The sequence below is a fragment of the Drosophila mojavensis genome, unplaced genomic scaffold, assembly GCF_018153725.1.
Source record: "Drosophila mojavensis isolate 15081-1352.22 unplaced genomic scaffold, ASM1815372v1 contig_299, whole genome shotgun sequence".
Lineage (NCBI taxonomy): Eukaryota > Metazoa > Arthropoda > Insecta > Diptera > Drosophilidae > Drosophila > Drosophila mojavensis.
The window spans coordinates 1-72,089 of NW_025318846.1; the positions used below are offsets into that span (position 1 = coordinate 1).

The following is a 72,089-nucleotide window of genomic DNA, read 5'->3' on the forward strand; positions in this document are numbered from 1 at the left end:
AGTACCACTAGATTCACCTAATTTACCCTAATTTACCACCTAATTTTAAAGTAAATCAACAAACGCCACAGCCACAAATCCAGCCGCTGCAACAATATACCATCAACAAAACAACTAAACCACAGTATACAGCACAACACAACATCCACCCAACACAACTAAATATCAACTTAGCTGACACTGCCAAGGTTAAACCCACAATGCTTCGCAATCCTGCTGAAAGGCATCTAAACAACTTTAAAAACAAATTATTGGCCGAGCAGCACCAAAAACAACAAAACGAGGAACTTCAACGCCACCAAAATCAGCAGCAACAGCACATGGGAGACCAGCCTCTCATACGAGCACTGGAGAGCAACGTACGGACTGCAAACGAAATGAGCAGCAAGATTGACAATCTACTAAATGCACTGTACTCCCTTTGTATCCCAACTCCCAAACCAAACTAATTAAAAAAAAAAAAAAAAAAAAAAAAAAAAAAATAATAATAATAATAATAAAAAAAAAATAAAAAATAATAATAATAATATATAAATATATTTATATAATATAAATATAAAAAAAAAAAAAAAAAAAAAAAAAAAAAAAAAAAAAAAAAAACATAAATAAAATTATTTAAAATAATATATATATACAAAAAAAAAAAAAAAAAAAAAAAAAAAAAAGAATTAAAAATATTATATACACAAATATCTGAAAAGACAACTTTATATTAATCTATGACACTATTCAAACGTTCTGTTAATTCCATTATTACAACACATTTTGTATCGAAATGTATGCCATAACGATCTTTAACGAATATTCTATTTTAATTTCTTTTAAACTGTAATACTCAAAACAGTGTTTACCTGAAATTTATCAAATTAACTTCACTCGAATATGAAAAACGAACTATTTCGTAATCATTAACGTGAATCATACTTTTGAACTTAAATATCTCATTTTAATTTTGTCAACAAATCACACTTTGTACTCAAATGAAAGTTACGCGACCTGCTAGTTATACTTACATATATATGTATAAAAAAAAATACATACAAAATAATATCTTAAAAGACAACTTTACATTGACTCATAACGCTATTCAACAACTCACATCGAACATTCTGTTACTTCAATTATTACAATACATATTGTATCGAAACGAATGACATAACGATCTTTAATGAATATCTTATTTTAATTTCTTCTAAATGTAATACTTAAAACAGTGATTAACTTGAAATTATAAAATAATTTCACTCGAATATAGAAAAAAAAAAAAAAAAACATCTTGTTACCTTGAATACACTAACTTGATTCACATCTTGAATAGAAATACCTCATTTTAATTTTGCTCAACAATTTACATTTTGTATTCAAATAAAAGCCATACGATTTGTTATTAATATTTTATTTTGAACTACCAAACAAATGATTTATCTCGAATACACTAACTTTAATCATAAGCTACATCATTAAAATAATAACAACAGACATCATATTATATCTTTATTACTCCAGTTTATTTTAAACAATTTCTTTAAAAGTACTATGATAACTTAATTTAAATAAACTCGCCACCTATGTATTATCCATTACACAAATCCAACTCTAAACAATAATTATGCCCCACGCACCCGCATAATACACACTCACTTCATAAGGCGATTACATGGGCACCGATTCTTGTCTTAGCATATCAGTTCCACACCCAACACAATTCATGCTACACGTCACAGCCACCGCTCTAAGCATTAAATGGCCAGCTGCAGTAATCCTGGCCTAGTAACCACGGATCAGCAACCTTTTCTTGCATACAATATCCAGTACAATGAAACTGCAAACAGCGGTAAGAATCTACGCCCGCAAACAAATTATTAATTGCTCTATATTACAGGAACCAACACACCTGTAATATGCAAATCTTGCTGGCTCAAAACAGCAATCAAACAAGTACACTGTGCTGACTAAAGAGGATTAACATCAATATACAACTTCATTCATGGCCAATTCTCACATCACACTCAACTGAAATACGCGTCCATTACCTGTTCCACAATGATAGGCACAAACTCACTTGCAAACTCAGCCCTATCTGCCAGGAACACATACTTGTGGACGACCATGGAAGAGCCCAGCTTGAGCAAAGCAGCTTCACACCCAACACAATTCATGCTACACTCAAGCACACGCAACCAACACTTTCAAATTCCATTATACCTACATCATGCAGACGTCCTCAGCACCGCTATAAACATCAAATGGCTAGTTGCAATAATCTTGGTCCAGCAATCTTGGTTTAAGCAACTTAATTTCTTATACAATATCCAGCACGACGACAGCGGTAAGAATCTGCGTCCGTAAACAAATTATTAATTGCTCTATATTACAGGGACCAACCTACCTGTAATACGCAAATTTGCCGGCTCTTAACAACAGCCAAATAAGCACACTGTGTTGACCAAAGAGGATTAACATCTATAGATAAATTCATGTATGGCCAATACTTACATCACACTCAACTGTAACATGCGTCCATGCATGGGCACAATCTCGCTTGCAAACACAGCCTTACCTGGTAGAAATACATACCTGCGGATGACCATGTAAGAGCTCACCACACCTCCTGCCGCACTTGACTGCGGAACAACAACCTTTATAAACAGCCTACCTGTGCGCGTGCCCGATGGTTGTGTTCGCTACTGCTTTGCGGCGCATCACCAGCTGTGCCCCGTTCTTCGCAGCAACATACCTAATTCAGCACACATGCACAGTACTTGCCATCGTTGGACACTTCTCCTTCCCACAAACGGCTAGACATCAACTTCTCTGGCCGCAGCAGCACTTCGTGATCAACTAGGGTTTGAGTGAATAGGCGCGCGCGCGAACTGGATTGTCCTGGCTGTGCTGGGTCATATGCTACCCCAATCTATTGGGTACCAGCATCTCTGTCCATACAGCCCTCCGGGTACCTTCTTGTGGGCGCGCGTTGCTGTTTGTAATCTCTGCCCAATAGCCAGCTGAAAAACGCATAATAGGACATAGACATCACCTTCTGTTAACACCAACTGCTTCACTGTTCTTGGACTTGCCGACTACAACTCAATCATCACTCACACACGCATCTCGCAGGCTGTAGTGTGTTTTTCGCAACATCAATACGTCGCAAGCAACACACACACATAACAGCTACTACACCAACTTCATTACCAACTCAGACACCGCTATCTACACAGATGCATCTCATGCATCTCCTACAACTGGATTGAGTGGCTTGCATTTGGGCTAGATTGTCCTGACTGTGCTCAGGCATATGCAACCACAATTTATTGTGTGCCAGCATCCCTGCCTACACAGCTAGTCAGTGCACCTTCTGGCTAAAATGTACTGCCGCATTAATGTGTTGCTCTATGCCTGTTGCAGCAAGTACATCCTCATCAAGCTATCACTCGCTAACACTTCTGGATCCATGGATTTTATGTCATACTACAACTCAGCTATCTCCTATATATACACCTCATCTTCAACACGCTTTAATCAGCACACACTTCACACATCAATTAACACTGCATAACTCTACTGCCAACCTGGTTACTTGCCACCACAACTTCGTCTATCATCCACATATGTACTCATCAGCCATCTTTAACACAATCACACCCCCCAGCCCGGACTTGAAACTCCAAATCATCAAAGTTATCACCATTGGAAACCACTCTTCATTAATTCATATCATCATATTTTATATCATTTATATCATCATATTTTCCCATTCATTGTTTTGTAAACAAAAGAAGAAAGTTGCCATATTCTTATGAAATAACTCTGTTAACAGGCAAGGTTGCCACCCTGCCCTATTAATCAAATAACATTAAGATAATAGGCAATGTTGCCACCTAGTCTTAAGTCTATAACATTTGCATATGTTGCTCAAATAGTAATGAAGCAAATAAAGAAGGCGAGCTGCGGCTAACATTAGACGCTAGCAAACCCCCATAGTGTACAGATGTGCACAAACTTTAAAAAAAACTTAAAAAAACAACTTAAAAAAACTTTAAAACAACTTAAAAAAAAACAACATAAAAAAAAAAACTTAAAACAACTTAAAAAAAAACAACTTAAAAAATAAAAAGTCATCGTGTGTATATGTTCTATGTCGTTTTGCAGCGTGCAAAATATATGTGAACCTGACGCGCGTGTCAATCTTTTCATACCGCCAGAACAATGTACTGTGCACTGGTATTCCCAAGTACCTGTGTAACAGCGTATATGTTACTAAAACGTTAATAAATTGTACTGTCCTATGTACGATCATTTGGTGATTCTTCTATTGCTGATGAAACCTCGTTTTAAATTTTACAATAATCCACACGCCAAGATGTCGGAATATTCAAGATGGCCGACCCAGCAACTAAATGGACTGACAAAGCCCTCGACAACAAAATAAAAACCGAACTGATCTACAAACTCGTTAATCGTCCCTACTATATACTAAATTGTCCACTACTCTAAACAAATTGGAAAATTCGATCTTGGGGGTGCTCGCGACACCCATTACATAACCCCTCAAAAATGCAATTAAGCCTCAGCAAAAACTACAACAACAAAAACACGCCACTCGCTCCCGCCAAAAGTGATGTCTCGAAGCAACAACTCTAACCACTCCAGCCAAATGCAATGACATGCAAGAAACTAGTATGACGTCACTACAGCAGACATTTTACATAACCAACAAACATGGCGCATTCGCATCGCACTGAACAGCACACTGGCCGGATATTGAAGACCTAGAAATTGAATTGCCTATTGCTCTAAACAACCTCGAAAACTTAATCATGGGTGCTCGTGCCACCCATTATAAAATCTCTCAACTAAGTCATTATGCCTCAGCAAATACTACAACAACAAAAAGATGCCACTCGCTCCCGCCAAAAGTGATGTCTCACAGCAACAAATCTAACCTCTTCAGTCAAATAAAACAATAAGTTTGTAAGAATACATGCAAGAAACAAGAATGACGTCACTGAAGCAGACATTTATAAAGAACGAACAAACATGGCGTTCTTCATTGCCCTGAACAACATAATGGCCAGCCTTAGCTCAGTGGTTTAGATTGACAATATTAAGGCGCAATGCCATTGCAACTCACGGTAAAATCCACGCCCGAATATAAAACTATTAATTACTCTCTTTTACAGGGACCTACATCCCTGCAACAAGCTACTTAGACTCAACTGAGACGTACGGCTATTGATTAGTCATCACCTGTGCACTCAATGGTATGCACAAACCCGCCTGCAAATGCAACGAAACCAATGAACTCATCCTACACGCCCATAACACCCGCCACACATGCCATTACACAAAACACCTCAGCTACTCACGAGCCTATGGAATCAATGCAGCTACACCATAGCCTACCTGCGTGGAACGCATACCTGTGAGCGCGTGTGGGAGTGCCTGTATTTGCTTGTGGAATGAATCCCTGCCACACAGCCAACCTACGCGATCGCCTTGAGTGTGTTTCTTGCTGGCCGGCGGCTCTTTGTTTGCATAGCATCTCCCTCGCATCTACAACACGCTTTAACCAGCACCCACGCACAATAAGTTATCACATCTACAACACCTCGGACTCCTGAGCCAACTAACTTCAACTCAGCAAATACTATACCCGCACCTACGCGCATATAAGAGCTGAGAGTGGAGTGGTGCGTACCTTATTGACGGACTGCCCTGGCGGCGCAGAGCGCATATGCAACCGCAATCCATTCTGTTCCAGCATCCCTGCCTCCATGGCCTGCCAGTGCGCATCATGGAGATCGTGCCCTGCCGGATGAAGCTCTGCCTTATGCCAATGGCATCGAGCACATCAACAACTCCTAGGTCACCTGAGCCAACTAATTTCAACACAGCAACTACTATACCCGCAACAGCAACCCATGCGCATATTAGAGCTGATAGTGGAGTGGCACGCATCTAATTGCAGGCTTGTCTTGGCAGTGCTGAGCGCATATGCATCCACAACTCATTGTGTGCCTGCATCCCTGCCTCCATAGCCTGCCAGTGCACTTGCTGGAGATCGTGCCTCGCCGGATGAAGCCCTGCCTTATGCCAATTGCACTGCACACGCTACAACTTAACACCAACGCAGATACCACACGCAGAACAACGCAGTAAACTCGGACCCCGGAATCTCCAGATAACAACCCAGTTAATACGTCATTAATTTACTACGATCAAGTTTCTATTTTATTTTTGCAACAACAACATGCTCTAATCAGCACACACGCACAACAAGTCAACACATCAACAACAACTCGGAAAACTGAGCCCACTAACTTCAACACAGCAACTACTTTTTTGCAACAGCAACCCATGTGCATATTAGAGCTGAGAATGGACTGGCGCGTATCTTACTGCCGGATTGTCCTGACAGTGCTGAGCGCACATGTAATCACAATCCATTGTAGCTAGCATCCCTGCCTCCAAAGTCTGCCAGTGCACTTTCTGGTGATCGTGCCTCTTCGGTTGAAGTTCTGCCATATGCCAACTGCTTCGCGTACATTGCAACTAAACATCAACGCAGATACCACACGGACTCTGGGATCTCAAGATGACAACCCAGTCATCACATCATTAATTCATCACAATCAAATTTTCATTCTACTTTAAACTCATTGTTTGTAAACACTAATGTTGCCACATCGTCCATAAGACACAACCATACATGTAACAATTCACTCTCCAGCCATCTCGAACACATTCACACCGCCAGCCCGGACTTGAAACTCCAGATCATCAAAAACTTATCACCCACGCATCATCGGAAACCACTCCTCGTTAAATTAATATAAATTAATCATATTTTGCCTAATCATTGCTTTGTAAACAAAAATGTTGCCATATCGTCTCTAGACATAATTCTGTAAAGTTAACAGGCAAGGTTACCACTCTGCCCTAATAATTTCAAATAATGTTAAGATAATAGGCAATGTTGCCACCTAGTCTTAGGTTTATAACATTTGCATATGTTGCTTAATAGTAATGACGCAAATAAAGAAGGCGAGCTGCGGCTAACATTAGTCGCCAGCGAACCCCCATCGTGTACAAGAGTGCACACAACTTAAAAAATTTATAAAAAAAAAAAAAAAAAAAAAAATTAAAAAAAAAAAAAAAAAAAAAAAAAAAAAAAAAAAATAATAAAAAAAAAAAAAATTAAAAAAAAAAAAAAAAAAAAAAAAAAAAAAAAAAAAATAAAAAAAAAAAAAAAAAAAAAAAAAAAAAAAAAAAAAAAAAAAAAAAAAAAAAAAAAAAAAAAAAAAATTTTAATCCTTTATTATTTTTTTTATAATTTTATTAAAAAATATAATTTTATTTTATAATTCTTTTCTTTTTTTTTTTTTTTTTTTTTTGGGACAACTCCTCTCTAACAGGTTCCTCTTCCATCATCCATGGGGGTGCTAGCGATAGCCAACACGTTTCCAGCGATCCACAGCCATCAAACATCACGTTCCATAAACCAGCAGACGACAGTCAACCCCCGCTCCTCCCGCCAAATGAACCAGAAACTACTGCATCCATACAGGAAGCCCGAACTCCGACGCCAAGTAGCGCGCCAAAAGTGACGCCCACGCAAATTTTACCGCCATTACTACTGTCAAAAACCATGACGTCACAGCCATCAAAGTATGTACACCGCGCCAAGTCGCCATCTTTCCTGCCAAAAATGACAGCATTACAACAACCACAGCAACGTATAATGCCAAAATTGCTGTCAAACGACTCCATTGCAAATGCAAAAGAAAATTTGGCGCCAATTTTGCCGCCAAATAACACAATCAATAAAATAGCAACACTAACGCCAAGCTCTGAGCAGCCTCCAGTCATCAACCAACAACTTAATATAACCTATTCTGATCCACCAACCACACCAATACTAAAAGATCCCTGTTACATCCATAAATTAAAAAACACAGTGATCACTAAACACACAAACTCAAAAAGCCTCAAACGAAAAATTTCAATGAGCCTGCAGCAACGTAACCCCAAACGCCCCATACACTCTCCAACTGATAAATTATTTAATAATAATAATATCACAAACCCTATTGTAAAACTACAAGACTTTGCTAAAGTTATCATCAAAACTGCAATTCATGCAGCAAATGACTGCAATGAACTCATGGACTTTGAGACACACACTAACCCAAATGACAGTCCAGACACGGGCAGACAAAAACTAGATGACTCAAACAATATACTCGTCCACACAAATACCCAGCATACTCAACTGCTAGACCACCCTCAAGAAGATATTCAGCCCAACCTGCCGCAAAGCTCAAAAATTCCATCCCTCTTCCTCCCAAATGTTACCGAAATCCAGCCACTACTAGATACAATAAACAAGCTACCTGGCGTTGGCAGCTACACTACCAAGGTAGCACAAGACAACGGGATCAGAATCCAATGTGAAAACATTTCCACATACAATGCCATCAGTGCCCTTCTGCAAGACAAACAAATTCACAATCATACCTACCAGCTACGCAAAGATCGCGGATACCGCATAATAATACGCCATCTCCATTACTCCACACCATATGACTGGATCCGCGACCAGCTCAAAGAACTTGGTTACGTAACTCGACATGTAAGTGTTATCAAACACAGAACCAGAAACGAGCCAATGAACATTTTTGAAGTTGAACTGGAGCCTCGATTGGATGGTGGACATGAAAAAATACTTACATTAACTGAACTAGGACATCAAAATATTGCCGTTGAAAAACAACTCAGACGCATTGATCCACTACAGTGTCATCGCTGTCAATCATTTGGACACAGCAAAAACTACTGTCGTAGACCCTTTTTGTATGCACAATAATAAATGTGCGAATTGGGACCCCACGCTACTTCACTACGTGCGCCAAAACAATAGACGCAGATGCCAAATGTGCGAATTGTGGTGGCAAACATGTTGCTAGCTACAAGGGCTGCCCGGCTTTCAAGAGTGCACAGAATAAACTGATAGCACTCCGTGAACCCGATAATAGACAACACATACAGTCACAGCCCTCACCACAGCAAGTACCACTAGATTCACCTAATTTACCCCCCACTAAGGTAAATCAACAAACGCCACAGCCACAAATCCAGCCGCTGCAACAATATACCATCAACAAAACAACTAAACCACAGTATACAGCACAACACAACATCCACCCAACACAACTAAATATCAACTTAGCTGACACTGCCAAGGTTAAACCCACAATGCTTCGCAATCCTGCTGAAAGGCATCTAAACAACTTTAAAAACAAATTATTGGCCGAGCAGCACCAAAAACAACAAAACGAGGAACTTCAACGCCACCAAAATCAGCAGCAACAGCACATGGGAGACCAGCCTCTCATACGAGCACTGGAGAGCAACGTACGGACTGCAAACGAAATGAGCAGCAAGATTGACAATCTACTAAATGCACTGTACTCCCTTTGTATCCCAACTCCCAAACCAAACTAATTATAAAAAAAAAAAAAAAAAAAAAAAAAAAATAATAATAATAATTTAAAAAAAAAAAAAAAAATAATAATAATAATATATAAATATATTTATATAATATAAATATATAAAAAAAAAAAAAAAAAAAAAAAAAAAAAAAAAAAAAACATAAATAAAATTATTTAAAATAATATATATATATACAAAAAAAAAAAAAAAAAAAAAAAAAAAAAAAAAAATTAAAAATATTATATACACAAATATCTGAAAAGACAACTTTATATTAATCTATGACACTATTCAAACGTTCTGTTAATTCCATTATTACAACACATTTTGTATCGAAATGTATGCCATAACGATCTTTAACGAATATTCTATTTTAATTTCTTTTAAACTGTAATACTCAAAACAGTGTTTACCTGAAATTTATCAAATTAACTTCACTCGAATATGAAAAACGAACTATTTCGTAATCATTAACGTGAATCATACTTTTGAACTTAAATATCTCATTTTAATTTTGTCAACAAATCACACTTTGTACTCAAATGAAAGTTACGCGACCTGCTAGTTATACTTACATATATATGTATAAAAAAAAAATACATACAAAATAATATCTTAAAAGACAACTTTACATTGACTCATAACGCTATTCAACAACTCACATCGAACATTCTGTTACTTCAATTATTACAATACATATTGTATCGAAACGAATGACATAACGATCTTTAATGAATATCTTATTTTAATTTCTTCTAAATGTAATACTTAAAACAGTGATTAACTTGAAATTATAAAATAATTTCACTCGAATATAGAAAAAAAAAAAAAAAAAAACATCTTGTTACCTTGAATACACTAACTTGATTCACATCTTGAATAGAAATACCTCATTTTAATTTTTGCTCAACAATTTACATTTTGTATTCAAATAAAAGCCATACGATTTGTTATTAATATTTTATTTTGAACTACCAAACAAATGATTTATCTCGAATACACTAACTTTAATCATAAGCTACATCATTAAAATAATAACAACAGACATCATATTATATCTTTATTACTCCAGTTTATTTTAAACAATTTCTTTAAAAGTACTATGATAACTTAATTTAAATAAACTCGCCACCTATGTATTATCCATTACACAAATCCAACTCTAAACAATAATTATGCCCCACGCACCCGCATAATACACACTCACTTCATAAGGCGATTACATGGGCACCGATTCTTGTCTTAGCATATCAGTTCCACACCCAACACAATTCATGCTACACGTCACAGCCACCGCTCTAAGCATTAAATGGCCAGCTGCAGTAATCCTGGCCTAGTAACCACGGATCAGCAACCTTTTCTTGCATACAATATCCAGTACAATGAAACTGCAAACAGCGGTAAGAATCTACGCCCGCAAACAAATTATTAATTGCTCTATATTACAGGAACCAACACACCTGTAATATGCAAATCTTGCTGGCTCAAAACAGCAATCAAACAAGTACACTGTGCTGACTAAAGAGGATTAACATCAATATACAACTTCATTCATGGCCAATTCTCACATCACACCTCAACTGAAATACGCGTCCATTACCTGTTCCACAATGATAGGCACAAACTCACTTGCAAACTCAGCCCTATCTGCCAGGAACACATACTTGTGGACGACCATGGAAGAGCCCAGCTTGAGCAAAGCAGCTTCACACCCAACACAATTCATGCTACACTCAAGCACACGCAACCAACACTTTCAAATTCCATTATACCTACATCATGCAGACGTCCTCAGCACCGCTATAAACATCAAATGGCTAGTTGCAATAATCTTGGTCCAGCAATCTTGGTTTAAGCAACTTAATTTCTTATACAATATCCAGCACGACGACAGCGGTAAGAATCTGCGTCCGTAAACAAATTATTAATTGCTCTATATTACAGGGACCAACCTACCTGTAATACGCAAATTTGCCGGCTCTTAACAACAGCCAAATAAGCACACTGTGTTGACCAAAGAGGATTAACATCTATAGATAAATTCATGTATGGCCAATACTTACATCACACTCAACTGTAACATGCGTCCATGCATGGGCACAATCTCGCTTGCAAACACAGCCTTACCTGGTAGAAATACATACCTGCGGATGACCATGTAAGAGCTCACCACACCTCCTGCCGCACTTGACTGCGGAACAACAACCTTTATAAACAGCCTACCTGTGCGCGTGCCCGATGGTTGTGTTCGCTACTGCTTTGCGGCGCATCACCAGCTGTGCCCCGTTCTTCGCAGCAACATACCTAATTCAGCACACATGCACAGTACTTGCCATCGTTGGACACTTCTCCTTCCCACAAACGGCTAGACATCAACTTCTCTGGTCGCAGCAGCACTTCGTGATCAACTAGGGTTTGAGTGAATAGGCGCGCGCGCGAACTGGATTGTCCTGGCTGTGCTGGGTCATATGCTACCCCAATCTATTGGGTACCAGCATCTCTGTCCATACAGCCCTCCGGGTACCTTCTTGTGGGCGCGCGTTGCTGTTTGTAATCTCTGCCCAATAGCCAGCTGAAAAACGCATAATAGAACATAGACATCACCTTCTGTTAACACCAACTGCTTCACTGTTCTTGGACTTGCCGACTACAACTCAATCATCACTCACACACGCATCTCGCAGGCTGTAGTGTGTTTTTCGCAACATCAATACGTCGCAAGCAACACACACACATAACAGCTACTACACCAACTTCACTCACCAACTCAGACACCGCTATCTACACAGATGCATCTCATGCATCTCCTACAACTGGATTGAGTGGCTTGCATTTGGGCTAGATTGTCCTGACTGTGCTCAGGCATATGCAACCACAATTTATTGTGTGCCAGCATCCCTGCCTACACAGCTAGTCAGTGCACCTTCTGGCTAAAATGTACTGCCGCATTAATGTGTTGCTCTATGCCTGTTGCAGCAAGTACATCCTCATCAAGCTATCACTCGCTAACACTTCTGGATCCATGGATTTTATGTCATACTACAACTCAGCTATCTCCTATATATACACCTCATCTTCAACACGCTTTAATCAGCACACACTTCACACATCAATTAACACTGCATAACTCTACTGCCAACCTGGTTACTTGCCACCACAACTTCGTCTATCATCCACATATGTACTCATCAGCCATCTTTAACACAATCACACCCCCAGCCCGGACTTGAAACTCCAAATCATCAAAGTTATCATCATTGGAAACCACTCTTCATTAATTCATATCATCATATTTTATATCATTTATATCATCATATTTTCCCATTCATTGTTTTGTAAACAAAGAAGAAAGTTGTCATATTCTTATGAAATAACTCTGTTAACAGGCAAGGTTGCCACCCTGCCCTATTAATCAAATAACATTAAGATAATAGACAATGTTGCCACCTAGTCTTAAGTCTATAACATTTGCATATGTTGCTCAAATAGTAATGAAGCAAATAAAGAAGGCGAGCTGCGGCTAACATTAGACGCTAGCAAACCCCCATAGTGTACAGATGTGCACAAACTTTAAAAAAACGACTCCATTGCAAATGCAAAAGAAAATTTGGCGCCAATTTTGCCGCCAAATAACACAATCAATAAAATAGCAACACTAACGCCAAGCTCTGAGCAGCCTCCAGTCATCAACCAACAACTTAATATAACCTATTCTGATCCACCAACCACACCAATACTAAAAGATCCCTGTTACATCCATAAATTAAAAAACACAGTGATCACTAAACACACAAACTCAAAAAGCCTCAAACGAAAAATTTCAATGAGCCTGCAGCAACGTAACCCCAAACGCCCCATACACTCTCCAACTGATAAATTATTTAATAATAATAATATCACAAACCCTATTGTAAAACTACAAGACTTTGCTAAAGTTATCATCAAAACTGCAATTCATGCAGCAAATGACTGCAATGAACTCATGGACTTTGAGACACACACTAACCCAAATGACAGTCCAGACACGGGCAGACAAAAACTAGATGACTCAAACAATATACTCGTCCACACAAATACCCAGCATACTCAACTGCTAGACCACCCTCAAGAAGATATTCAGCCCAACCTGCCGCAAAGCTCAAAAATTCCATCCCTCTTCCTCCCAAATGTTACCGAAATCCAGCCACTACTAGATACAATAAACAAGCTACCTGGCGTTGGCAGCTACACTACCAAGGTAGCACAAGACAACGGGATCAGAATCCAATGTGAAAACATTTCCACATACAATGCCATCAGTGCCCTTCTGCAAGACAAACAAATTCACAATCATACCTACCAGCTACGCAAAGATCGCGGATACCGCATAATAATACGCCATCTCCATTACTCCACACCATATGACTGGATCCGCGACCAGCTCAAAGAACTTGGTTACGTAACTCGACATGTAAGTGTTATCAAACACAGAACCAGAAACGAGCCAATGAACATTTTTGAAGTTGAACTGGAGCCTCGATTGGATGGTGGACATGAAAAAATACTTACATTAACTGAACTAGGACATCAAAATATTGCCGTTGAAAAACAACTCAGACGCATTGATCCACTACAGTGTCATCGCTGTCAATCATTTGGACACAGCAAAAACTACTGTCGTAGACCCTTTGTATGCCTAAAATGTGCAGGACCCCACGCTACCACTACGTGCGCCAAAACAATAGACGCAGATGCCAGATAAATGTGCGAATTGTGGTGGCAAACATGTTCAATTGCGAATTTCACTAAGGGCTGCCCGGCTTTCAAGAGTGCACAGAATAAACTGATAGCACTCCGTGAACCCGATAATAGACAACACATACAGTCACAGCCCTCACCACAGCAAGTACCACTAGATTCACCTAATTTACCCCCCCCACAAGTAAATCAACAAACGCCACAGCCACAAATCCAGCCGCTGCAACAATATACCATCAACAAAACAACTAAACCACAGTATACAGCACAACACAACATCCACCCAACACAACTAAATATCAACTTAGCTGACACTGCCAAGGTTAAACCCACAATGCTTCGCAATCCTGCTGAAAGGCATCTAAACAACTTTAAAAACAAATTATTGGCCGAGCAGCACCAAAAACAACAAAACGAGGAACTTCAACGCCACCAAAATCAGCAGCAACAGCACATGGGAGACCAGCCTCTCATACGAGCACTGGAGAGCAACGTACGGACTGCAAACGAAATGAGTAGCAAGATTGACAATCTACTAAATGCACTGTACTCCCTTTGTATCCCAACTCCCAAACCAAACTAATTATAAAAAAAAAAAAAAAAAAAAAAAAAAAAATAATAATAATAATAATAAAAAAAAAAAAAAAATAATAATAATAATATATAAATATATTTATATAATATAAATATATAAAAAAAGAAAAAAAAAAAAAAAAAAAAAAAAAAAAAACATAAATAAAATTATTTAAAATAATATATATATACACAAAAAAAAAAAAAAAAAAAAAAAAAAAAAAGAATTAAAAATATTATATACACAAATATCTGAAAAGACAACTTTATATTAATCTATGACACTATTCAAACGTTCTGTTAATTCCATTATTACAACACATTTTGTATCGAAATGTATGCCATAACGATCTTTAACGAATATTCTATTTTAATTTCTTTTAAACTGTAATACTCAAAACAGTGTTTACCTGAAATTTATCAAATTAACTTCACTCGAATATGAAAAACGAACTATTTCGTAATCATTAACGTGAATCATACTTTTGAACTTAAATATCTCATTTTAATTTTGTCAACAAATCACACTTTGTACTCAAATGAAAGTTACGCGACCTGCTAGTTATACTTACATATATATGTATAAAAAAAAAAATACATACAAAATAATATCTTAAAAGACAACTTTACATTGACTCATAACGCTATTCAACAACTCACATCGAACATTCTGTTACTTCAATTATTACAATACATATTGTATCGAAACGAATGACATAACGATCTTTAATGAATATCTTATTTTAATTTCTTCTAAATGTAATACTTAAAACAGTGATTAACTTGAAATTATAAAATAATTTCACTCGAATATAGAAAAAAAAAAAAAAAAAAACATCTTGTTACCTTGAATACACTAACTTGATTCACATCTTGAATAGAAATACCTCATTTTAATTTTGCTCAACAATTTACATTTTGTATTCAAATAAAAGCCATACGATTTGTTATTAATATTTTATTTTGAACTACCAAACAAATGATTTATCTCGAATACACTAACTTTAATCATAAGCTACATCATTAAAATAATAACAACAGACATCATATTATATCTTTATTACTCCAGTTTATTTTAAACAATTTCTTTAAAAGTACTATGATAACTTAATTTAAATAAACTCGCCACCTATGTATTATCCATTACACAAATCCAACTCTAAACAATAATTATGCCCCACGCACCCGCATAATACACACTCACTTCATAAGGCGATTACATGGGCACCGATTCTTGTCTTAGCATATCAGTTCCACACCCAACACAATTCATGCTACACGTCACAGCCACCGCTCTAAGCATTAAATGGCCAGCTGCAGTAATCCTGGCCTAGTAACCACGGATCAGCAACCTTTTCTTGCATACAATATCCAGTACAATGAAACTGCAAACAGCGGTAAGAATCTACGCCCGCAAACAAATTATTAATTGCTCTATATTACAGGAACCAACACACCTGTAATATGCAAATCTTGCTGGCTCAAAACAGCAATCAAACAAGTACACTGTGCTGACTAAAGAGGATTAACATCAATATACAACTTCATTCATGGCCAATTCTCACATCACACTCAACTGAAATACGCGTCCATTACCTGTTCCACAATGATAGGCACAAACTCACTTGCAAACTCAGCCCTATCTGCCAGGAACACATACTTGTGGACGACCATGGAAGAGCCCAGCTTGAGCAAAGCAGCTTCACACCCAACACAATTCATGCTACACTCAAGCACACGCAACCAACACTTTGAAATTCCATTATACCTACATCATGCAGACGTCCTCAGCACCGCTATAAACATCAAATGGCTAGTTGCAATAATCTTGGTCCAGCAATCTTGGTTTAAGCAACTTAATTTCTTATACAATATCCAGCACGACGACAGCGGTAAGAATCTGCGTCCGTAAACAAATTATTAATTGCTCTATATTACAGGGACCAACCTACCTGTAATACGCAAATTTGCCGGCTCTTAACAACAGCCAAATAAGCACACTGTGTTGACCAAAGAGGATTAACATCTATAGATAAATTCATGTATGGCCAATACTTACATCACACTCAACTGTAACATGCGTCCATGAATGGGCACAATCTCGCTTGCAAACACAGCCTTACCTGGTAGAAATACATACCTGCGGATGACCATCTGTGCCCCGTTCTTCGCAGCAACATACCTAATTCAGCACACATGCACAGTACTTGCCATCGTTGGACACTTCTCCTTCCCACAAACGGCTAGACATCAACTTCTCTGGTCGCAGCAGCACTTCGTGATCAACTAGGGTTTGAGTGAATAGGCGCGCGCGCGAACTGGATTGTCCTGGCTGTGCTGGGTCATATGCTACCCCAATCTATTGGGTACCAGCATCTCTGTCCATACAGCCCTCCGGGTACCTTCTTGTGGGCGCGCGTTGCTGTTTGTAATCTCTGCCCAATAGCCAGCTGAAAAACGCATAATAGAACATAGACATCACCTTCTGTTAACACCAACTGCTTCACTGTTCTTGGACTTGCCGACTACAACTCAATCATCACTCACACACGCATCTCGCAGGCTGTAGTGTGTTTTTCGCAACATCAATACGTCGCAAGCAACACACACACATAACAGCTACTACACCAACTTCACCACCAACTCAGACACCGCTATCTACACAGATGCATCTCATGCATCTCCTACAACTGGATTGAGTGGCTTGCATTTGGGCTAGATTGTCCTGACTGTGCTCAGGCATATGCAACCACAATTTATTGTGTGCCAGCATCCCTGCCTACACAGCTAGTCAGTGCACCTTCTGGCTAAAATGTACTGCCGCATTAATGTGTTGCTCTATGCCTGTTGCAGCAAGTACATCCTCATCAAGCTATCACTCGCTAACACTTCTGGATCCATGGATTTTATGTCATACTACAACTCAGCTATCTCCCTATATATACACCTCATCTTCAACACGCTTTAATCAGCACACACTTCACACATCAATTAACACTGCATAACTCTACTGCCAACCTGGTTACTTGCCACCACAACTTCGTCTATCATCCACATATGTACTCATCAGCCATCTTTAACACAATCACACCCCCCAGCCCGGACTTGAAACTCCAAATCATCAAAGTTATCATCATTGGAAACCACTCTTCATTAATTCATATCATCATATTTTATATCATTTATATCATCATATTTTCCCATTCATTGTTTTGTAAACAAAGAAGAAAGTTGTCATATTCTTATGAAATAACTCTGTTAACAGGCAAGGTTGCCACCCTGCCCTATTAATCAAATAACATTAAGATAATAGACAATGTTGCCACCTAGTCTTAAGTCTATAACATTTGCATATGTTGCTCAAATAGTAATGAAGCAAATAAAGAAGGCGAGCTGCGGCTAACATTAGACGCTAGCAAACCCCCATAGTGTACAGATGTGCACAAACTTTAAAAAATAGCCTGCCAGTGCACTTGCTGGAGATCGTGCCTCGCCGGATGAAGCCCTGCCTTATGCCAATTGCACTGCACACGCTACAACTTAACACCAACGCAGATACCACACGCAGAACAACGCAGTAAACTCGGACCCCGGAATCTCCAGATAACAACCCAGTTAATACGTCATTAATTTACTATGATCAAGTTTCTATTTTATTTTTGCAACAACAACACGCTTTAATCAGCACACACGCACAACAAGTCAACACATCAACAACAACTCGGAAAACTGAGCCCACTAACTTCAACACAGCAACTACTTTTTTGCAACAGCAACCCATGTGCATATTAGAGCTGAGAATGGACTGGCGCGTATCTTACTGCCGGATTGTCCTGACAGTGCTGAGCGCACATGTAATCACAATCCATTGTAGCTAGCATCCCTGCCTCCAAAGCCTGCCAGTGCACTTTCTGGTGATCGTGCCTCTTCGGTTGAAGTTCTGCCATATGCCAACTGCTTCGCGTACATTGCAACTAAACATCAACGCAGATACCACACGGACTCAAGGGATCTCAAGATGACAACCCAGTCATCACATCATTAATTCATCACAATCAAATTTTCATTCTACTTTATTTAAACTTATTGTTTGTAAACACTAATGTTGCCACATCGTCCATAAGACACAACCATACATGTAACAATTCACTCTCCAGCCATCTCGAACACATTCACACCGCCAGCCCGGACTTGAAACTCCAGATCATCAAAAACTTATCACCCACGCATCATCGGAAACCACTCCTCGTTAAATTAATATAAATTAATCATATTTTGCCAAATCATTGCTTTGTAAACAAAAATGTTGCCATATCGTCTCTAGACATAATTCTGTAAAGTTAACAGGCAAGGTTGCCACTCTGCCCTAATAATTTCAAACAATGTTAAGATAATAGGCAATGTTGCCACCTAGTCTTAGGTTTATAACATTTGCATATGTTGCTTAATAGTAATGACGCAAATAAAGAAGGCGAGCTGCGGCTAACATTAGTCGCCAGCAAACCCCCATTGTGTACAAGAGTGCACACAACTTAAAAAAACTTAAAAAACTTTAAAAACTTAAAAAAAAACTTTAAAAAACTTTAAAAAAACTTTAAAATTAAAAACACTTTAAAAAAAAAAAAAAAAACTTTAAAAAACTTTAATTAAAAAAATTTAAATAAACTTTAAAAAAAAAAAAACTTTAAAATAAATCAATTTAAAGCAACTGAAAGAGTGAAAAAAAAAAAGAAAAAAAAAAAAAAAAAAGGAAAATGGCGTCGCACGCCACTTGTAATTCGTCTATTGATCATCAAACAGGGGACTCATCACTGGATGGAAGCCTGTCTCGTCCTGGCACAGACTGCTCCCCCTCTGTCTCGACTTGGGACAACTCCTCTCTAACAGGTTCCTCTTCCATCATCCATGGGGGTGCTAGCGATAGCCAACACGTTTCCAGCGATCCACAGCCATCAAACATCACGTTCCATAAACCAGCAGACGACAGTCAACCCCCGCTCCTCCCGCCAAATGAACCAGAAACTACTGCATCCATACAGGAAGCCCGAACTCCGACGCCAAGTAGCGCGCCAAAAGTGACGCCCACGCAAATTTTACCGCCATTACTACTGTCAAAAACCATGACGTCACAGCCATCAAAGTATGTACACCGCGCCAAGTCGCCATCTTTCCTGCCAAAAATGACAGCATTACAACAACCACAGCAACGTATAATGCCAAAATTGCTGTCAAACGACTCCATTGCAAATGCAAAAGAAAATTTGGCGCCAATTTTGCCGCCAAATAACACAATCAATAAAATAGCAACACTAACGCCAAGCTCTGAGCAGCCTCCAGTCATCAACCAACAACTTAATATAACCTATTCTGATCCACCAACCACACCAATACTAAAAGATCCCTGTTACATCCATAAATTAAAAAACACAGTGATCACTAAACACACAAACTCAAAAAGCCTCAAACGAAAAATTTCAATGAGCCTGCAGCAACGTAACCCCAAACGCCCCATACACTCTCCAACTGATAAATTATTTAATAATAATAATATCACAAACCCTATTGTAAAACTACAAGACTTTGCTAAAGTTATCATCAAAACTGCAATTCATGCAGCAAATGACTGCAATGAACTCATGGACTTTGAGACACACACTAACCCAAATGACAGTCCAGACACGGGCAGACAAAAACTAGATGACTCAAACAATATACTCGTCCACACAAATACCCAGCATACTCAACTGCTAGACCACCCTCAAGAAGATATTCAGCCCAACCTGCCGCAAAGCTCAAAAATTCCATCCCTCTTCCTCCCAAATGTTACCGAAATCCAGCCACTACTAGATACAATAAACAAGCTACCTGGCGTTGGCAGCTACACTACCAAGGTAGCACAAGACAACGGGATCAGAATCCAATGTGAAAACATTTCCACATACAATGCCATCAGTGCCCTTCTGCAAGACAAACAAATTCACAATCATACCTACCAGCTACGCAAAGATCGCGGATACCGCATAATAATACGCCATCTCCATTACTCCACACCATATGACTGGATCCGCGACCAGCTCAAAGAACTTGGTTACGTAACTCGACATGTAAGTGTTATCAAACACAGAACCAGAAACGAGCCAATGAACATTTTTGAAGTTGAACTGGAGCCTCGATTGGATGGTGGACATGAAAAAATACTTACATTAACTGAACTAGGACATCAAAATATTGCCGTTGAAAAACAACTCAGACGCATTGATCCACTACAGTGTCATCGCTGTCAATCATTTGGACACAGCAAAAACTACTGTCGTAGACCCTTTGTATGCCTAAAATGTGCAGGACCCCACGCTACCACTACGTGCGCCAAAACAATAGACGCAGATGCCAAATGTGCGAATTGTGGTGGCAAACATGTTGCTAGCTACAAGGGCTGCCCGGCTTTCAAGAGTGCACAGAATAAACTGATAGCACTCCGTGAACCCGATAATAGACAACACATACAGTCACAGCCCTCACCACAGCAAGTACCACTAGATTCACCTAATTTACCCCCTAATTTACCACCTAATTTTAAAGTAAATCAACAAACGCCACAGCCACAAATCCAGCCGCTGCAACAATATACCATCAACAAAACAACTAAACCACAGTATACAGCACAACACAACATCCACCCAACACAACTAAATATCAACTTAGCTGACACTGCCAAGGTTAAACCCACAATGCTTCGCAATCCTGCTGAAAGGCATCTAAACAACTTTAAAAACAAATTATTGGCCGAGCAGCACCAAAAACAACAAAACGAGGAACTTCAACGCCACCAAAATCAGCAGCAACAGCACATGGGAGACCAGCCTCTCATACGAGCACTGGAGAGCAACGTACGGACTGCAAACGAAATGAGCAGCAAGATTGACAATCTACTAAATGCACTGTACTCCCTTTGTATCCCAACTCCCAAACCAAACTAATTATAAAAAAAAAAAAAAAAAAAAAAAAAAAAAAATAATAATAATAATAAAAAAAAAAAAAAAAAAATAATAATAATAATATATAAATATATTTATATAATATAAATATATAAAAAAAAAAAAAAAAAAAAAAAAAAAAAAAAAAAAAATAAATAAAATTATTTAAAATAATATATATATACACAAAAAAAAAAAAAAAAAAAAAAAAAAAAAAGAATTAAAAATATTATATACACAAATATCTGAAAAGACAACTTTATATTAATCTATGACACTATTCAAACGTTCTGTTAATTCCATTATTACAACACATTTTGTATCGAAATGTATGCCATAACGATCTTTAACGAATATTCTATTTTAATTTCTTTTAAACTGTAATACTCAAAACAGTGTTTACCTGAAATTTATCAAATTAACTTCACTCGAATATGAAAAACGAACTATTTCGTAATCATTAACGTGAATCATACTTTTGAACTTAAATATCTCATTTTAATTTTGTCAACAAATCACACTTTGTACTCAAATGAAAGTTACGCGACCTGCTAGTTAGACAACTTTACATTGACTCATAACGCTATTCAACAACTCACATCGAACATTCTGTTACTTCAATTATTACAATACATATTGTATCGAAACGAATGACATAACGATCTTTAATGAATATCTTATTTTAATTTCTTCTAAACTGTAATACTTAAAACAGTGATTAACTTGAAATTATAAAATAATTTCACTCGAATATAAAAAAAAAAAAAAAAAAAAAACATCTTGTTACCTTGAATACACTAACTTGATTCACATCTTGAATAGAAATACCTCATTTTAATTTTGCTCAACAATTTACATTTTGTATTCAAATAAAAGCCATACGATTTGTTATTAATATTTTATTTTGAACTACCAAACAAATGATTTATCTCGAATACACTAACTTTAATCATAAGCTACATCATTAAAATAATAACAACAGACATCATATTATATCTTTATTACTCCAGTTTATTTTAAACAATTTCTTTAAAAGTACTATGATAACTTAATTTAAATAAACTCGCCACCTATGTATTATCCATTACACAAATCCAACTCTAAACAATAATTATGCCCCACGCACCCGCATAATACACACTCACTTCATAAGGCGATTACATGGGCACCGATTCTTGTCTTAGCATATCAGTTCCACACCCAACACAATTCATGCTACACGTCACAGCCACCGCTCTAAGCATTAAATGGCCAGCTGCAGTAATCCTGGCCTAGTAACCACGGATCAGCAACCTTTTCTTGCATACAATATCCAGTACAATGAAACTGCAAACAGCGGTAAGAATCTACGCCCGCAAACAAATTATTAATTGCTCTATATTACAGGAACCAACACACCTGTAATATGCAAATCTTGCTGGCTCAAAACAGCAATCAAACAAGTACACTGTGCTGACTAAAGAGGATTAACATCAATATACAACTTCATTCATGGCCAATTCTCACATCACACTCAACTGAAATACGCGTCCATTACCTGTTCCACAATGATAGGCACAAACTCACTTGCAAACTCAGCCCTATCTGCCAGGAACACATACTTGTGGACGACCATGGAAGAGCCCAGCTTGAGCAAAGCAGCTTCACACCCAACACAATTCATGCTACACTCAAGCACACGCAACCAACACTTTCAAATTCCATTATACCTACATCATGCAGACGTCCTCAGCACCGCTATAAACATCAAATGGCTAGTTGCAATAATCTTGGTCCAGCAATCTTGGTTTAAGCAACTTAATTTCTTATACAATATCCAGCACGACGACAGCGGTAAGAATCTGCGTCCGTAAACAAATTATTAATTGCTCTATATTACAGGGACCAACCTACCTGTAATACGCAAATTTGCCGGCTCTTAACAACAGCCAAATAAGCACACTGTGTTGACCAAAGAGGATTAACATCTATAGATAAATTCATGTATGGCCAATACTTACATCACACTCAACTGTAACATGCGTCCATGCATGGGCACAATCTCGCTTGCAAACACAGCCTTACCTGGTAGAAATACATACCTGCGGATGACCATGTAAGAGCTCACCACACCTCCTGCCGCACTTGACTGCGGAACAACAACCTTTATAAACAGCCTACCTGTGCGCGTGCCCGATGGTTGTGTTCGCTACTGTTTTGCGGCGCATCACCAGCTGTGCCCCGTTCTTCGCAGCAACATACCTAATTCAGCACACATGCACAGTACTTGCCATCGTTGGACACTTCTCCTTCCCACAAACGGCTAGACATCAACTTCTCTGGTCGCAGCAGCACTTCGTGATCAACTAGGGTTTGAGTGAATAGGCGCGCGCGCGAACTGGATTGTCCTGGCTGTGCTGGGTCATATGCTACCCCAATCTATTGGGTACCAGCATCTCTGTCCATACAGCCCTCCGGGTACCTTCTTGTGGGCGCGCGTTGCTGTTTGTAATCTCTGCCCAATAGCCAGCTGAAAAACGCATAATAGAACATAGACATCACCTTCTGTTAACACCAACTGCTTCACTGTTCTTGGACTTGCCGACTACAACTCAATCATCACTCACACACGCATCTCGCAGGCTGTAGTGTGTTTTTCGCAACATCAATACGTCGCAAGCAACACACACACATAACAGCTACTACACCAACTTCACCACCAACTCAGACACCGCTATCTACACAGATGCATCTCATGCATCTCCTACAACTGGATTGAGTGGCTTGCATTTGGGCTAGATTGTCCTGACTGTGCTCAGGCATATGCAACCACAATTTATTGTGTGCCAGCATCCCTGCCTACACAGCTAGTCAGTGCACCTTCTGGCTAAAATGTACTGCCGCATTAATGTGTTGCTCTATGCCTGTTGCAGCAAGTACATCCTCATCAAGCTATCACTCGCTAACACTTCTGGATCCATGGATTTTATGTCATACTACAACTCAGCTATCTCCTATATATACACCTCATCTTCAACACGCTTTAATCAGCACACACTTCACACATCAATTAACACTGCATAACTCTACTGCCAACCTGGTTACTTGCCACCACAACTTCGTCTATCATCCACATATGTACTCATCAGCCATCTTTAACACAATCACACCCCCAGCCCGGACTTGAAACTCCAAATCATCAAAGTTATCATCATTGGAAACCACTCTTCATTAATTCATATCATCATATTTTATATCATTTATATCATCATATTTTCCCATTCATTGTTTTGTAAACAAAGAAGAAAGTTGTCATATTCTTATGAAATAACTCTGTTAACAGGCAAGGTTGCCACCCTGCCCTATTAATCAAATAACATTAAGATAATAGACAATGTTGCCACCTAGTCTTAAGTCTATAACATTTGCATATGTTGCTCAAATAGTAATGAAGCAAATAAAGAAGGCGAGCTGCGGCTAACATTAGACGCTAGCAAACCCCCATAGTGTACAGATGTGCACAAACTTTAAAAAAAAACTTTAAAACTTAAAAAAAACTTTAAAAACTTTAAAAACACTTTAAAAAAAAAAAAAACTTTAAAAAACTTTAATTAAAAAAATTTAAATAAACTTTAAAAAAAAACAACTTTAAAATAAATCAATTTAAAGCAACTGAAAGAGTGAAAAAAAAAAAAAAAAAAAAAAAAAAAAAAAAGGAAAATGGCGTCGCACGCCACTTGTAATTCGTCTATTGATCATCAAACAGGGGACTCATCACTGGATGGAAGCCTGTCTCGTCCTGGCACAGACTGCTCCCCCTCTGTCTCGACTTGGGACAACTCCTCTCTAACAGGTTCCTCTTCCATCATCCATGGGGGTGCTAGCGATAGCCAACACGTTTCCAGCGATCCACAGCCATCAAACATCACGTTCCATAAACCAGCAGACGACAGTCAACCCCCGCTCCTCCCGCCAAATGAACCAGAAACTACTGCATCCATACAGGAAGCCCGAACTCCGACGCCAAGTAGCGCGCCAAAAGTGACGCCCACGCAAATTTTACCGCCATTACTACTGTCAAAAACCATGACGTCACAGCCATCAAAGTATGTACACCGCGCCAAGTCGCCATCTTTCCTGCCAAAAATGACAGCATTACAACAACCACAGCAACGTATAATGCCAAAATTGCTGTCAAACGACTCCATTGCAAATGCAAAAGAAAATTTGGCGCCAATTTTGCCGCCAAATAACACAATCAATAAAATAGCAACACTAACGCCAAGCTCTGAGCAGCCTCCAGTCATCAACCAACAACTTAATATAACCTATTCTGATCCACCAACCACACCAATACTAAAAGATCCCTGTTACATCCATAAATTAAAAAACACAGTGATCACTAAACACACAAACTCAAAAAGCCTCAAACGAAAAATTTCAATGAGCCTGCAGCAACGTAACCCCAAACGCCCCATACACTCTCCAACTGATAAATTATTTAATAATAATAATATCACAAACCCTATTGTAAAACTACAAGACTTTGCTAAAGTTATCATCAAAACTGCAATTCATGCAGCAAATGACTGCAATGAACTCATGGACTTTGAGACACACACTAACCCAAATGACAGTCCAGACACGGGCAGACAAAAACTAGATGACTCAAACAATATACTCGTCCACACAAATACCCAGCATACTCAACTGCTAGACCACCCTCAAGAAGATATTCAGCCCAACCTGCCGCAAAGCTCAAAAATTCCATCCCTCTTCCTCCCAAATGTTACCGAAATCCAGCCACTACTAGATACAATAAACAAGCTACCTGGCGTTGGCAGCTACACTACCAAGGTAGCACAAGACAACGGGATCAGAATCCAATGTGAAAACATTTCCACATACAATGCCATCAGTGCCCTTCTGCAAGACAAACAAATTCACAATCATACCTACCAGCTACGCAAAGATCGCGGATACCGCATAATAATACGCCATCTCCATTACTCCACACCATATGACTGGATCCGCGACCAGCTCAAAGAACTTGGTTACGTAACTCGACATGTAAGTGTTATCAAACACAGAACCAGAAACGAGCCAATGAACATTTTTGAAGTTGAACTGGAGCCTCGATTGGATGGTGGACATGAAAAAATACTTACATTAACTGAACTAGGACATCAAAATATTGCCGTTGAAAAACAACTCAGACGCATTGATCCACTACAGTGTCATCGCTGTCAATCATTTGGACACAGCAAAAACTACTGTCGTAGACCCTTTGTATGTCTAAAATGTGCAGGACCCCACGCTACCACTACGTGCGCCAAAACAATAGACGCAGATGCCAAATGTGCGAATTGTGGTGGCAAACATGTTGCTAGCTACAAGGGCTGTCAATCATTTGGACACAGCAAAAACTACTGTCGTAGACCCTTTGTATGTCTAAAATGTGCAGGACCCCACGCTACCACTACGTGCGCCAAAACAATAGACGCAGATGCCAAATGTGCGAATTGTGGTGGCAAACATGTTGCTAGCTACAAGGGCTGCCCGGCTTTCAAGAGTGCACAGAATAAACTGATAGCACTCCGTGAACCCGATAATAGACAACACATACAGTCACAGCCCTCACCACAGCAAGTACCACTAGATTCACCTAATTTACCCTAATTTACCACCTAATTTTAAAGTAAATCAACAAACGCCACAGCCACAAATCCAGCCGCTGCAACAATATACCATCAACAAAACAACTAAACCACAGTATACAGCACAACACAACATCCACCCAACACAACTAAATATCAACTTAGCTGACACTGCCAAGGTTAAACCCACAATGCTTCGCAATCCTGCTGAAAGGCATCTAAACAACTTTAAAAACAAATTATTGGCCGAGCAGCACCAAAAACAACAAAACGAGGAACTTCAACGCCACCAAAATCAGCAGCAACAGCACATGGGAGACCAGCCTCTCATACGAGCACTGGAGAGCAACGTACGGACTGCAAACGAAATGAGCAGCAAGATTGACAATCTACTAAATGCACTGTACTCCCTTTGTATCCCAACTCCCAAACCAAACTAATTATAAAAAAAAAAAAAAAAAAAAAAAAAAAATAATAATAATAATAATAAAAAAAAAAAAAAAAAATAATAATAATAATATATAAATATATTTATATAATATAAATATATATAAAAAAAAAAAAAAAAAAAAAAAAAAAAAAAAAAAAACATAAATAAAATTATTTAAAATAATATATATATACACAAAAAAAAAAAAAAAAAAAAAAAAAAAAAAAGAATTAAAAATATTATATACACAAATATCTGAAAAGACAACTTTATATTAATCTATGACACTATTCAAACGTTCTGTTAATTCCATTATTACAACACATTTTGTATCGAAATGTATGCCATAACGATCTTTAACGAATATTCTATTTTAATTTCTTTTAAACTGTAATACTCAAAACAGTGTTTACCTGAAATTTATCAAATTAACTTCACTCGAATATGAAAAACGAACTATTTCGTAATCATTAACGTGAATCATACTTTTGAACTTAAATATCTCATTTTAATTTTGTCAACAAATCACACTTTGTACTCAAATGAAAGTTACGCGACCTGCTAGTTATACTTACATATATATGTATAAAAAAAAAATACATACAAAATAATATCTTAAAAGACAACTTTACATTGACTCATAACGCTATTCAACAACTCACATCGAACATTCTGTTACTTCAATTATTACAATACATATTGTATCGAAACGAATGACATAACGATCTTTAATGAATATCTTATTTTAATTTCTTCTAAATGTAATACTTAAAACAGTGATTAACTTGAAATTATAAAATAATTTCACTCGAATATAGAAAAAAAAAAAAAAAAAAAACATCTTGTTACCTTGAATACACTAACTTGATTCACATCTTGAATAGAAATACCTCATTTTAATTTTGCTCAACAATTTACATTTTGTATTCAAATAAAAGCCATACGATTTGTTATTAATATTTTATTTTGAACTACCAAACAAATGATTTATCTCGAATACACTAACTTTAATCATAAGCTACATCATTAAAATAATAACAACAGACATCATATTATATCTTTATTACTCCAGTTTATTTTAAACAATTTCTTTAAAAGTACTATGATAACTTAATTTAAATAAACTCGCCACCTATGTATTATCCATTACACAAATCCAACTCTAAACAATAATTATGCCCCACGCACCCGCATAATACACACTCACTTCATAAGGCGATTACATGGGCACCGATTCTTGTCTTAGCATATCAGTTCCACACCCAACACAATTCATGCTACACGTCACAGCCACCGCTCTAAGCATTAAATGGCCAGCTGCAGTAATCCTGGCCTAGTAACCACGGATCAGCAACCTTTTCTTGCATACAATATCCAGTACAATGAAACTGCAAACAGCGGTAAGAATCTACGCCCGCAAACAAATTATTAATTGCTCTATATTACAGGAACCAACACACCTGTAATATGCAAATCTTGCTGGCTCAAAACAGCAATCAAACAAGTACACTGTGCTGACTAAAGAGGATTAACATCAATATACAACTTCATTCATGGCCAATTCTCACATCACACTCAACTGAAATACGCGTCCATTACCTGTTCCACAATGATAGGCACAAACTCACTTGCAAACTCAGCCCTATCTGCCAGGAACACATACTTGTGGACGACCATGGAAGAGCCCAGCTTGAGCAAAGCAGCTTCACACCCAACACAATTCATGCTACACTCAAGCACACGCAACCAACACTTTCAAATTCCATTATACCTACATCATGCAGACGTCCTCAGCACCGCTATAAACATCAAATGGCTAGTTGCAATAATCTTGGTCCAGCAATCTTGGTTTAAGCAACTTAATTTCTTATACAATATCCAGCACGACGACAGCGGTAAGAATCTGCGTCCGTAAACAAATTATTAATTGCTCTATATTACAGGGACCAACCTACCTGTAATACGCAAATTTGCCGGCTCTTAACAACAGCCAAATAAGCACACTGTGTTGACCAAAGAGGATTAACATCTATAGATAAATTCATGTATGGCCAATACTTACATCACACTCAACTGTAACATGCGTCCATGCATGGGCACAATCTCGCTTGCAAACACAGCCTTACCTGGTAGAAATACATACCTGCGGATGACCATGTAAGAGCTCACCACACCTCCTGCCGCACTTGACTGCGGAACAACAACCTTTATAAACAGCCTACCTGTGCGCGTGCCCGATGGTTGTGTTCGCTACTGTTTTGCGGCGCATCACCAGCTGTGCCCCGTTCTTCGCAGCAACATACCTAATTCAGCACACATGCACAGTACTTGCCATCGTTGGACACTTCTCCTTCCCACAAACGGCTAGACATCAACTTCTCTGGCCGCAGCAGCACTTCGTGATCAACTAGGGTTTGAGTGAATAGGCGCGCGCGCGAACTGGATTGTCCTGGCTGTGCTGGGTCATATGCTACCCCAATCTATTGGGTACCAGCATCTCTGTCCATACAGCCCTCCGGGTACCTTCTTGTGGGCGCGCGTTGCTGTTTGTAATCTCTGCCCAATAGCCAGCTGAAAAACGCATAATAGGACATAGACATCACCTTCTGTTAACACCAACTGCTTCACTGTTCTTGGACTTGCCGACTACAACTCAATCATCACTCACACACGCATCTCGCAGGCTGTAGTGTGTTTTTCGCAACATCAATACGTCGCAAGCAACACACACACATAACAGCTACTACACCAACTTCATTACCAACTCAGACACCTGCTATCTACACAGATGCATCTCATGCATCTCCTACAACTGGATTGAGTGGCTTGCATTTGGGCTAGATTGTCCTGACTGTGCTCAGGCATATGCAACCACAATTTATTGTGTGCCAGCATCCCTGCCTACACAGCTAGTCAGTGCACCTTCTGGCTAAAATGTACTGCCGCATTAATGTGTTGCTCTATGCCTGTTGCAGCAAGTACATCCTCATCAAGCTATCACTCGCTAACACTTCTGGATCCATGGATTTTATGTCATACTACAACTCAGCTATCTCCTATATATACACCTCATCTTCAACACGCTTTAATCAGCACACACTTCACACATCAATTAACACTGCATAACTCTACTGCCAACCTGGTTACTTGCCACCACAACTTCGTCTATCATCCACATATGTACTCATCAGCCATCTTTAACACAATCACACCCCCAGCCCGGACTTGAAACTCCAAATCATCAAAGTTATCACCATTGGAAACCACTCTTCATTAATTCATATCATCATATTTTATATCATTTATATCATCATATTTTCCCATTCATTGTTTTGTAAACAAAGAAGAAAGTTGCCATATTCTTATGAAATAACTCTGTTAACAGGCAAGGTTGCCACCCTGCCCTATTAATCAAATAACATTAAGATAATAGGCAATGTTGCCACCTAGTCTTAAGTCTATAACATTTGCATATGTTGCTCAAATAGTAATGAAGCAAATAAAGAAGGCGAGCTGCGGCTAACATTAGACGCTAGCAAACCCCCATAGTGTACAGATGTGCACAAACTTTAAAAAAACTTAAAAATAAAACTTAAAAAAAAAAACTTAAAAAAAAAAAAAAAAAAAAAAAAAAAAACTTTAAAAAAAAAAAAAAAAAAAAAAAAAAAAAAAAACTTTAATTAAAAAAATTTAAATAAACTTAAAAAAAAAAAAAACAACTTTAAAAAGTTAAATCAATTTAAAGCAACTGAAAGAGTGAAAAAAAAAAAGGAAAAAAAAAAAAAAAAAAAAAGGAAAATGGCGTCGCACGCCACTTGTAATTCGTCTATTGATCATCAAACAGGGGACTCATCACTGGATGGAAGCCTGTCTCGTCCTGGCACAGACTGCTCCCCCTCTGTCTCGACTTGGGACAACTCCTCTCTAACAGGTTCCTCTTCCATCATCCATGGGGGTGCTAGCGATAGCCAACACGTTTCCAGCGATCCACAGCCATCAAACATCACGTTCCATAAACCAGCAGACGACAGTCAACCCCCGCTCCTCCCGCCAAATGAACCAGAAACTACTGCATCCATACAGGAAGCCCGAACTCCGACGCCAAGTAGCGCGCCAAAAGTGACGCCCACGCAAATTTTACCGCCATTACTACTGTCAAAAACCATGACGTCACAGCCATCAAAGTATGTACACCGCGCCAAGTCGCCATCTTTCCTGCCAAAAAATGACAGCATTACAACAACCACAGCAACGTATAATGCCAAAATTGCTGTCAAACGACTCCATTGCAAATGCAAAAGAAAATTTGGCGCCAATTTTGCCGCCAAATAACACAATCAATAAAATAGCAACACTAACGCCAAGCTCTGAGCAGCCTCCAGTCATCAACCAACAACTTAATATAACCTATTCTGATCCACCAACCACACCAATACTAAAAGATCCCTGTTACATCCATAAATTAAAAAACACAGTGATCACTAAACACACAAACTCAAAAAGCCTCAAACGAAAAATTTCAATGAGCCTGCAGCAACGTAACCCCAAACGCCCCATACACTCTCCAACTGATAAATTATTTAATAATAATAATATCACAAACCCTATTGTAAAACTACAAGACTTTGCTAAAGTTATCATCAAAACTGCAATTCATGCAGCAAATGACTGCAATGAACTCATGGACTTTGAGACACACACTAACCCAAATGACAGTCCAGACACGGGCAGACAAAAACTAGATGACTCAAACAATATACTCGTCCACACAAATACCCAGCATACTCAACTGCTAGACCACCCTCAAGAAGATATTCAGCCCAACCTGCCGCAAAGCTCAAAAATTCCATCCCTCTTCCTCCCAAATGTTACCGAAATCCAGCCACTACTAGATACAATAAACAAGCTACCTGGCGTTGGCAGCTACACTACCAAGGTAGCACAAGACAACGGGATCAGAATCCAATGTGAAAACATTTCCACATACAATGCCATCAGTGCCCTTCTGCAAGACAAACAAATTCACAATCATACCTACCAGCTACGCAAAGATCGCGGATACCGCATAATAATACGCCATCTCCATTACTCCACACCATATGACTGGATCCGCGACCAGCTCAAAGAACTTGGTTACGTAACTCGACATGTAAGTGTTATCAAACACAGAACCAGAAACGAGCCAATGAACATTTTTGAAGTTGAACTGGAGCCTCGATTGGATGGTGGACATGAAAAAATACTTACATTAACTGAACTAGGACATCAAAATATTGCCGTTGAAAAACAACTCAGACGCATTGATCCACTACAGTGTCATCGCTGTCAATCATTTGGACACAGCAAAAACTACTGTCGTAGACCCTTTGTATGCCTAAAATGTGCAGGACCCCACGCTACCACTACGTGCGCCAAAACAATAGACGCAGATGCCAAATGTGCGAATTGTGGTGGCAAACATGTTGCTAGCTACAAGGGCTGCCCGGCTTTCAAGAGTGCACAGAATAAACTGATAGCACTCCGTGAACCCGACAATAGACAACACATACAGTCACAGCCCTCACCACAGCAAGTACCACTAGACTCACCTATTTTACCCCCCCCACAAGTAAATCAACAAACGCCACAGCCACAAATCCAGCCGCTGCAACAAAATACCATCAACAAAACAACTAAACCACAGTATACAGCACAACACAACATCCACCCAACACAACGAAATATCAACTTAGCTGACACTGCCAAGGTTAAACCTACAATGCTTCGCAATCCTGCTGAAAGGCACCTAAACAACTTTAAAAACAAATTATTGGCCGAGCAGCACCAAAAACAACAAAACGAGGAACTTCAACGCCACCAAAACCAGCAGCAACAACACATGGGAGACCAGCCTCTCATACGAGCACTGGAGAGCAACGTACGGACTGCAAACGAAATGAGCAGCAAGATTGACAATCTACTAAATGCACTGTACTCCCTTTGTATCCCAACTCCCAAACCAAACTAATTATAAAAAAAAAAAAAAAAAAAAAAAAAAAAAAAAAAAAAATAAAAAAAAAAAAAAAAAAAAAAAAAAAAAAAAAAAAAAAAAAAAAAAAAAAAAAAAAAAAAAAAAAAAAAAAAAAAAAAAAAAAAAAAAAAAAAAAAAAAAAAAAAATTAAAAATATTATATACACAAATATCTGAAAAGACAACTTTATATTTATCTATAACACTATTCAAACGTTCTGTTAATTCCATTATTACAACATATTTTGTATCGAAATGTATGCCATAACGATCATTAACGAATATTCTATTTTAATTTCTTTTAAACTGTAATACTCAAAACAGTGTTTACCTGAAATTTATCAAATTAACTTCACTCGAATATGAAAAATGAACTATTTCGTAATCATTAACGTGAATCATATTTTTGAACTGAAATATCTCATTTTAATTTTGTCAACAAATCACACTTTGTACTCAAATGAAGGTTACGCGACCTGCTAGTTAGACAACTTTATACTGACTTATAACGCTATTCAACAACTCACATCGAAAATTCTGTTACTTCAATTATTACAATACATATTGTATCGAAATGAATGACATAACGATCTTTAATGAATATCTTATTTTAATTTCTTCTAAACTGTAATACTTAAAACAGTGACTAACTTGAAATTATCAAATAATTTCACTCGAATATAGAAAAAAAAAAAAAAAAAAAAAAGTGTTACCTTGAATACACTAACCTGATTCACATCTTGAATAGAAATACCTCATTTTAATTTTGCTCAACAATTTACATTTTGTATTCAAATAAAAGCCATACGATTTGTTATTAATATTTCATTTTGAACTACCAAACAAATGATTTATCTCGAATACACTAACTTTAATCATAAGCTACATCATTAAAATAATAACAACAGACATCATATTATATCTTTATTACTCCAGTTTATTTTAAACAATTTCTTTAAAAGTACTATGATAACTTAATTTAAATAAACTCGCCACCTATGTATTATCCATTACACAAATCCAACTCTAAACAATAATTATGCCCCACGCACCCGCATAATACACACTCACTTCATAAGGCGATTACATGGGCACCGATTCTTGTCTTAGCTTAGCAGTTCCACACCCAACACAATTCATGCTACACGTCACAGCCACCGCTCTAAGCATTAAATGGCCAGCTGCAGTAATCCTGGCCTAGTAACCACGGATCAGCAACCTTTTCTTGCATACAATATCCAGTACAATGAAACTGCAAACAGCGGTAAGAATCTACGCCCGCAAACAAATTATTAATTGCTCTATATTACAGGCACCAACACACCTGTAATATGCAAATCTTGCTGGCTCAAAACAGCAATCAAACAAGTACACTGTGCTGACTAAAGAGGATTAACATCAATATACAACTTCATTTACGGCCAATTCTCACATCACACTCAACTGAAATACGCGTCCATTACCTGTTCCACAATGATAGGCACAAACTCACTTGCAAACTCAGCCCTATCTGCCAGGAACACATACTTGTGGACGACCATGGAAGAGCCCAGCTTGAGCAAAGCAGCTTCACACCCAACACAATTCATGCTACACTCAAGCACACGCAACCAACACTTTCAAATTCCATTATACCTACATCATGCAGACGTCCTCAGCACCGCTATAAACATCAAATGGCTAGTTGCAATAATTTGGTCCAGCAATCTTGGTTTAAGCAACTTAATTTCTTATACAATATCCAGCACGACGACAGCGGTAAGAATCTGCGTCCGTACACAAATTATTAATTGCTCTATATTACAGGGACCAACCTACCTGTAATACGCAAATTTGCCGGCTCTTAACAACAGCCAAATTAGCACACTGTGTTTGACCAAAGAGGATTAACATCTATAGATAAATTCATGTATGGCCAATACTTACATCACACTCAACTGTAACATGCGTCCATGCATGGGCACAATCTCGCCTGCAAACACAGCCTTACCTGGTAGAAATACGTACCTGCGAATGACCATGTAAGAGCTTACCACACCTCCTGCCGCACTTGACTGCGGAACAACAACCTTTATAAACAGCCTACCTGTGCGCGTGCCCGATGGTTGTGTTCGCTACTGTTTTGCGGCGCATCACCAGCTGTGCCCCGTTCTTCGCAACAACATACCTAATTCAGCACACATGCACAGTACTTGCCATCGTTGGACACTTCTCCTTCCCACAAACGGCTAGACATCAACTTCTCTGGCCGCAGCAGCACTTCGTGATCAACTAGGGTTTGAGTGGATAGGCACGCGCGCGAACTGGATTGTCCTGGCTGTGCTGGGTCATATGCTACCCCAATCTATTGGGTACCAGCATCTCTGTCCATACAGCCCTCCGGGTACCTTCTTGTGGGCGCGCGTTGCTGTTTGTAATCTCTGCCCAATAGCCAGCTGAAAAACGCATAATAGAACATAGACATCACCTTCTGTTAACACCAACTGCTTCACTGTTCTTGGACTTGCCGACTACAACTCAATCATCACTCACACACGCATCTCGCAGGCTGTAGTGTGTTTTTCGCAACATCAATACGTCTCAAGCAGACACACACATATAACAGCTACTACACCAACTTCACCTTTCCAAGCCCGGACACACCATTCTATAAACACCAACTCAGACACCACTATCTACACAGATGCATCTCCTACAACTGGATTGAGTGGCTTGCATTTGGGCTAGATTGTCCTGACTGTGCTCAGGCATATGCAACCACAATTTATTGTGTGCCAGCATCCCTGCCTACACAGCTAGTCAGTGCACTTTCTGGCTAAAATGTACTGCCGCATTAATGTGTTGCTCTATGCTCGTTGCAGCAAGTACATCCTCATCAAGCTATCACTCGCTAACACTCCTGGATCCATGGATTTTAAATTATACTACAACTCAGCTATCTCCTATATATACACCTCATCTTCAACACGCTTTAATCAGCACACACTTCACACATCAATTAACACTGCATAACTCTACTGCCAACCTGGTTACTTGCCACCACAACTTCGTCTATCATCCACATATGTACTCATCAGCCATCTTTAACACAATCACACCCCCAGCCCGGACTTGAAACTCCAAATCATCAAGGTTATCACCATTGGAAACCACTCTTCATTAATTCATATCATCATATTTTATATCATTTATATCATCATATTTTCCCATTCATTGTTTTGTAAACAAAGAAGAAAGTTGCCATATTCTCTAGAAATAACTCTGTTAACAGGCAAGGTTGCCACCCTGCCCTATTAATCAAATAACATTAAGATAATAGGCAATGTTGCCACCTAGTCTTAAGTCTATAACATTTGCATATGTTGCTCAAATAGTAATGAAGCAAATAAAGAAGGCGAGCTGCGGCTAACATTAGACGCTAGCAAACCCCCATAGTGTACAGATGTGCACAAACTTAAAAAAACTTTAAAAAAATAAAAAAAAAAAAAAAAAAAAAAAAAAAAAAAAAAAAAAAAAAAAAAAAAAAAAAAAAATTTAAAAAATAATAAATTTAAATATTTTTAAATTTTTTTATTTTTTTTTTTTTTTAAAAATTTTTATAAAAAAAAAAAGAAAAATAAAAAAAGGGGAGCCACATAGAGCCCGAACGGTATGCTCTGCACTAGTACTTTAAAGCATAAGCGCAGTAGCCCATATGCCAATTGTGATGTTAAAAAAGCGTAAAAACTCAAGTAATAATTTGCCATATGAATGGTCAGATGGGGACTCCCTGATTGCCAATGCGGTCTCCCCAGAAAATGGAAAAACAGTCTCTAAGCCGACCGACATTAGCTGCTCCAACAAAATGGCCGCAAAAGCCCTCGTTAATAACTCAAATGACAGCGACTCAAGTGAACTACAGATCTGTGATCTACTCTTTGATGAAGATGTATCTATGCCATACACCGACGACTCCCCACCAATTTCTGAGTGGGAACACTCATCGCCCGGATCATCTGATAACTCATATACGAGCACTCCTGACAACCAACATAAAGCATCCAAAATACCCTCTCAAACCACTACACTACATCCACCAATGGAGACTGAACTGCCTCTCCAAGCCCTACATCAAAAAGCGCCAAATAAAATTAATGCAAGTGACACCTCAACGCAAACCAACAAGATTTTGGCGCCAATTTTCGCGCCAAAACTGATCACAACTCAATTTCTCCCGCCATTACACCTGTCAAAAAACTCGACGCCATATCTAAATATGAAAAGCGCGCAAGTCTTTGAGCCACTCTCCCCGCCAAAAGAGACAACTAAGCAAAAACAACAAAACTTAGCGCCAAAATCACTGCCAAAGGGCAACCAAAATAAAAAACAACAAAAAACACTGCCAAACACTATGGCACATGATGCGCCAACCACAAATCACAATACCCCTAAACACAAAATTGTTACCCCCTTACAACAACATACCATTAAACGTACCTCTTACTCACTAAATGACAAATTAATAAAGAACCCTCCACATAGAAACATCAAACCAGTAGTGCGACTATACGACTTTGCCAAAACTAAAAAAAAGGCAATGACGCCAGCAGCCAACAAACCCGCTGACTATAACGAACCCATGGACACGAATCCATGCCCCTCTAACAACAAGAACTCTTCTGGTACCTCTGTTACCCAAAGAAAAAGTTTAAACACCCTCTCCAATGCATCTCCCAACACCCAGCCAACGCAATCTTCAATCCATCCACAAAATATTAATTTGACCCAACAGGCCAGCTCAGTACACAGCCTCAAAGCCCCTCATATCTTCCTATCCAAAGTAACTGAAATTATTCCAGTGCTTAATATAATTAAAAACTCGCCCGGCATTGGCAAATTCTCCACCAGAACATCAAAAGATGGCGTAATTAAAATCCAGTCCTGCAACATCACTACATACAATACAATAAGAGCTGTTCTCAACGAAAACCACATTCACAATCATACACATCAAACACCTAGCGAGCGTGGCTACAGAATAATCATACGATACTTACACCACTCCACTCCTCGCGACTGGATAGGCGAACAACTACAGAAACTTGGCTATACAACCCGCTATATCAACGTAATAAAACACAGGCACACTGGGAAACCATTGAACCTCTTCGAAATCGAGCTAGAACCTAGACTGGATGGCGATTATGATAAGATTCTCACCCTAACAAAGCTAGGTCACCAACAAATCACTATTGAAAAACAAATCAGACGCCTTGACCCAGTGCAATGCCACCGCTGTCAGGCGTTTGGGCACAGCAGAAACTACTGCAGTAGGCCATACACCTGCCTAAAATGTGCAGGCCCACATGACACAACTGTATGTGCAAAAACTAGAATATCGAATCCTAAATGTGCTAACTGCGGAGCACCCCACGTTGCCTCTTACAAAGGCTGTATTGCCTACAAAAACGCAAGATACAAACTTTCAACAAACCCTCTACGCGCACCACAAGCTGATCAACGAACAGTCAACAATCCCACTACCCGGAATCGACCCTTCTTGCAGCCCAATAATCAACAACCAGATGCAAGAGGCAATAACACATTCACCAGCGACAGGAGTATACACCCTATTAACTTGAACCAAGCGCAACCAAGACACTATTCTCCACACCCGCTAAATCAAACACACTATATAAACTCTAATCTTACTTACAGTCAAGCTGTTCGATGCAACGAAACAGCCAGTATGCGGCAGCAAGGCCCACCCCTAAGTAAACAGTCAACTCGGGTTAACACCTCCTCGCAGGCCACAAAAACTTCACCACGCTATCTCGACGTGAGACACCCTACAAGCTCAATCTATAGACAGCACTATGGCGAAATGCAAACGCAGCCTTACGAGTGGCCCCAAGGCCAGCTCGGAGATCAACAGCAGTCCCACTCGGAGTGTCGTCTCTCTCGGATCCTCGAGAGTAACCTGCAGACTACAAACGAGATGAGTAAAAAGATTGACAGTTTATTAAACATACTATACTCACTCCTCTATCCAAGCTCTCAGCAGAACACACGTACAAAAGAAAATAATAATTACCTGAACATCGCCAATGACCTGACTCATGAATAATACACACCATTATACACCATTCAACAGTCTGGGCAATGTCAACACTCAACACAATGCCCTAATCAAAATCGCATACTGGAATGCAGCTGGAATTGGAAACAAACTGCTAGAGCTCGAAGCCTTCATGTACAAATACAGTATTGACATCATGATGATTCTCGAAACCAAAATCCCACCAATCACGACTCAAACTACTGGAAATACTCCATACAGCCTGTCCATTAGAGGTTACTACACATACCTCTCCCCCCATCCGCTTAGCCACAGACGTGGGGGTGTTGCAACTTTAGTAAAACACGGTATCAAACACTCAGTACTGCAGCCAATTGGACTGCCTTCCCTACAATCTGCCCCAATTGCCCTTACAATCAACAACAACAATACCACTCACAATATCATCATTGCACCAATTTACTGCCCCCCGCAGCACTCCTGGAATAAGTTTCACTTTTTAAAGTTATTCAAATACTTTGATTCCCTAATAAAAGATTCCAGTTTCATTCTATGTGGAGATTGGAATGCGAAGCACCCCTGGTGGGGAAATACACGTTCTTGCCTACGCGGTAGAGCCATTATGGACTGTATACACAAACAAGCACGCTACAACATTTTAGCTACAGGAGGAGCCACGCACTTTGCATACGACAGAAGAAAGAAACCCTCGGCACTTGACTTCGCCGTATACGGTGGACTAAACAAACAGTTTATTCGAACACGTTCAACTATCGACCTCGACTCTGACCACCTCCCAATCCACGTCGACCTTACCACAAACGGACCATTGGCCAACGAATCCATGGGCCTCAAACGACGACTTCTCCCCAAAAACGCTAATCTGACAAAATTCCAACATCATTTAAACCAAAGAGTACTTCTAAATACTGAAATTAAATCTGGACCCGATATTGAAGATGCCATAGACATACTTCTAGAAAACATACGCGTTGCCGCAAAATTAGCCACTCCACCAACTTGCACAAGCCAACGTCGACACTTTTATAATAAGTCAAGCCGCTTTGAACTGAGCAAAAATGTCAAGAAATTACTCCAACTTAAGCGTATATACAAACGTAAGTTGATAACTCTAAATAACCAACACACTAAAATGCAATATAAAAGCGTCCAAAATCGCCTAAAAAAGGCACTTCGCAAATCTAACTCAGATCAAATAAATAAACTATTCAACCACATTGATACTAGTGATCGTTATAAAATGCAAAAATTATGGCACATCACTAAAAACTACAAAAGACAACCTGAACCAAACTGGCCACTTAAGATAAATACTCCTACTAATCAAGGAAACACTAACAGTCATCGCTGGACACGAAGTAGCAATGAGAAAGCTGAACTTTTTGCATCTCACTTACAGCAACGTTTCTCTCCAATCCTCACCAACTCTGATGAGTTCCAAATGAAAATTGCTAACGAACTAAGCCAACAAATAATTAATTTGTCCTCTAACTCTGACAGTTTGATCAATACTCTACCATTCCGACCAGTCACAGTCAGCGAAACAATTGCTGAAATAAAATCACTTACACTCAACAAATCACCTGGCCCGGATGACATCGATAACTACCTAATAAAAGCCATGCCACAAAAGGCGGTCACATACTTGGTATTAATCTTCAATAGCATTCTCAGATTTGGCCACTTTCCCCGTCAGTGGAAACTGGCAACTATAACTATGATTCTAAAGCCAGGCAAAAGTGCCAACGAAGTCACATCATATAGGCCTATAAGCCTTTTGGCTGGTTTCTCCAAGATCTTCGAAAGGCTGCTATTATACAGGCTCTTTGAATGCAAAGATTTCGCTGACGCCATACCCACACATCAATTTGGGTTTAGAAAGGAGCACGGCACAGAGCAGCAGCTGAGACGAGTAACACAATTCATACTTAAAGCATACGAAAATCGCTGTTTCTGTTCCGCCGTGTTCATTGACATCAGTGAAGCATTCGATAGGGTATGGCACCCCGGGCTCTTATGGAAACTCATCAAACTTCTGCCAATCAAATTGTTTAACGTCCTGAGCAGCTACCTACTTAATCGCACATTCACAGTGCGCTGCAATGATGGAACTACTTCAAAACTGGGCAACCTTCGCGCAGGCGTCCCTCAAGGCAGTGTTCTTGGCCCGGTGCTATATACAATTTACTCATCAGACATGCCACTTCCAACTCTTACGACACATTTCTTACCCTCACGACCTGTTGACGGAACTTATGTCCTTATATCTACTTATGCAGACGACACTATAATCTTAAGCTCAGCCATTACTCCTCACGAAGCGGTAAAACTCAATCAACGAAACCTTAACAACATCATAAACTGGGCAACTCGCTGGTGCATAAGCATTAATTCCCAGAAAACAGCACATGTTATGTACACAACTCGAAAACTAGAAGGCACCTTCTCCACACTATCCCCAAAGATTAACGGACAAAGCATCTTAAATAAATCGTGCCACCAATATCTTGGCTTCCATATGGACTACAAGTTGCTGTGTATCTCCCACATCACACAGCTGTGCAACAAACTTCGAGCTACATACAAAAAACTAGAATGGCTACTAGGACCCAGCAGCAAATTGTCCAGAAGCTGCAAGGTTGTCATATTTAAACAAATGATAATTCCACTATGGCAATATATCCTACCAATCTACGGATCGCTAGCCTCAACTACTCAGCTCTCCCGCGTTGAAGTAATGCACAACACCATCCTTCGAAGGATTGTCAAGGCCACCAGATTCACCAGAAATCAGTCCATCCGAGACCATTACAACATTAAATCATTTTTTGAAACGTATCATCTTGCCAGTAAGAGATTTGCCTCTTCACTGCTAAACCACCCCAATTCTGAAGCTCGTAAATTAATACTAACTCCATTTATTCCAACTCGTCTAAAAAGACCTAGATATCTAGAGCAAATTCATCAACATTTCGCATTACCTACCACGCCTCGACAGCAGCAACAAAACCAACTCGCGCAAAATGAGCAACTGCCTACTCTATTAAGAATTCAGAAGGAAGAAGAAGAGAAGCTAAACAAAGCTAATCAGCCCCACCGATACATACCTACATTACCTCAAAATAGATTCGACGAAAGAGCCATCAACGCACTTAGACGACGCTACAAAGAAGGACTCACAACTCTTGATAGACTGCGTGAACTAGTTCAGTACCAGCCGGTTGCTATTCAACGCTTAATTCTGCCAGAGCCTTCGCAAGTCCCACACCCAGCCCCCCAGGACACCCAGAATCCGCAACTACAGCAGCCCCAAGCCCCACTCGACGATGAACAGATACTGATTATCAGGCTACAAGAGCTTCAGCTAAACTTAGTCCGTGAACTCGACGAGGCCATGGAAATCGAGCAACAGCAACTCCATTCCCAACAATAATGACACATTTACCAGTGCACTGCTGTGCCCCGACACGTCATCCTCGCTACCAATATTCGACACCAATTAACGTTTCTCTTTTGCAGAGTCTAAACATCTACGCTACTCTATTCTACCTCCTACCAGAAGCTCATTGTTCTCCAATCACAAGCTTGTTAAATCATCACTGGTAATTCGTCATCTCTACCACATTAACCGTAGCAAATGGTGGGCCCAGGAAACCATGGATCTACGATTATCACTGCCTGAAAAAAACACATCAGCGAACGAACATGGAAGAGCCCAGCATACCTACTTCCGCATTATAATGCTGGGCACAATCTCGCTTGCAAACACAGCCATACCTGGTAAAAATACATACCTGCGGATGACCATCCTACCCGTGCGCGTGCCCGATGGTTGTGTTCGCTACTGCTTTGCGGCGCATCACCAGCTGTGCCCCGTTCTTCGCAACAACATACCTAATTCAGCACACATGCACAGTACTTGCCATCGTTGGATACTTCTCCTTCCCATAAATGGCTATACAGCTACTTCTTTGGCCGCAGCAGCACTTCGTGATCAATTAGGGCGTGAGTGGATAGGCGCGCGCGCGAACTGGATTGTCCTGGCTGTGCTGGCTCATATGCTACCCCAATCTATTGGGCACCAGCATCTCTGTCCATACAGTCCTCCGGGTACCTTCTTGTGGGCGCGCGTTGCTGTTTGTAATCTCTGCCCAATAGTCAGCTGAAAACGCACAACAGAACATAGACATCACCTACTGTCAACACCAACTGCTTCACTGTTCCTGGACTTGCTGACTACAACTCAATCATCGCCCACACACGCATCTCGCAGGCTGTAGCGTGTCTTTCGCAACATCAATACGTCTCAAGCAGGCACACACACATAACAGCTACTACACCAACTTCACCTCCCCAAGCCCGGACACACCATTCTATAAACAACAACTCAGACACCACTATCTACACAGATGCATCTCCTACAACTGGATTGAGTGGCTTGCATTTGGGCCAGATTGTCCTGACTGTGCTCAGGCATATGCAACCACAATTTATTGTGTGCCAGCATCCCTGCCTACACAGCTAGTCAGTGCACTTTCTGGCCAGAATGTACTGCCGCCTTAATGTGTTGCTCTATGCCCGCTGCAGCAAGTACATCCTCATCAAGCTATCACTCGCTAACACTTCTGGATCCATGGATTTTAAGTCATACCACAACTCAGCTATCTTCTATATATACACCTCATCTTCAACACGCTCTCATCAGCACACACTTCACACATCAATTAACACTGCATAACTCTTCTGCCAACCTGGTTACTCGCCACCACAACTTCGTCTATCATCCACATATGTACTCATCAGCCATCTTTAACACAATCACACCCCCAGTCCGGACTTGTAACTCCAAATCACCAAAGTTATCACCATTGGAAACCACTCTTCATTAATTTATATCATCATATTTTATATCATTTATATCATCATATTTTCCCATTCATTGTTTTGTAAACAAAGAAGAAAGTTGCCATATTCTCTAGAAATAACTCTGTTAACAGGCAAGGTTGCCACCCTGCCCTATTAATCAAATAACATTATGATAATAGGCAATGTTGCCACCTAGTCTTAAGTCTATAACATTTGCATATGTTGCTCAAATAGTAATGAAGCAAATAAAGAAGGCGAGCTGCGGCTAACATTAGACGCTAGCAAGCCCCCATAGTGTACAGATGTGCACAAACTTAAAAAAAAAACACAGCCTTACCTGGTAGAAATACATACCTGCGGATGACCATGTAAGAGCTCACCACACCTCCTGCCGCACTTGACTGCGGAACAACAACCTTTATAAACAGCCTACCTGTGCGCGTGCCCGATGGTTGTGTTCGCTACTGCTTTGCGGCGCATCACCAGCTGTGCCCCGTTCTTCGCAGCAACATACCTAATTCAGCACACATGCACAGTACTTGCCATCGTTGGACACTTCTCCTTCCCACAAACGGCTAGACATCAACTTCTCTGGTCGCAGCAGCACTTCGTGATCAACTAGGGTTTGAGTGAATAGGCGCGCGCGAACTGGATTGTCCTGGCTGTGCTGGGTCATATGCTACCCCAATCTATTGGGTACCAGCATCTCTGTCCATACAGCCCTCCGGGTACCTTCTTGTGGGCGCGCGTTGCTGTTTGTAATCTCTGCCCAATAGCCAGCTGAAAAACGCATAATAGAACATAGACATCACCTTCTGTTAACACCAACTGCTTCACTGTTCTTGGACTTGCCGACTACAACTCAATCATCACTCACACACGCATCTCGCAGGCTGTAGTGTGTTTTTCGCAACATCAATACGTCGCAAGCAACACACACACATAACAGCTACTACACCAACTTCACCACCAACTCAGACACCGCTATCTACACAGATGCATCTCATGCATCTCCTACAACTGGATTGAGTGGCTTGCATTTGGGCTAGATTGTCCTGACTGTGCTCAGGCATATGCAACCACAATTTATTGTGTGCCAGCATCCCTGCCTACACAGCTAGTCAGTGCACCTTCTGGCTAAAATGTACTGCCGCATTAATGTGTTGCTCTATGCCTGTTGCAGCAAGTACATCCTCATCAAGCTATCACTCGCTCGATCCATGGATTTTATGTCATACTACAACTCAGCTATCTCCTATATATACACCTCATCTTCAACACGCTTTAATCAGCACACACTTCACACATCAATTAACACTGCATAACTCTACTGCCAACCTGGTTACTTGCCACCACAACTTCGTCTATCATCCACATATGTACTCATCAGCCATCTTTAACACAATCACACCCCCAGCCCGGACTTGAAACTCCAAATCATCAAAGTTATCATCATTGGAAACCACTCTTCATTAATTCATATCATCATATTTTATATCATTTATATCATCATATTTTCCCATTCATTGTTTTGTAAACAAAGAAGAAAGTTGTCATATTCTTATGAAATAACTCTGTTAACAGGCAAGGTTGCCACCCTGCCCTATTAATCAAATAACATTAAGATAATAGACAATGTTGCCACCTAGTCTTAAGTCTATAACATTTGCATATGTTGCTCAAATAGTAATGAAGCAAATAAAGAAGGCGAGCTGCGGCTAACATTAGACGCTAGCAAACCCCCATAGTGTACAGATGTGCACAAACTTTAAAAAAAAAATAAATATAGTCAGTCAGTCAGCCTCATGCGGACCTGACTATTCAAATCAAAAAAAAAAAAAAAAAAAAAAAAAACTATTCAAATCAAAAAAAAAAAAAAAAAAAAAGACCACTGTCTTTGCCTTCTTGATGGCCAGAGTTGGTCCCAATGAGCCTTCAAATGTCTAGTAATGTATCCACTTCTCCAAATGCCAGTAGACGCAGCGCTGCACTGCAGCATGCTGTAACTCAACGTGTCAACAACATCAAGATATCTTTTTGGAATGCTGCCGGTGTCAAGAAAAAGCTTAATGAGCTCAACCTATATCTCGTCAAGCACGATATAGATATAATGCTACTGTCTGAAACGCATCTGACTGATAGCGATAGCATTGATATTAATGGTTATATTGTTTATTTAGCAAATCACCCCTCAAACAGGCGCAGAGGAGGTGCAGCCTTTTTAATTAAACAACATATATGCCATTATGCTATGCGCTTTACATCTTACGACTCGCATCAATCTGTCGAAGTTTCAGTCAGCCTGCAAAATGGCCGTCATATCAATATTGTCTCAATCTACTGCCCGCCGCAAGTCATCTGGTCTGGGCAAGATTTCAACAACCTGCTATCTTCTCTGGGTGACACTTTTATAGTCGGTGGTGACTGGAATGCGAAAAGTCAGTGGTGGGGCAACGCCAGATCTTGTCTCCGTGGCCGAACGCTAGTCAATAGTATTCTACAAGTGAATTGCAACATTCTGGCAACTGGGTCGCCCACCCATTTTCCGTTTAATTCACGCCAAACTCCGTCTGCCATTGACTTTGCGCTATTTAAAGGCATCAGGCGAGATTTGCTGGCCATCACTGACTCTTTCGAGCTTAGCTCTGATCATCTCCCGTTGCAAGTCCAGCTGGTTGAGAAGCCTGTCACCAGCAGAGCAAAAGGCCACTTGCTAGATTTGAATGCTAACATCAACAAATTTCAGAGCTATCTAAATGACAAAATTTTGCTCAACACTGAGATCAACAGTGCAGACGATATTGATGATGCGGTCAATACTTTTGTCCGAAACATTGAAGATGCTGCAAACTATGCGAATGCACAGCACCCACGCAAAATAACAAGGACTAGATTTCGCGTAGATAGACAGACTCTGCAACTCATCGACGCCCATAAGCAAGTCAAGCGCTATCTCACCCGTAATCGCAACCCGATGCTCAAGATGCTCTGCAACAGGCTGTCGAATCGCATACGCAAAGAGCTCATATATGCTAGGCAGAAGTATGAGGAAGAGCTATTTAGATCTATCGATCCAACTGATAGATATAGTATGCAGAAGCTCTGGCGACTGACCAACGAGATCAAGCGACAGCCTGCTCCAAATCTACCGCTGTTGAAGTCCTCTAGTGACAATGGCTCCAATGCTCAAAATGTCTGGTGCAAGACAACTGCCGAGAAGGCCGAAACATTTGCTGCAAGTCTCGAGCAGCGTTTTCAACCAATCGTGACTACGCCACCCAGTGTTCTGGCTGAAATCGAGGCTCAAGTTAGCCAGCCATCTTTGACTGCTTCAGTCTCATTTCGGCCAGTCACTGCGGCTGAAGTCATCAGTCACATCAGCACGCTAGAGAACAAAAGCTGCTGGATTGGATCAAATTGATAATCACACTATTAAAGCGCTGCCATTGAAGGCCGTGTTGTATCTTGTGCTCATTTGCAACAACTCACTACGACTGAGTCATTTCCCCTCGAGCTGGAAGCTAGCTGTGGTGAAGATGGTGCATAAGCCTGGCAAGCCTACGCACCATGTTGCATCATACAGGCCAATAAGTCTGCTGTCTGGCCTCTCTAAGATACTTGAGTATCTGATTTTGAGCCGTATGCTGGAGCAAGATACTCTTGTAAATGCGATTCCAAATCATCAATTTGGATTCCGCAAGGCGCATTCAGCTGAGCAGCAATTGGGTCGCGTTACTCAATTTATTATTAAAGCGTTTGATGACCGCAAATACTGCTCTGCTGTCTATATGGATATCAAGGAAGCCTTTGATCGAGTGTGGCATACAGGCTTGAAATATAAGCTCAAGATGCTATTGCCGGATGCTCTCTACCGCATCCTCTGCTGCTATTTAGTTGATCGGACGTTTATTGTTGAGTGTCACGGTGGCTGTCGCTCAGGTATTAAGCAAATTCACGCTGGTGTGCCTCAAGGTAGCTTGCTCGGGCCTATCTTGTATAATATATACACCAGCGACATACCAAGGCCAACTCGCCTACGTGGGATATTGATTGCCACTTATGCTGACGACGTCATCGTTCTTTCGGCTGACTCTCGACAAGCAGTCGCGCTCAGTCAGCAGCAGGCGTATATGGATAGTTTGGCTGAATGGGCGAGCAAGTGGTGCATTACAATTAATGCAAACAAGACTATGCATATCATGCATACGCTTGGAGTTATAGCGCCATATCAGGCTATTCGCATTGGCAACGAAACTATCGAAAATGGCACTTCTCATTCATATTTGGGTGTTACTCTAGATACGAAACTGCGCTTCTCACAACATGTCACTACGGTCGTTACTAGGGTCAGGGCTAGGCTTAAAAAGATAGATTGGCTCATTAACAAAGATAGCAAATTGACGCTGAGAACAAAAGTCATTATTTACAAACAGCTAGTTGCTCCACTTTGGCAATACTCGCTGCCTGTATGGGGAGCTCTGATATCTGAGGCGCAATTCAGCCGCATTACGAGTCGTACACAACAAAGCTCTGAGAGCCATTTCTGGTGCTCAGTACTTTGTTTCGAACACGCGCATCAGAGCTGAGTTGCAAGTCCTGTCTGCGGATGATATATTCAACAATCTCTGCGCCAAATACTATGATCGACTCCGGGTCCATACCAACAACTTGGCCAAAAACATTGCCTATGACCCGTTCATCCCACAGCGGATAACATTGGCAAGATACACGAGTCTCGTAAACACGCATTTGGCCAATGACATTGCTCTACGCACCCAGCGACTACTACAACGGGAGGCCGATGAAATAGCTGAAAGTAGGGAGCGATTCCTTCGCCGACGGGAGGCTCAGCAACACAACGAAGCTGCACAAGCAGCAGCCCAACAGCCGCAACGACTACCTGTCTTCGAGGGTATTGCGCCAATGCCGCTGCCACTACCACCACCATCACCACTTGCTGCCTATAGGGTCCTATTTAGATCACATAGGGATCAGTCATAAAATTTGCATTTAATGCAATTTCCAATCAGCTGTCTTAACTTTTTGTAATTTAAGCTAATTTTAGCTCAAGCCCATACTTGAGAAAATGACCAGACTTTGTCTCGACTTTTCTCTTTTATTCCAATTGGCCACTTTGGGCTACTTTTCTCTGTGCATCTTGTAGATGCTTATTAATGAAATAATTGAATTATATTAATTAATGCTATCTATTACTATTGTTAAACTTAAACCTTACTTATCTATTTAGTCGTTAATCAGTTACCCAAGCACTTTATTGTTAATTTCTATTATCTTTAAATTGCTCTATTATAAGTATTTTGTAAAATTAAGCTGCACTGTTATTTTTGTGCACTTATGGCCATTTAAATTTAATCATTTAATGATAAGTTTCGATAAATATAGTCCCTTTTTAGATTTTAATTATCTCATAGGCGCTATTTATATTCATAAGAAATGCTATTGTGAAGTATTAATTGAATAAAAAGTATCTCCGTACTATCTTCCCCTCGCCATTCAGCTGCTGGTCAGCTGATCATGTATGAGATGCGAAGAAGCGGAGATCATCAATGTGTGTTCTCTTGTAACATACGAACAGAGCGCCCCTCTGCACTTTATATGGCAGCAGCTGTATACATAAAAAGATAATAATTAATTAGTATTAATTATTAATATCATTAACTTCACTTTTATAATCCATAATTGTTAACTTTTATTCACTTTTGCAAAACTCACTTACCTGCTAGTCAGCTTGCAGTTAATGCAATTTCGCTATCTTCAATATCTGCGCTCCTCTGCATTTCGTATAATAGCAGCTATATATATGAAAAGACAGTAATTAATTAATATTAATTATTAATATCATTAATTTCACTTATTTATCTATTAATTTTTACACTTACCAATTGGCAGCATAAAATTTGCATGTAATGCAATTCCCAATCAGCTGTTTTTTGTTTTTGTTTTGATTATGCACTCCGATAGGCACAATGCCAGGGGTGCATCGTCACTTACTCAGTTACTCTTGCGATATATCGAATGAATATTAATGAAATCAAAACTGCCAAAATGAATTGTTAAACTATTTTTATTTAATTATCTATATTAATTATCATAAACATTTTGTAATTTAAGTTAAATTTAGCTTAAGCCCATGTTGGAGAAAATGACCAGACTTTGTCTCGACTTTTCTCTATTATTCCAATTGGCCACTTTGGGCTATTTTCTCTGTGCATCTTGTAGATGCTTTTTAATGAAAAAACTGAATTATATTAATTAATGCCATCTATTACTATTGTTAAACTTATATATTACTTATCTATTTAGTCGTTTATTAGTTACTCAAGCACTTTATTGTTATTTTGAATTATCTTTAATTTGCTCTTTTTATTAGTATTTTGTAACATTAAGCTGCACTGTTATTTTTATGCACTTATGGCCATTTAAATTTAATCATTTAATGAAAAGTTTCGACAAATATAGTCCTTTTTAGATTTTAATTATATCATAGGCGCTATTTATATTTATAAAAAAATGCTATTGTGAAGTATTAAATAAATAAAGAGTATCCCCGTACTCTTCCCCTCATCATGCAGCTGCTGGTCAGCTGTTCATGTACGAGAATGGGAAGAGGCGGAGATCACTAATGTGTGTTCTTTGTAGACATACGAACAGAAAAAAAAAAAAAAATGATGTTGATGATGCTGTTGATATTCTTGTCAAAAACGTCCAAGATGCTGCAAACTTTGCCAATGCGCAGTGTCCACGCAAGATAACCAGATCTAGGTTTCGAGTCAAAAGCCAGACTCTCCAGTTGATTGAGGCCAAGAAGCAAATCAAACGCTATCTTCTACAAAGCCGAAATCCCCTGGCAAAGCAGATCTGCAATAGGCTGTCAAATCGCATCAGCAAAGATATAAAATCTGCAAAGCAAAAATATGAAGAAGAATTATTCAGCTCTATCGACCCCACAGATAGATACAGTATGCAAAAGCTCTGGCGACTTACCAACGAAATCAAGCGACAGCCGGCTCCAAATCTGCCACTATTAAAGTCCAGCGATGGCAATGGCTCTAACGCCAATAATGTATGGTGCAAAACAACGGCGGAGAAAGCTGAAGTCTTTGCTGATAGCCTTGAGCAACGCTTCAAGCCTCTCATCTCTGCATCACCTGGCGACTTGGCCGAAATTGAGGCGCAAATTAGTCAGTCACCAGCGTCTGCCTTGGTCTCTTTTCGGCCAGTCACAGTGACAGAGGTCATTAATCATATTAGCACGCTGGAGAAGAAGAAAGCAGCTGGTTTAGATAATATCGACAATCACACTATCAAAGCGCTGCCAATGAGGGCAATACTATACCTTGTTTTAATATGCAACAACTCACTTCGAATGGGCCATTTTCCTACCAGCTGGAAGTTAGCACTGGTCAAGATGATACACAAGCCCGGCAAGCCCACGCAGCATGTATCATCATACAGGCCAATAAGTCTCTTGTCTGGCTTATCTAAAATATTAGAGTTCTTAATTCTGAGCCGTATGCTTGAGCAAGACGCACTTACCAATGCTATACCCAGCCACCAATTTGGCTTTCGCAAGGCCCACTCAGCTGAGCAACAGCTTGGGCGAGTCACGCAGTTCATTCTGAAATCATATGAAGAACATAAGTATTGCTCTGCTGTTTACTTGGACATAAAAGAAGCATTTGACAGAGTGTGGCACTCAGGTCTGAGATACAAACTCAAGATGCTCTTACCTGACGCTCTGTATCGAATCCTTTGCTCCTACTTAGCAAATCGATCATTTATTGTTGAATGCCATGGAGGATGCCGCTCTGCAACCAAGCAAATACACGCTGGGGTGCCTCAAGGCAGCCTGCTTGGGCCAGTGCTGTATAACATATACACCAGTGATATTCCAAGCCCAACTTATGCCTCTGGAAATAAAATCCTCTTAGCCACTTATGCCGATGACGTCGTAGTCCTCTCAGCAAACTGTCGGCAAGCAGATGCGTTAGCTCAGCAACAAGCATATATGGACAAATTAGCTCTGTGGGCGAAGAAATGGTGCATTACAATAAACACTAGTAAAACTATGCACATTATGCATACTTACAAAAGGATATCGCCATACCAGGATATCCGCATTGGCAATGAAACAATTAAAAACGGCACTTCACATCCTTATTTGGGTGTCACTATGGACACAAAGCTGCACTTCGGCACTCATGTCACCACTGTCGTCTCGAGGATTAGGGCACGGCTGAAAAAGATAGATTGGCTGATTAATAAAAATAGTAAATTGTCTCTAAAAACTAAAACGATAATTTACAAACAACTAGTTGCACCACTGTGGCAATATACTATACCTGTCTGGGGTGCGCTCCTATCCGAAACTCAGTTCGACCGCATCAGAGTTGCACACAACAGAGCACTGAGAACCATATCTGGCGCTCAATATTATATTTCAAATGCTCGCATCAGATCTGAGCTGGGCGTTTTATCTGTGGATGAATTATTTAATAATATTTGCACTAAATATTATGATAGACTGCGAGTACACAGCAACAATGAGGCTAGAAGCATAGCCCACTATCCGTTTGTACCACAGCGGCTAACTATGCCCAGATACTCTAGCCTCGTCAATACTCACCTGGCTAATGAAATCGAGTTGCGCGCACAGCGACAGCAGCGAAGACAAGCGGAGTTCGACGAGGAGCTACACGCTAATTATCTTCGCCGACATCCGCCCGTATACGGCCCGATAACTTTACGCGAGCACAGCCGCAACATTTTAGCAGAGAGGTTCACGAGGTCATATCCGGCCTCAACCCGCAACTCCAGCGAAAATCTTCGCAGAATGGCAGCGCGACGCAGAAACGAGGCTCGTCGCAACGGCGCGCCATCGTATGACGCAGTCCCACACACCCCCACCTCTGGGGCGACACAAAATATAGGCGACGCTACTGCCTCGCAGTCGCGCCTGCCAATCTTTCGACAACTGGCGCCACTGCCACCCACAGCGAGCACTTCGCGCACACACAACACAAATCCAGGAGATTCTTCGGCCGATGCAGGCTGGTCCTTCCCCAGCAACTGATTGCAAGCATATACGCTAAAAAAGAACATTAATCTACATTAAAATTCAAATTGGCCATTGGTATATGCAAGCAACTTACCTGGAAACTGGTCGTCCTCACATATCCTATCTGCAAAGGATATCCTAACAAATAAAACTCAAATTGAATTTTATATTCAATTAAAAGTTTTATTTGGCACGTATGCACATACACACATGCAGCAAAACAACACTACAATGCACTGGCTTAAACTACACAATCAACTTAACAAAACTGGCGGCACTGCTCGGTGATTGGGATGTGGAGTCTTCTCAGCTGCTACCTCTCGTTCCACCGGATGATTCCCTGCAAATAAAAACAAAACAACATTAAGTATAAACACTTATATACATATATGTATAATTAACATTACTCACTTCTTCGGCCTGTCGAACACACGTTCACTTGCACTTGGGAGAAATTGCTGAAACAGACGAATAATTTATTAATTAATATCTAATTATTAATAATTATCTCAGTATTCTTATTAGAATCCATACTTATCTCTTTCAGTTGCAACTTTTGCAATTAATTGCACTCTGCCTTTTCATCATATGCTTTTCAAACATATGTTTTGTCTTTGCATATCGATAGACAGGGATGCACAATCACTTTCACGATCGCACTTACGATGTATTTAATAAATTTTAACTAAATTAAATATGCTAAAATGAAATGAAAAACCTATTGAAAATCAAATATTGAAATGAAAACAACTATTACTATTAATTATATTACTCTTATACTACTAATACTATATTTAGCTTAAACAACCTATAAGGGAAAATGACTAGACTTTGTCTTGAATTTTCTCATTCAATTGAATGGCGGCATTATGGCAGCTAATTGATCTGCGCATCTCATAGATGCAGCTGTATATGAATTTAATTATATTAATTATCTCTAATTACATATTTATACTACTTATATTTGAATTATATTAATTATTACTACTTATATATATATATCTATAATACTTATACTCTATCTTACTCATTAGTTTACAACTAGCAATTTAAGCATATCAATGTCATCTGCTCTTTTATACGTACACATATATCACAATGGTGCACTGCTATCTTTTGTTGCACTTGTGGCCATTTAAACTAATCATAGTTTCGCTAAATATCGACCGAATGTATATTTTTTAAAGTATCTTTTAGGCGCAATTTTAATTCTAAGAAAATACTATTGTCAAAGTATTGTATGAATAAAGAGCATCTCTATTTTCTCTTTTCCTCTTCATCTAGCTGCTGGACAGCTAATATGAATGAGAGGAAAGGGAATAAGAGATCATTAATGTGTGTTCTGTCAAGGCATACAAACAGAAAAAACCTCACATCTACAATCTACAAGCCCCTAAATCATAAATAGTCAAATTTATACTTACAATCAACAAGCTGCTCGCTGCAAAACCTAAACTAAAACAAAAACAAAAAAAAATAAAAATAAATAAATAAACAAAAATAAAAAAAATAACTAGAATAACATAATTTCACTATAACTAACTAATAATAACAATATTATACAATATTCCTCACAAATACAAACTACAAGCCTCCTAAACGATAAAAACTGGTAAACTATTTGACATCCCCAACATATTAATGCAATTCTAAATATCTAATAATATAATACAATACAACTAACTAGTAATTACACTATAACTAACTAATAATAATAATATAACTAATAAAACAACAATCAGATAAAAAAATAAAAATAAAAATCAAACAATAAATATATATAGCACATAACAACCAAACACTAAATCAAACGCTAATACTGAAGACAAGACAAGTCTAAGCAAGGAAAAGAAGCTGACAAAGCAGTAATCTTCAACAAGAAACAAAAGGAAGCAACTTTGATACCCACCCTCGCACGTATTGCTCACAAAAAATAAGAATAAATAAATAAAATAAATAAACAAATAAAATAAAATAAAAATAAAAATATATAAATTATAAAAGACCTATTAAATAACAACTTAGCTACCTGCGTATAATAAATAAACTTAATATAATCCAAACATAAACACCTAGTACGAACACATCCTAAAGTACGCTATTTGTCAAAATTCGATAGCCACAAAGGAAACAAATACTCTGCGCCATATATTAAAACTCAAATTACCCCAGGCAAATGCAATCTTAAACTTAAACTACTACACTAAATAACAAGACAAATATTCCTAAAAGACTAAAATTCACTAAATGAAACAAAGTCTAAACAAACAATAACTCAGACTAAGGGAAACAAGCAAAACAATAAACTAATGACAATTCTACAAACAAAACAATAACCTAAGAATAACAAATAACCTATTTATATACTATAAAATCAGACTTGGTAACTTTCCACGTCTTATCTGGAAATAAAAAGATTTATAATAATAAAGCCAGTCCTTTTGCTACATATATAAGCACATACTCACCCATCCATCATCAACTTGGCTGTCCTCTCTGGTGCCACCTGCAATGAAACAAATTACATTGAAACAATATAAACAACTTTAAACTATAACACAGTACTCACCAAACAATAATTAATTCCTGAATCCTAATAAATTGAAACTACTTACCAAACGAATCCAACCACCAAATAAGAACAAAGCTGAAAATACACAAAATGTTTAAAATTCGATAACGATAAAATTGTACAAAATACTAAAACTCGATAATGATAAAGTAAGCAACCCTACTCAAAGATAAATTGACGCGCAAGCTACGCTAGCACAAATTTAACAAATACCGCGCGCGAACACAAATAATTCTACGATCCAATAAAATAAATCATCGCAATACATGCAGTTGAACTACTCCAATAAATAAATCACCGCAATACATGCAGTTGAACTACTCCTGCCGACAACTTTTAATGATACTTAATATAATAAATATGCAAGTAAACGATGAAAACAAATATGTACTTACCAATCTTACAACATGGCCGCCTCAACTAATTCCTGCTGCAAATAAAGACTAAAAACACAAGCAACAAAACAAAACGGGCTAAACTTCTAATTACATATGCAACACTCGCAACAAAACTTTCTAATAAAAGTGCAAAACCCTAAGTAAAAACAAAATAAATACGCTAAACAACCATAATTATAAATAAATAATCGATTTAACAAAGCAAATAATAAAAACACTTAACAATAAATTAATAAATAAAACAAATGTTAAAATGGATAGACAAAACAAATAAATAAACTTATAACTAATACACGATATTTCAATAATATACCCACCTCGCTATACACGCTACTGAGTGAATCTTGCAGTCAAATCTAACAAACAAAAAATAAATAAATAATAATAATAAATCCAAAAACTTAAATATAAACAAAGTTAAAGCCCATAGCAAGCTAATAATAAATTAATATTCTTACTAATAAAACCAACAATAAATAAAAATCTCAAAAAAAAATCAAGCAAAGCAAATAAATAAACAATCACGATATAAGAAATTCTAAATAAAGACGAACACTATGGAAAGAAACAAAGTAAGCAAAAGCCAGAAAATAAAGGGTGCCTATGAATAAATAGCAAGTCTCAGACTAGCCTCTCTCCTGGATCCACGGAGTACTTACAACCTGGACATAGCTACAAATAAGAGCATCGACAGCAGCGCCTTCTTCTGTCTTCCCCTCCGGGCCACTGAAGACTGGATGACAGCGACTGATGACGCCCCTAGAGTTATCAAATCAACAATACAACTAACAAACCAGCTAAATGTAATTATATTTAAGAATAGTAATCCAAATTAAATTTAAAGAATAGTAATCCAAATTGAATTTAAAGAATAGTAATCTAAATTGAATTTAACGAAGAAAATCTGACTTAGTCTTTACTCTTCCCCACCAAATTAAATCTGTATAAATAACTACAACTTTACTAGATAGATATATATATGTATATAAAAAAGAAAACACTCAATTATTTGTAAAATTCAAACTTTATTAATAAACACTTATATTAAGTTTCGCCTACTACTAGCTTATAATACTTACCACATAAGTGAATTGTAAATAAGCTGCCAACTAATTTCTAGAAAGTACTAACGCAAAGCACTGAGAAATGAATAAAGACACCCTGTTCCCTCTTCTCTCACCTTTACGCTGCTGGGCAGCCTAAAGCTTGAGGCGAGAAAAAGCAGGGCAATTGTGTATGTGATTCCCTCGCATGCAGGCTGAAACAAGAACACTTAATACAAGTACTAGACAGTGGCATCTTCAAGCGCTATCTGAAAGATACAACTCATTAAAATTTTACTGCTGAATTAAAGATACAAAATAGACAAATTAATACTTACAATCAACAAGCTGCTTGCGGCAAAACCTAAACTAAAACAAAAACAAAACAAATAAATAAATAAATAAAAATAAAAAAATAAATAAATAAAAAAAAAAATAACTAGATTAGGCAACAGTAATAATTGAACAAAACTGGGAAGCTATGAAATTATACTCTAATAAGGAAAATAAACAAATGCTCTGCAACTTGCCCGCACACCTACAACTATCTAGTGAAATAATATACCTGCAGCAAACAAATAACATAATTCGCTATAGCTAACTTATAAAAACAAAAGTATACAATAATCCTCACATCTACAATCTACAAGCCCCTAAATCATAAATAGTCAAATTTATACTTACAATCAACAAGCTGCTCGCTGCAAAACCTAAACTAAAACAAAAACAAAAAAAAATAAAAATAAATAAATAAACAAAAATAAAAAAAATAACTAGAATAACATAATTTCACTATAACTAACTAATAATAACAATATTATACAATATTCCTCACAAATACAAACTACAAGCCTCCTAAACGATAAAAACTGGTAAACTATTTGACATCCCCAACATATTAATGCAATTCTAAATATCTAATAATATAATACAATACAACTAACTAGTAATTACACTATAACTAACTAATAATAATAATATAACTAATAAAACAACAATCAGATAAAAAAATAAAAATAAAAATCAAACAATAAATATATATAGCACATAACAACCAAACACTAAATCAAACGCTAATACTGAAGACAAGACAAGTCTAAGCAAGGAAAAGAAGCTGACAAAGCAGTAATCTTCAACAAGAAACAAAAGGAAGCAACTTTGATACCCACCCTCGCACGTATTGCTCACAAAAAATAAGAATAAATAAATAAAATAAATAAACAAATAAAATAAAATAAAAATAAAAATATATAAATTATAAAAGACCTATTAAATAACAACTTAGCTACCTGCGTATAATAAATAAACTTAATATAATCCAAACATAAACACCTAGTACGAACACATCCTAAAAGTACGCTATTTGTCAAAATTCGATAGCCACAAAGGAAACAAATACTCTGCGCCATATATTAAAACTCAAATTACCCCAGGCAAATGCAATCTTAAACTTAAACTACTACACTAAATAACAAGACAAATATTCCTAAAAGACTAAAATTCACTAAATGAAACAAAGTCTAAACAAACAATAACTCAGACTAAGGGAAACAAGCAAAACAATAAACTAATGACAATTCTACAAACAAAACAATAACCTAAGAATAACAAATAACCTATTTATATACTATAAAATCAGACTTGGTAACTTTCCACGTCTTATCTGGAAATAAAAAGATTTATAATAATAAAGCCAGTCCTTTTGCTACATATATAAGCACATACTCACCCATCCATCATCAACTTGGCTGTCCTCTCTGGTGCCACCTGCAATGAAACAAATTACATTGAAACAATATAAACAACTTTAAACTATAACACAGTACTCACCAAACAATAATTAATTCCTGAATCCTAATAAATTGAAACTACTTACCAAACGAATCCAACCACCAAATAAGAACAAAGCTGAAAATACACAAAATGTTTAAAATTCGATAACGATAAAATTGTACAAAATACTAAAACTCGATAATGATAAAGTAAGCAACCCTACTCAAAGATAAATTGACGCGCAAGCTACGCTAGCACAAATTTAACAAATACCGCGCGCGAACACAAATAATTCTACGATCCAATAAAATAAATCATCGCAATACATGCAGTTGAACTACTCCAATAAATAAATCACCGCAATACATGCAGTTGAACTACTCCTGCCGACAACTTTTAATGATACTTAATATAATAAATATGCAAGTAAACGATGAAAACAAATATGTACTTACCAATCTTACAACATGGCCGCCTCAACTAATTCCTGCTGCAAATAAAGACTAAAAACACAAGCAACAAAACAAAACGGGCTAAACTTCTAATTACATATGCAACACTCGCAACAAAACTTTCTAATAAAAGTGCAAAACCCTAAGTAAAAACAAAATAAATACGCTAAACAACCATAATTATAAATAAATAATCGATTTAACAAAGCAAATAATAAAAACACTTAACAATAAATTAATAAATAAAACAAATGTTAAAATGGATAGACAAAACAAATAAATAAACTTATAACTAATACACGATATTTCAATAATATACCCACCTCGCTATACACGCTACTGAGTGAATCTTGCAGTCAAATCTAACAAACAAAAAATAAATAAATAATAATAATAAATCCAAAAACTTAAATATAAACAAAGTTAAAGCCCATAGCAAGCTAATAATAAATTAATATTCTTACTAATAAAACCAACAATAAATAAAAATCTCAAAAAAAAATCAAGCAAAGCAAATAAATAAACAATCACGATATAAGAAATTCTAAATAAAGACGAACACTATGGAAAGAAACAAAGTAAGCAAAAGCCAGAAAATAAAGGGTGCCTATGAATAAATAGCAAGTCTCAGACTAGCCTCTCTCCTGGATCCACGGAGTACTTACAACCTGGACATAGCTACAAATAAGAGCATCGACAGCAGCGCCTTCTTCTGTCTTCCCCTCCGGGCCACTGAAGACTGGATGACAGCGACTGATGACGCCCCTAGAGTTATCAAATCAACAATACAACTAACAAACCAGCTAAATGTAATTATATTTAAGAATAGTAATCCAAATTAAATTTAAAGAATAGTAATCCAAATTGAATTTAAAGAATAGTAATCTAAATTGAATTTAACGAAGAAAATCTGACTTAGTCTTTACTCTTCCCCACCAAATTAAATCTGTATAAATAACTACAACTTTACTAGATAGATATATATATGTATATAAAAAAGAAAACACTCAATTATTTGTAAAATTCAAACTTTATTAATAAACACTTATATTAAGTTTCGCCTACTACTAGCTTATAATACTTACCACATAAGTGAATTGTAAATAAGCTGCCAACTAATTTCTAGAAAGTACTAACGCAAAGCACTGAGAAATGAATAAAGACACCCTGTTCCCTCTTCTCTCACCTTTACGCTGCTGGGCAGCCTAAAGCTTGAGGCGAGAAAAAGCAGGGCAATTGTGTATGTGATTCCCTCGCATGCAGGCTGAAAAGTTTATACTCTCATTAATCAAACAAGAACACTTAATACAAGTACTAGACAGTGGCATCTTCAAGCGCTATCTGAAAGATACAACTCATTAAAATTTTACTGCTGAATTAAAGATACAAAATAGACAAATTAATACTTACAATCAACAAGCTGCTTGCGGCAAAACCTAAACTAAAACAAAAACAAAACAAATAAATAAATAAATAAAAATAAATAAAAATAAAAAAATAAATAAATAAAAAAAAAATAACTAGATTAGGCAACAGTAATAATTGAACAAAACTGGGAAGCTATGAAATTATACTCTAATAAGGAAAATAAACAAATGCTCTGCAACTTGCCCGCACACCTACAACTATCTAGTGAAATAATATACCTGCAGCAAACAAATAACATAATTCGCTATAGCTAACTTATAAAAACAAAAGTATACAATAATCCTCACATCTACAATCTACAAGCCCCTAAATCATAAATAGTCAAATTTATACTTACAATCAACAAGCTGCTCGCTGCAAAACCTAAACTAAAACAAAAACAAAAAAAAAATAAAAATAAATAAATAAACAAAAATAAAAAAAATAACTAGAATAACATAATTTCACTATAACTAACTAATAATAACAATATTATACAATATTCCTCACAAATACAAACTACAAGCCTCCTAAACGATAAAAACTGGTAAACTATTTGACATCCCCAACATATTAATGCAATTCTAAATATCTAATAATATAATACAATACAACTAACTAGTAATTACACTATAACTAACTAATAATAATAATATAACTAATAAAACAACAATCAGATAAAAAAATAAAAATAAAAATCAAACAATAAATATATATAGCACATAACAACCAAACACTAAATCAAACGCTAATACTGAAGACAAGACAAGTCTAAGCAAGGAAAAGAAGCTGACAAAGCAGTAATCTTCAACAAGAAACAAAAGGAAGCAACTTTGATACCCACCCTCGCACGTATTGCTCACAAAAAATAAGAATAAATAAATAAAATAAATAAACAAATAAAATAAAATAAAAATAAAAATATATAAATTATAAAAGACCTATTAAATAACAACTTAGCTACCTGCGTATAATAAATAAACTTAATATAATCCAAACATAAACACCTAGTACGAACACATCCTAAAGTACGCTATTTGTCAAAATTCGATAGCCACAAAGGAAACAAATACTCTGCGCCATATATTAAAACTCAAATTACCCCAGGCAAATGCAATCTTAAACTTAAACTACTACACTAAATAACAAGACAAATATTCCTAAAAGACTAAAATTCACTAAATGAAACAAAGTCTAAACAAACAATAACTCAGACTAAGGGAAACAAGCAAAACAATAAACTAATGACAATTCTACAAACAAAACAATAACCTAAGAATAACAAATAACCTATTTATATACTATAAAATCAGACTTGGTAACTTTCCACGTCTTATCTGGAAATAAAAAGATTTATAATAATAAAGCCAGTCCTTTTGCTACATATATAAGCACATACTCACCCATCCATCATCAACTTGGCTGTCCTCTCTGGTGCCACCTGCAATGAAACAAATTACATTGAAACAATATAAACAACTTTAAACTATAACACAGTACTCACCAAACAATAATTAATTCCTGAATCCTAATAAATTGAAACTACTTACCAAACGAATCCAACCACCAAATAAGAACAAAGCTGAAAATACACAAAATGTTTAAAATTCGATAACGATAAAATTGTACAAAATACTAAAACTCGATAATGATAAAGTAAGCAACCCTACTCAAAGATAAATTGACGCGCAAGCTACGCTAGCACAAATTTAACAAATACCGCGCGCGAACACAAATAATTCTACGATCCAATAAAATAAATCATCGCAATACATGCAGTTGAACTACTCCAATAAATAAATCACCGCAATACATGCAGTTGAACTACTCCTGCCGACAACTTTTAATGATACTTAATATAATAAATATGCAAGTAAACGATGAAAACAAATATGTACTTACCAATCTTACAACATGGCCGCCTCAACTAATTCCTGCTGCAAATAAAGACTAAAAACACAAGCAACAAAACAAAACGGGCTAAACTTCTAATTACATATGCAACACTCGCAACAAAACTTTCTAATAAAAGTGCAAAACCCTAAGTAAAAACAAAATAAATACGCTAAACAACCATAATTATAAATAAATAATCGATTTAACAAAGCAAATAATAAAAACACTTAACAATAAATTAATAAATAAAACAAATGTTAAAATGGATAGACAAAACAAATAAATAAACTTATAACTAATACACGATATTTCAATAATATACCCACCTCGCTATACACGCTACTGAGTGAATCTTGCAGTCAAATCTAACAAACAAAAAATAAATAAATAATAATAATAAATCCAAAAACTTAAATATAAACAAAGTTAAAGCCCATAGCAAGCTAATAATAAATTAATATTCTTACTAATAAAACCAACAATAAATAAAAATCTCAAAAAAAATCAAGCAAAGCAAATAAATAAACAATCACGATATAAGAAATTCTAAATAAAGACGAACACTATGGAAAGAAACAAAGTAAGCAAAAGCCAGAAAATAAAGGGTGCCTATGAATAAATAGCAAGTCTCAGACTAGCCTCTCTCCTGGATCCACGGAGTACTTACAACCTGGACATAGCTACAAATAAGAGCATCGACAGCAGCGCCTTCTTCTGTCTTCCCCTCCGGGCCACTGAAGACTGGATGACAGCGACTGATGACGCCCCTAGAGTTATCAAATCAACAATACAACTAACAAACCAGCTAAATGTAATTATATTTAAGAATAGTAATCCAAATTAAATTTAAAGAATAGTAATCCAAATTGAATTTAAAGAATAGTAATCTAAATTGAATTTAACGAAGAAAATCTGACTTAGTCTTTACTCTTCCCCACCAAATTAAATCTGTATAAATAACTACAACTTTACTAGATAGATATATATATGTATATAAAAAGAAAACACTCAATTATTTGTAAAATTCAAACTTTATTAATAAACACTTATATTAAGTTTCGCCTACTACTAGCTTATAATACTTACCACATAAGTGAATTGTAAATAAGCTGCCAACTAATTTCTAGAAAGTACTAACGCAAAGCACTGAGAAATGAATAAAGACACCCTGTTCCCTCTTCTCTCACCTTTACGCTGCTGGGCAGCCTAAAGCTTGAGGCGAGAAAAAGCAGGGCAATTGTGTATGTGATTCCCTCGCATGCAGGCTAAAAAGTTTATACTCTCATTAATCAAACAAGAACACTTAATACAAGTACTAGACAGTGGCATCTTCAAGCGCTATCTGAAAGATACAACTCATTAAAATTTTACTGCTGAATTAAAGATACAAAATAGACAAATTAATACTTACAATCAACAAGCTGCTTGCGGCAAAACCTAAACTAAAACAAAAACAAAACAAATAAATAAATAAATAAAAATAAATAAAAATAAAAAAAATAAATAAAAAAAAAAAATAACTAGATTAGGCAACAGTAATAATTGAACAAAACTGGGAAGCTATGAAATTATACTCTAATAAGGAAAATAAACAAATGCTCTGCAACTTGCCCGCACACCTACAACTATCTAGTGAAATAATATACCTGCAGCAAACAAATAACATAATTCGCTATAGCTAACTTATAAAAACAAAAGTATACAATAATCCTCACATCTACAATCTACAAGCCCCTAAATCATAAATAGTCAAATTTATACTTACAATCAACAAGCTGCTCGCTGCAAAACCTAAACTAAAAAAAAAACAAAAAAAAATAAAAATAAATAAATAAAAAAAAAAAAAAAAAATAACTAGAATAACATAATTTCACTATAACTAACTAATAATAACAATATTATACAATATTCCTCACAAATACAAACTACAAGCCTCCTAAACGATAAAAACTGGTAAACTATTTGACATCCCCAACATATTAATGCAATTCTAAATATCTAATAATATAATACAATACAACTAACTAGTAATTACACTATAACTAACTAATAATAATAATATAACTAATAAAACAACAATCAGATAAAAAAATAAAAATAAAAATCAAACAATAAATATATATAGCACATAACAACCAAACACTAAATCAAACGCTAATACTGAAGACAAGACAAGTCTAAGCAAGGAAAAGAAGCTGACAAAGCAGTAATCTTCAACAAGAAACAAAAGGAAGCAACTTTGATACCCACCCTCGCACGTATTGCTCACAAAAAATAAGAATAAATAAATAAAATAAATAAACAAATAAAATAAAATAAAAATAAAAATATATAAATTATAAAAGACCTATTAAATAACAACTTAGCTACCTGCGTATAATAAATAAACTTAATATAATCCAAACATAAACACCTAGTACGAACACATCCTAAAGTACGCTATTTGTCAAAATTCGATAGCCACAAAGGAAACAAATACTCTGCGCCATATATTAAAACTCAAATTACCCCAGGCAAATGCAATCTTAAACTTAAACTACTACACTAAATAACAAGACAAATATTCCTAAAAGACTAAAATTCACTAAATGAAACAAAGTCTAAACAAACAATAACTCAGACTAAGGGAAACAAGCAAAACAATAAACTAATGACAATTCTACAAACAAAACAATAACCTAAGAATAACAAATAACCTATTTATATACTATAAAATCAGACTTGGTAACTTTCCACGTCTTATCTGGAAATAAAAAGATTTATAATAATAAAGCCAGTCCTTTTGCTACATATATAAGCACATACTCACCCATCCATCATCAACTTGGCTGTCCTCTCTGGTGCCACCTGCAATGAAACAAATTACATTGAAACAATATAAACAACTTTAAACTATAACACAGTACTCACCAAACAATAATTAATTCCTGAATCCTAATAAATTGAAACTACTTACCAAACGAATCCAACCACCAAATAAGAACAAAGCTGAAAATACACAAAATGTTTAAAATTCGATAACGATAAAATTGTACAAAATACTAAAACTCGATAATGATAAAGTAAGCAACCCTACTCAAAGATAAATTGACGCGCAAGCTACGCTAGCACAAATTTAACAAATACCGCGCGCGAACACAAATAATTCTACGATCCAATAAAATAAATCATCGCAATACATGCAGTTGAACTACTCCAATAAATAAATCACCGCAATACATGCAGTTGAACTACTCCTGCCGACAACTTTTAATGATACTTAATATAATAAATATGCAAGTAAACGATGAAAACAAATATGTACTTACCAATCTTACAACATGGCCGCCTCAACTAATTCCTGCTGCAAATAAAGACTAAAAACACAAGCAACAAAACAAAACGGGCTAAACTTCTAATTACATATGCAACACTCGCAACAAAACTTTCTAATAAAAGTGCAAAACCCTAAGTAAAAACAAAATAAATACGCTAAACAACCATAATTATAAATAAATAATCGATTTAACAAAGCAAATAATAAAAACACTTAACAATAAATTAATAAATAAAACAAATGTTAAAATGGATAGACAAAACAAATAAATAAACTTATAACTAATACACGATATTTCAATAATATACCCACCTCGCTATACACGCTACTGAGTGAATCTTGCAGTCAAATCTAACAAACAAAAAATAAATAAATAATAATAATAAATCCAAAAACTTAAATATAACCAAAGTTAAAGCCCATAGCAAGCTAATAATAAATTAATATTCTTACTAATAAAACCAACAATAAATAAAAATCTCAAAAAAAAAATCAAGCAAAGCAAATAAATAAACAATCACGATATAAGAAATTCTAAATAAAGACGAACACTATGGAAAGAAACAAAGTAAGCAAAAGCCAGAAAATAAAGGGTGCCTATGAATAAATAGCAAGTCTCAGACTAGCCTCTCTCCTGGATCCACGGAGTACTTACAACCTGGACATAGCTACAAATAAGAGCATCGACAGCAGCGCCTTCTTCTGTCTTCCCCTCCGGGCCACTGAAGACTGGATGACAGCGACTGATGACGCCCCTAGAGTTATCAAATCAACAATACAACTAACAAACCAGCTAAATGTAATTATATTTAAGAATAGTAATCCAAATTAAATTTAAAGAATAGTAATCCAAATTGAATTTAAAGAATAGTAATCTAAATTGAATTTAACGAAGAAAATCTGACTTAGTCTTTACTCTTCCCCACCAAATTAAATCTGTATAAATAACTACAACTTTACTAGATAGATATATATATGTATATAAAAAGAAAACACTCAATTATTTGTAAAATTCAAACTTTATTAATAAACACTTATATTAAGTTTCGCCTACTACTAGCTTATAATACTTACCACATAAGTGAATTGTAAATAAGCTGCCAACTAATTTCTAGAAAGTACTAACGCAAAGCACTGAGAAATGAATAAAGACACCCTGTTCCCTCTTCTCTCACCTTTACGCTGCTGGGCAGCCTAAAGCTTGAGGCGAGAAAAAGCAGGGCAATTGTGTATGTGATTCCCTCGCATGCAGGCTGAAAGCCAGATTTAGACAGTGGTAGCTTGCCTCCTGTGCAATTTCGACCTATACTTGTTCAAGAAGTTATGACCATAATCAATGATCTTCAAATTAAGAAGTCTCCTGGGTTAGACTTCATTGATAACTGGACACTCAAAGCACTTCCTCTAAAGGCACTGCTGTATTTAACTCTTATATTCAACAGTGCGCTCAGATTTGGACACTTTCCCAGCCGATGGAAATGCGCAAGAGTCAGAATGATAGTTAAACCTGGTAAGCCAGCCCATGAGCTGACTTCCTACAGGCCAATCAGCTTACTCTCAGGGCTATCCAAAATCCTTGAGAAGTTAATTATGAATAGGCTATTTGAGGTGGAGGCGTTTTGTAAGGCAATGCCTGATCACCAATTTGGCTTTCGTAGTCGGCATTCCACAGAACAGCAACTTGGTCGTGTCACTCAATTCATTATGGAAGCTTTTGAAGATAATTATTTCTGCTCAGCCGTCTATCTGGACATTTCTGAAGCTTTTGATCGTGTCTGGCACCCAGGGCTTCTATACAAGCTAAAGAAGTTACTACCAAATGTACTATTTAACATCCTACATAGTTATCTCAAAAATCGTACATTTATAGTGGAGTGTTTCGATGGCACACGATCAAGTGTTAAACAAATCGCTGCTGGTGTTCCACAAGGGAGGCGTTTTGAGCCCAATTCTGTATAATTTCTACACTGCGGACATGCCACTACCAGCCATATCCAGCGTTCGACGTCCAACTGCACGCATGATGCTAGGAACATATGCTGATGACACTGCAATTCTCTCGAGCAATATTAGTTTGACACATGCTGTACAACACCTTAATCATTATCTCAACACATTTCACGAATGGACCAAAAAATGGTGTATCAAACTCAACTATTCCAAAACAGTTCATGTGATACATTCAATTCGACAAGTACAATATGATCATCAAAGTGTTGTCACAATTGCGGGTAATAATATTGACAACAAAACTAGCCATAGATATTTGGGCATACAGCTGGATAACAAACTGTTGTTAAAAACTCATATTAATAATATAATTGGCAAGCTTAGAACGAGAACTAAAGAGTTAAAGTGGATAATTGGAGCTAGAAGTAAGCTGCCACTAAAACTTAAAATATTACTATATAAGCTGCTTATTGCGCCGATTTGGCAATATGCTCTTCCTATATGGGGCGCGCTGATATGCGAGACCAGATTTAATAAGCTGCAAGTAGCACAAAATAAAATACTTAGAGAAATAACAGGTGCACCGTGGTATGTCAGTAATAACACACTTCATATAGATCTGCAAGTAGACACTGTTGAAAGCATCTATAATAAACTGTGTTATAAATATGTGAGCCGGCTTCTTGCTCATCCCAATCCTGAGGCAAGACGAATTGGTAACTACCCGTGCATTCCGCAACGGCTGAAGTGGAAGCGTTACTCCGTGATGCTCAACAATCACTTGCAATCAAACATATTTAAGCGGAAATGGGAACTATTACAGGCCAAGCAGAGACGGGCACATGGTTGCATATATGTTGCTACTATCCCTTCTAAAAATGCAGTTTCTACTTTTAATCATCCTGTTAACTTAAATCGGAACTTCAACTCATATCAGAATATCAGTTTTAGGCGGGACGATAGTTTCAGGCAAGATACTGGCTCCAGTCAAAATAATGGTTTCAATCAGGTCGATGGCTCCAGACAAAATTCCATTCCCAGTCGAAATATTGGCTCTAGTCGAGATGTCAATCTTATTCAAATCGACGGTTCCAGACAGGATCCTGGCTCCAGTTAAAATACTGGTTCTTCCATACAGAATCCCAAACAGGATGCCAGTCCCGGAAGAGATGACGTTTCCTGGCCGGATGCAATTCTTAATCAAGATATCTATACATTCACTAAAACATAATTAATCAAACTACTTTTGTATTTCACTTCACATTTAATGTAACACTCACATTTGAGATCTACACACAGTAGGCGTCAACAAATTCACACAAAATTAATCAAACTACTTTTGTATGTCACTTCACATCTAATGTAACACTCACATTTGAGATCTACACACAGTAGGCGTCAACAAATTTACACAAAATTAATCAAACTACTTTTGTATGTCACTTCACATTTAATGTAACACTCACATTTGAGACCTACACACAGTAGGCGTCAACAAATTTACTATATTATACAGTAGTATAGCAGTAAATAAATAAATATAGTCAGTCAGTCTACGGCACAGCCTCGAGCAGACGTGACTATTCAACAAAAAAAAAAAAAAAAAAAAAAAAAAAAAAAAAAATCGAGCTGCGGCTCAGCAATTAAAGGCAAAACCATCCACTTCTGCGGAATCTATGGTCGCCGAATATCTTGCTGCAAAAAATGCAATGCAAAGTGCTACAAAGCCGCTCTCTAGTGAGAGAGCAGCAAAGAGGACTGCTGAAAAAGGCGACAGCCCCAAGAAGAAGACTGCGCAGCTGGGCGCAGTTGTTCTGGATGGCAGTGACGAGGACTGCCAGCAAATCGACGACTATATACGGACTGCCAGGACTGAGGACACGCAGCGAGAGGCAACTTGCCTTGCCAATAAAGTTTGCACAGCCGCAAAAATGCAAGTTATGCCACCTAATGCTGCCGCTGCAGCTGCTATTAGTGCTGCCGCCGTTACTGCTGCTGCCGCCGCCACTACAACTGGAGCCAGCCATGCGCAACCGAGTGCAAAGCCAGCGCCGCTATTTATCGCCAACGTGACGGATATTATGCCGCTATTGATTCGCCTGGATGATGCTATTGGCCAGGACAATTACTCCACCAAGCCTGCTGCTAACCACGGCATTCGTGTCCAGTGCAAGGACGTCGCCACGCACCGCAAATTGGTAAAGTACCTCGATGCTAATTCAATTGAAAATTACACTTTTCAATTAAAATGCGAGCGCGGCTATAGAGCCATTATTCGGCACTTGCACTTCTCCACTCCGGATCACTATATTCGTGAGCAGTTGGCCAAATTAGGGCACGAAGTCCGCTTTTTAAGAGGCATTAAGTCTCGATTTTCAAAAGAGCCTCTCGATCTCTTCGAGGTTGAGTTGGCCGCCAGCGCAAACAACGCAGAATTGCTGCAAATTACGGCCATTGGCAATCAGCGCGTCAAAATTGAGCGGCCGTATAAAACCAACGAAATTGCTCAATGCCATAGGTGCCAGAAGTTCGGGCACACAAAAAATTACTGCCGTCGCCCCTTCGCCTGCGTCAAGTGCGGCGCCAATCATGCTTCCACGGACTGTGGCAAGCAAAAAGGCGACCAAACTCCAGCGAAGTGTGCCAATTGCTCCGGCCCGCATGCCGCGAGCTACAAAGGCTGCCCTGCGTATAAAGAAGCGTGCAAGAAGCGCGAAAATGAAAGCGCCACGCAACTAGCTAAAGTCATTAGCAACTTAGCCAAGCCAGCTGCCACTACTGCTGCTCAGAGCAGTCGAGCAAATATGCCAAACATGTCTAATATGCCAAATCTTTTACAGCAAGCCCCCCCTCAGTCACGATCGCAAACTGTTAGTGCAGGGCCCAGCTATTCGGCTGCCCTTCGGGCGGGTTTACAATTTGCTCAGCCTGTCGGACCGGCAGCTATTAGCAGTAAACAGCGTCAGTCGAGGCAAAAAGCCACCAAAGTTAGCCAGCAACAACAACAGCAGCAGCAACAACAGCAACAGCAGCAGCAACAAGTCCGCTTGCCTAGGCAGGCAAGCGCGCAGCGGCCGCCGCAGCCAAAACGCAGCCGTAGCCTAAGTACGCGCCGTAGGCATCAGCTACCTTTAGATGGGGGTGCGCATCCTATTAGTGGGGGTGTTCATTATCAACGTTTCGAGCAGCCAATAAATGCGAATATGCCAAGCATGCCAGTACAAGTTAGCTCTAGATTAGAGGCTAAATTAGATAAACTCATTGAGATGATGACCACTGTCTTTGCCTTCTTGATGGCCAGAGTTGGTCCCAATGAGCCTTCAAATGTCTAGTAATGTATCCACTTCTCCAAATGCCAGTAGACGCAGCGCTGCACTGCAGCATGCTGTAACTCAACGTGTCAA

General features: G+C 37.9%; 2 protein-coding genes and 8 long non-coding RNA genes across 11 annotated transcripts; 6 read left to right on the forward strand and 4 right to left on the reverse strand.

Moving 5' to 3' along the window:
- Nucleotides 1-3,781: 3,781 nt before the first annotated feature.
- LOC26527808 lies at nt 3,782-6,859 on the forward strand. 2 transcript variants are annotated; one of them, XR_006357037.1, is made up of 3 exons: nt 4,089-5,135; nt 5,184-6,195; nt 6,267-6,859. It is a non-coding gene; the product is annotated as an uncharacterized LOC26527808 (long non-coding RNA). The 2 variants fall into 2 exon arrangements; XR_006357036.1 differs by having other exon boundaries at nt 3,782-6,195.
- A 542-nt stretch (nt 6,860-7,401) lies between these two features.
- On the forward strand, nt 7,402-14,236 carry LOC122757113. Its single transcript, XM_044008453.1, has 2 exons — nt 7,402-7,778; nt 13,089-14,236. The coding sequence occupies exons 1-2, from the start codon at nt 7,652-7,654 to the stop codon at nt 14,234-14,236; spliced, it is 1,275 nt and encodes a 424-aa protein (XP_043864388.1). The 5' UTR covers nt 7,402-7,651.
- A 3,666-nt stretch (nt 14,237-17,902) lies between these two features.
- On the forward strand, nt 17,903-19,085 carry LOC122757118. Its single transcript, XR_006357039.1, has 2 exons — nt 17,903-18,419; nt 18,491-19,085. It is a non-coding gene; the product is annotated as an uncharacterized LOC122757118 (long non-coding RNA).
- A 6,354-nt stretch (nt 19,086-25,439) lies between these two features.
- LOC122757116 lies at nt 25,440-27,858 on the forward strand. The gene is made up of 2 exons (XM_044008457.1): nt 25,440-27,138; nt 27,295-27,858. The coding sequence occupies exons 1-2, from the start codon at nt 25,479-25,481 to the stop codon at nt 27,435-27,437; spliced, it is 1,803 nt and encodes a 600-aa protein (XP_043864392.1). The 5' UTR covers nt 25,440-25,478; the 3' UTR covers nt 27,438-27,858.
- A 22,538-nt stretch (nt 27,859-50,396) lies between these two features.
- LOC26527389 lies at nt 50,397-51,204 on the reverse strand. Its single transcript, XR_006357040.1, has 3 exons — nt 50,700-51,204; nt 50,537-50,612; nt 50,397-50,425 (listed from the first exon to the last, which is right to left on the reverse strand). It is a non-coding gene; the product is annotated as an uncharacterized LOC26527389 (long non-coding RNA).
- Nucleotides 51,205-59,248: 8,044 nt separating this feature from the next.
- On the reverse strand, nt 59,249-59,809 carry LOC122757120. The gene is made up of 3 exons (XR_006357042.1): nt 59,722-59,809; nt 59,621-59,658; nt 59,249-59,554 (listed from the first exon to the last, which is right to left on the reverse strand). It is a non-coding gene; the product is annotated as an uncharacterized LOC122757120 (long non-coding RNA).
- Nucleotides 59,810-60,602: 793 nt separating this feature from the next.
- Nucleotides 60,603-64,419, forward strand: LOC122757117. The gene is made up of 2 exons (XR_006357038.1): nt 60,603-60,694; nt 60,748-64,419. It is a non-coding gene; the product is annotated as an uncharacterized LOC122757117 (long non-coding RNA).
- Nucleotides 62,773-64,386, reverse strand: LOC122757122. The gene is made up of 3 exons (XR_006357043.1): nt 63,028-64,386; nt 62,927-62,964; nt 62,773-62,860 (listed from the first exon to the last, which is right to left on the reverse strand). It is a non-coding gene; the product is annotated as an uncharacterized LOC122757122 (long non-coding RNA).
- An 860-nt stretch (nt 64,420-65,279) lies between the features above and the next one.
- LOC122757123 lies at nt 65,280-66,516 on the reverse strand. The gene is made up of 3 exons (XR_006357044.1): nt 66,330-66,516; nt 66,229-66,266; nt 65,280-66,162 (listed from the first exon to the last, which is right to left on the reverse strand). It is a non-coding gene; the product is annotated as an uncharacterized LOC122757123 (long non-coding RNA).
- A 449-nt stretch (nt 66,517-66,965) lies between these two features.
- LOC122757119 lies at nt 66,966-67,994 on the forward strand. The gene is made up of 2 exons (XR_006357041.1): nt 66,966-67,303; nt 67,357-67,994. It is a non-coding gene; the product is annotated as an uncharacterized LOC122757119 (long non-coding RNA).
- The last annotated feature ends 4,095 nt before the right edge of the window (nt 67,995-72,089 follow it).

Excerpts from the sequence above, each read along its gene's own strand:
- LOC122757116 (XM_044008457.1), top strand. The coding sequence starts at position 25,479 with ATGGCGTCGCACGCCACTTGTAATTCGTCTATTGATCATCAAACAGGG. Across the intron at positions 27,139-27,294 it reads TGCGAATTGTGGTGGCAAAC|ATGTTGCTAGCTACAAGGGC; the intron begins ATGTTGCTAGCT and ends GTGGTGGCAAAC.
- LOC122757113 (XM_044008453.1), top strand. The coding sequence starts at position 7,652 with ATGACGTCACAGCCATCAAAGTATGTACACCGCGCCAAGTCGCCATCT. Across the intron at positions 7,779-13,088 it reads GTCAAACGACTCCATTGCAA|ATGCAAAAGAAAATTTGGCG; the intron begins ATGCAAAAGAAA and ends ACTCCATTGCAA.